Source organism: Neoarius graeffei, chromosome 2 (assembly GCF_027579695.1).
Source record: "Neoarius graeffei isolate fNeoGra1 chromosome 2, fNeoGra1.pri, whole genome shotgun sequence".
NCBI lineage: Eukaryota > Metazoa > Chordata > Actinopteri > Siluriformes > Ariidae > Neoarius > Neoarius graeffei.
The window spans coordinates 83,409,755-83,481,843 of NC_083570.1; the positions used below are offsets into that span (position 1 = coordinate 83,409,755).

The 72,089-nt window shown below is 40.7% G+C and overlaps 1 protein-coding gene across 1 annotated transcript; it reads right to left on the minus strand.

Moving 5' to 3' along the window:
- Window positions 1-5,315: 5,315 nt before the first annotated feature.
- Window positions 5,316-53,695, minus strand: LOC132874138 (immunoglobulin superfamily member 22-like). The gene is made up of 22 exons (XM_060910097.1): window positions 53,557-53,695; window positions 40,557-40,691; window positions 36,857-36,993; window positions 32,778-32,877; window positions 32,647-32,683; window positions 32,156-32,324; window positions 28,166-28,279; window positions 26,785-26,947; window positions 26,270-26,545; window positions 25,733-26,017; window positions 22,334-22,458; window positions 22,104-22,245; window positions 21,285-21,581; window positions 20,732-21,034; window positions 20,434-20,607; window positions 9,418-9,546; window positions 9,018-9,314; window positions 8,697-8,785; window positions 8,275-8,467; window positions 7,849-8,148; window positions 5,673-5,999; window positions 5,316-5,505 (listed from the first exon to the last, which is right to left on the minus strand). The coding sequence occupies exons 1-22, from the start codon at window positions 53,693-53,695 to the stop codon at window positions 5,438-5,440; spliced, it is 3,999 nt and encodes a 1,332-aa protein (XP_060766080.1). The 3' UTR covers window positions 5,316-5,437.
- Between the last annotated feature and the right edge of the window lie 18,394 nt (window positions 53,696-72,089).

The following is a 72,089-nucleotide window of genomic DNA, read 5'->3' on the forward strand; positions in this document are numbered from 1 at the left end:
CATGATCCAGAAGCACAGATGTCTTCTCTGGGCCAAGGCTCATTTAAAATGGACTGTGGCAAAGTGGAAAACTGTTCTGTGGTCAGACAAATCAAAATTTGAAGTTCTTTATGGAAATCAGGGACGCCGTGTCATTCGGACTAAAGAGGAGAAGGATGACCCAAGTTGTTACTAGCGCTCAGTTCAGAAGCCTGCATCTCTGATGGTATGGGGTTGCATTAGTGCGTGTGGCATGGGCAGCTTACACATCTGGAAAGACACCATCAATGCTGAAAGGTATATCCAGGTTCTAGAGCAACATATGCTCCCATCCAGACGACGTCTCTTTTAGGGAAGACCTTGCATTTTCCAACATGACAATGCCAAACCACATACTGCATCAATTACAGCATCATGGCTGCGTAGAAGAAGGGTCCGGGTACTGAACTGGCCAGCCTGCAGTCCAGATCTTTCACCCATAGAAAACATTTGGTGCATCATAAAATGGAAGATACGACAAAAAAGACCTAAGACAGATGAGCAACTAGAATCCTACATTAGACAAGAATGGGTTAACATTCCTATCCCTAAACTTGAGCAACTTGTCTCCTCAGTCCCCAGACGTTTACAGACTGTTGTAAAGAGAAAAGGGGATGTCTCACAGTGGTAAACATGGCCTTGTCCCAACTTTTTTGAGATGTGTTGTTGTCATGAAATTTAAAATCACCTAATTTTTCTCTTAAAATGATACATTTTCTCAGTTTAAACATTTGATATGTCATCTATGTTCTATTCTGAATAAAATATGGAATTTTGAAACTTCCACATCATTGCATTCCGTTTTTATTTACAATTTGTACTTTGTCCCAACTTTTTTGGAATTGGGGTTGTATATATATATATATATATATATATATATATATATATATATATATATAAATTGGAGCAAAAAGGACATAAACAGTCAAGGGCACTTGAGGTATAGCAGGTAAACAAGAAATAAGCAGTATAAACAATAAACTAATAGCTGTTAAGGTGAGGTAGTGCGGAATAGTGCAAATGAGCGAGGTAAAGTGAAATGTGCAGTCCCTGAGTTCAGTGTGTGAATGAATGTTGAGTGTGTGTGTGTGTGTGTGTTGGGGGGGGGGACTGTGAGGGTGACATGATGTCAGATGCTGAAGGGGGGGCAGGGGGTGTGCGGGCAGAATCTGTGGCAGGGGGCAGAGGGAGAAGGAGGTGCAGAACAGGGAGGGAGTTGAGCCTCCTGACCACCTGGTGAAAGAAACTGTCCTTGAGCCTGCTGGTTTTGGCCCGGAGACTCCGCAGTCTCCTCCCCGACGGCAGCAGGCTGAAGAGGCTGTGAGATGGGTGGGTGGGGTCACCTGCAATCCTGATGGCTTTGCGGGTGAGGCGGGAGTTATAGATATCCATAAGAGAAGGGAGAGAGACATCAATGATCCTCTCAGCTGCTCTCATGATGTGCTGCAGAGTCTTGCAGCAGGACACGGTGCAGGCGCCGTACCACACGGTGATGCAGCTGGTCAGGATGTTCTTGATGGTGCCTCTGTAGAATGTGTACATGATGGGGGCCGGGGCTCTTGCTCTCCTCAGTTTGTGGAGGAAGTACAGACGATTTTTTGGCCAGTGATGTGGTGTTGTTGCTCCAGGACAGGTCTTCAGGTCATCGCAGGGCTGACACATAGAGACAAACAACCATTCACACTCATTGGTCCTTGTGCTGGTTTAGATTTGGTGTGTTCTCTAATAAACTCTGGAGTCTTCCACAAACAGGTATATTTATATAGAGATCATATAACACACAGACTTCTGATGGCAAATGATTGCACCAGAACTATATTAGAACAATATTGAATTTTCCCCATTTCAGTATTATGGGTTATTTTGTGTAAATTCATAATTCCTATTAAGTCCATTTCAGTTCCAGATTGTAAAAACACTGGTGATCTCAACACCAAAGTGACTGTATGGAAGGCAGTGAATATGTTTGTTATCAACTCGCTGACAAAGGAGATCAAACAAAAGTCATCATTCAGAAGACATACAGTACTGTGCAAAAGTCTTAGACACCCTATTTTTTTCCATACAAACTTTGTTATAGGTTTCTATTTTATGACTTCTACATTAGGGCCAGCACGGTGGTGTAGTGGTTAGCACTGTTGCCTCAGAGCAAGAAGGTTCTGGGTTTGAGCCCAGTGGCAGACGGGGGGCCTTTCTGTGTGGAGTTTGCATGTTCTCCCCGTGTCCGCGTGGGTTTCCTCCGGGTGCTCCGCTTTCCTCCCACAGTCCAAAGACATGCAGGTTAGGCTAATTGGTAGCTCTAAATTGACCGTAGGTGTGAATGTGAGTGTGAATGGTTGTCTGTGTCTATGTGTCAGCTCTGTGATGAGCTGGCGACTTGTCCAGGGTGTACCCCGCCTTTCACCCGTAGTCAGCTGGGATAGGCTCCAGCTTGCCTGTGACCCTGCACAGGATAAGTGGCTACAAATAATGGATGGATGGACTTGTACATTATCAAGTCAGTGCAAAAACATTTTAGAGTTCCAAACATTCGTTTCCCAGCACAAAGTTAAATGTTACTGAAAAAAAAATGTTTGTTTCTGAGCAGCATATTACATAAGAGACCACTTTTCAGATGAAAAAAGAAAACATAATGAAGGCTACTGGGATTTGGTGCAAAATGAAGAAGTGAGTGTGACAGTCAAAGTGTCCAGAAGAACTGTGGCTGGTTCATTTCCTTATAAAACTGTACTCACTGTACTGGAGACCACAATTTTTTTTTTTTTAAAGCAAAGGGTCATCTCACACCAGATATTGACTTTGTTTCATTTATTATGGCTTAATGTTGTTTATAATTTTTTTATGTTGAAACATTTAATTTCATTAGTTTTTAAGCCATTTTTGGTCGACAGCTTTTGCACACTACTGTATTTGATTGAGTTGTTAAGACAGCCTGAGAATAACCTGGCGTATCAAGATAGTGCCCCGTCCCCCATTTTTCAAAATTTATTGTTTATTGCTTTTAGATTTTAGTCCCTCATTTGTCTTTTGGGGTAAACTACTGTATATTGTTAATATGCACAAAGGCGATTCTAGAGTCTGTTGTGGCCCCAAGCAAAAATTTCCAGGGGGCCCTTCTGACCTAGTCTGGTTAACACCAGACCATATCACAAGTGAAATATGGTCTGGAATCCGCCTATTGAATTTCTCGTAGGGGAGGTGTGGTTTACGATTGTCAACGGCCGTTTATTGGATGTTGCGAATGTCTATCATTTGGCGTATACGTAGCCCATGGCCAATCATGGCAGTTGTACCCGGTGACGTAGTTAGAGCGACGAAGAGGCAAAAGACTGTAACGCCAAACGCTGTTCTTTTTTTTAAAACAAACTTTCGCTCTAAACTATTCAGAACACTGTCTAAAGCTTGATCGAAAGTTTGGTTCGTATCGCTCGCCGCCATGTTAAATGTGATCCGTAAACAGTCCCAAATAAACTACAAGCTTCCGTTTGTCGAGTAGTACGCGTCACCGTCTTTCCACCCCTCCCCACTCTCTGATTGGCTCCCTAACTCAGGCGAGCCTTTAGACCATAGTTTCCATACTGTCTTTTCAGATCCGAACGATTGTGCAAAGCAGCATGGGATTTCCCAGGCTACTTCTGACCAGTGTTCATCACCAATATGTTATAAATAATCTGACACCAACGAAAAATGTATGAAACCAAAGTTTTTTAAATTCCAAATGTGAAAATACAATGGTAAAGAACAATAATAACAATAAAAAACAAAATAAATAAGTCCTCGGGCCCTGACTCTCAGGAGGGCCCTGGGCCAGGGGGCCCCAAGCAGTTGCCTGCCTTGCCTGTTCACAAGCTGCACGTCTGAATATGCACAAAACATAATAGTATTTAGATAGAAACTATATGTTTTCACCCTGCATCCATGGCTATCATGGGCACAGACTCACCCACACTAGACAGTTGAAAACGGGGAAAAAATTGTCTTTTTCCAGTCTTCAACTGACCAGCTTGTCCTGTTTCTGTGCCCATAATAACCTCAGATTCTTCTTCTTGGCTGACAGGAGTGGAACCTGATATGGTCTTCTGCTGTTGTAGCTCATTCACCTCATGTTTTGATGTGTTGTGCATTCTGAGATGCTTTTCTGCTCATCGCAGTTGTAAGTGTGCTTATTTGTGTTACTACATCCTTCACAGGTGGCTAGCTAGTGAACACTATCGTGATTTTAGGACATTGCTAAAATGAATTTTATGAACATTACAGAACACTGGCTGGAAACGAGTCAGTACTCGACACAGCACACTGTCCTGCTGCTCAGGAACTCTTCACAAACAGAAGGTGCTGCCCTCTTATGTCCATTACACAGTATTGTTTTAAATATGCCTATCTGAAAAAGTACTCATCTCTGATTACAATAAACAGTGCTGCCTTGCTCTACAGAATCTGTCCATCATACTGCACATGACACCTAATACATGTTTGTTTGTTTTTTTTCAAGTTTCTGTAATGCAAGTCCAAACATGCCCACAGCTTTCTAAATGAGCCGGGAGTGATTTAGGGCTGAGGGAATATTCACAAACGTTTCCACAGGGTTTCCACATGACCATCATACACTGTTGTTAGTTGTTTATTAATGTTGAGCATATGAGTTTTCCCTCTTATACTCCTGATGGAACTGTCACGATTAACAGATCAGCCTGTCCTTCCCACTGCATGCAGTAAAGTCAGATCCAAACCAGTATGTTGCAGTTAATGATCTGTAACAGAGGTTACAACTGTTCTGGGAAAATCAACACCATGAAAGGCATACTCCATTTGCTGACATAATGCAGATTTTATTTCTCTGTAATAACATGGCATCTGAATACATGCAGTATAAGGCCTGTTCAGAAAATATAGTATATTCAGAATACAGTTTAAGCCATTTTGCATTTAGAAGGATGATTAATCAGGGACAAAAGGTATTGCTCAGAATCACAAATTTAGTTAGAATGTGTTCAACATCAGCACTATAATCTAAACTACTGGCAGAGATTTTATCATATTCAAAGCCACGGTTGCTCCTGCTATTAAAATGAAACCGCAGCCTGTCTCATAGTCTTTCCAGGTTCCAAAAACACATTTAAAACTTACGTGGTGCAATTTAGCGATAACCGATTCTATCTGATTATGTCTCGAACTACAGTATAAGGCCGCTGTATCTTGTCTGTTTGATGTATCATATTATCCGTAAGATAGCTAAGATATTCTGATTAGTTGTGACAGAAATAAATAGTTGTGATAAGTAGAATTTCATTGCACTAAATTTGTCTGCTCATTAAAATTTTATCTAAGATGCTTTTTGGAAGAAACTCCTTGTGATTTGATAATTAGTGATGCTTTTTGGAGCCTTTGAGAGTTGCAGATAATTGGCTTTGTACCCTGCTTAAGTAATGTGTTTTTCTTTTCCAGAATCCTGAGTCAGGCATTCCAGCAGTCTATTATCATCTTTATCTGCAGCAAAAAAGAACATGTTAATTAGGATTAAAGTACAGAAGTAAATTTTGTCATGTTGGCCACTATTAAAAAAAATAAAAATAAAAATAAAAAACCCAGCAAGGAACAGCACCCATGTAATGTAGTGGAAACTTCTGTTTTCTCATTTTCCATGCTCTACTTACTAAAGACAACCAGGTTGCACTTGCATTCAGCCTTCCCCAGCTTATTCTCCACTACCAGGATGTACTCTCCGCTGTCTGGAGCCGTACAGATGGGGATAGTGAGGGTGCAGACCCCATCAGCACTACTTTGCCAGTAGCGAGGACTGTCTGAGATAGCAGTGTCTCCCTTGTACCAAGACACATGTGGCATGGGCGAGCCAAGGAAGGCACAGCTCATGGTGCAGTCATTTCCACAATGCACAGCATGATCCTTCAGTGGCAAAATGAAGGCAGGCTTGACTTCACGCTGTGCACGTGGGAATGGCTTCATATGCAAGATGAAGTGTTCTGCAAAGTATTTTTAGATTAACAAAAAAACATAAATCAGAAGTTGTGAGAAAAAAATACATTCTATGTATATCTACATCATTTTGTTTTGCTTTCTTCTATGGTTGGAAAATCAGTTAGCATCTATCAGACTTGTTTATGAATTTTTATGAATCTCAGAAATCCCAATAGGCGGCATGGTGGTGTAGTGGTTAGCGCTGTCGCCTCACAGCAAGAAGGTCCGGGTTCGAGCCCCGTGGCCGGCGAGGGTCTTTCTGTGTGGAGTTTGCATGTTCTCCCCGTGTCCGCGTGGGTTTCCTCCGGGTGCTCCGGTTTCCCCCACAGTCCAAAGACATGCAGGTTAGGTTAACTGGTGACTTTAAATTGAACGTAGGTGTGAATGTGAGTGTGAATGGTTGTCTGTGTCTATGTGTCAGCCCTGTGATGACCTGGCGACTTGTCCAGGGTGTACCCCGCCTTTCGCCCGTAGTCAGCTGGGATAGGCTCCAGCTTGCCTGCGACCCTGTAGAACAGGATAAAGTGGCTACAGATAATGAGATGAGATGAGATGAATGAGAAATCCCAATATACGGAGATCAAATAGAATCCCTAGATATTACTGTCTTAGTCACAAATGTCAGATAAGCTGACAAACAAAACCTGGTATTGTATTTTTTTTGTCAATTTATTGTGTTAAATATTTATTAATAACTAATTAATCTTGTATATTAAATAACTAATGACTTCAGCCTACTAACTTTCATTTTTAGTCCCAGATGATGCTAAATGTGGTGCTCCCTGTGTCTGTTATTCTGACAGCACGTTTACATACAACCATCTCTTTTTAACTTTTACTTCTATTTCAATGGCCATCTTATCAAACAAAGGTGTTATTGTTTTGAGATGGTGACTTGTGTCAAAAGCAGCAAATGTTAGTACACATTTTAGAGTGTGTTCAAAGAAAATATGATTATCATTTTTGTAATAGTGACAATTAACAATTATTCTACAAAATCGAGTCGTACATGAGCTATAAGCCATGTACAACGAGACTGAGTGGAATAATTGTTTTATTATATCTACAATCACTGAATTTTGAGAAACGGAGCATTTTTATTTTTTGCAAATTCGATAAATAAAAACTTTATACAAAACGTCTGGCAAAATCATTTCCGCTTAGGCGGACTTCTTAAAAGCCTATCTATGGCTGCACGAATTGACTTTAGTGTTGTTGTTTTTTTGTAGAAAGTGCCCTCTTGCTGTCATGCCAAGGTATAGAATAGCGTTAGACATTTATTTAATTCTTCCTTGGACATTTCAGTGATGTAATTTTCAAACTTCTTTGAGCTTTTGAACCAGTCTAAAAAAATTCAACAAATTTTAATGCTTAAAGATGAAGAACATAAACAAACCGGCAAAATGACAGGAGCAATTTGTGAAAAATGTTATAATAATAATTCTTGAAAAAAGAAGATAAGTTCTTACTATCAAATACTTCCATTCTATATTTTGTTGCTTTTTTTGTATTTTGGGGGGTTTTGTTTTCGAGTTGAGTCTTTATTTCATCCTTGGCTGGTTCAGCAACATGCTCCGCCATTTTGTTTTTCTCTACTCACCGTATATGAGCTGATAGCCTAGTAGTAGAGTAGCCAATCAGAGCACGTGGTTGGTCATATCCAGTGAATGTGGATATAATAATAACTGACATTTTTTTCATTTAGGTTTTAGAATCAATATCACAACATTAAGATATCAGAATTGAGGTTTATAATCAGAACTGATTTGCTGATTAGTGTAACTTGAGCCCTAAGTCCTGGTCTCTTAAGTCCTGAATTTCAGTATCATTTGCTTTAATCTGTTTCCATCTTACCATGCTCCTTCTCAATTGTAAAAGGCTCCTTTGTGTCCAAAGGGTCACTTTCTCCAATGTGATTGCGAGCGACGACCCTGAAGTAGTACTTGCGTCCTGGAAAGAGACCAGTGACTGTGTATTTGGTGCTAAAAATACGCTCTGCAACTGTGAACCAGGTGGGAGTGCTGGTGTCTCTCTTGAGGATAATGTAATGGGTGTGTTCATTATCAGCCAGGTCAGGGGTGTGATCCCACTGCAGTGTCACGGTGCCCTGAACCTCCTCCACCAGACGTAGGTTCTTAGGAGGACGAGGGACATCTAAAACAACACAAAAAAAGATAAAAAAATATATATTATAATGATTGGTTAATATAATGCCTCAATATTGAGTGGAAAAAAAGAAACGAAGAGACAGTGATCAGTATGGTTATGTCACAATAATACCAGTGACATGGACAGCGATGTCGTAGTGGACCTCCCCACAGTCATTGTGGAGTTTAATGCGGTAGGTTCCAGAGTCAGAACGCTGGCAAGAGCTGATCAGGAACTGAGAATAGGTGTTCCCCTTAGTGATGACTGCGTGACCATTGGTCACAATGCCATCTTTAAGCCAGGTCACTTCTGGGGAAGGAGAGCCCTACAAATACAGGAGACAAATTCCAATGCATTATGTTGTGCTATAATACAGTCCACACCTACTGAACCAAGTTTGAACATTTCATTTAATTAATGTAGCAGTGCTGAGAGGAGTTCATGCTTGGATTACGATGCCCTTTTGTTGAAACCTGGCACTATGTTATTAAACACTTTGACATTTAAAAAAGGGGTAACTGTTGCTCATGGGTGATCTGAATAGAAACACTTACACTGAAGGAAACAGGAATACATAGTGCACATCCAGCATGCACCACCATCTGATTCTTCACCTTGGCCTGGAGATCAAACTTTGGCAGTTCTGGACAGGATTACATGACAGCCAAAAGAAGATTATAATAAAACAATACAGTAGATCATTAACAGACATCTTCATATAATCCACTGAACTCATTTAGCTCACCAGAGCAGCAGTCTGAGATTACTTACTACTATTTCATTTAATCACCAAGTTGAGTCAAAACCTTCAAAATGTCACATGAATTAATTACCCCTCAAAAGTGTGACTTTAAACATTGTAGTGAATATATTACCTGGTGGTGGCATAGCCAGAACTCCTTGTTCTAGTTCTATCGGTTCTCCAATGCCACCCTCATTAACAGCTCTGATACGGAAAAAGTACTTCATCTTCTCTTGCAGGCAGCCAACAATGTATGAAGTGCTGGTGATGGGAATTTTGGTGCACTTGGTCCATTCCTTTGCATGTTCAGAACGAACCTCTAGGATATAGCCAGAGGGATCATCTCCCATCTCAGGGGGACACCAAGCCAGTGAGATGGAGGTGTTGGAGGAATCTATTACATGAAGGTTTCTAACAAGGCCAGGGGCACCTAACAAAGGGAGGAAATGACAACAAGATGAAGCAAAAAGAAGATAAGTAGTGGAGTTACTAGAACATAGTTGGTACATCAGTGAGAGCACAGTAAGGCTCACGTGTGGGGTCTTTCACCAGTACTGAGTTTGAGGCTGCACTGGGAATTCCCTCTCCAGCTCTGTTAACAGCAGTCACTCTGAACTCATACTCCATGTCTTCTACAAGACCACCTACTTCACACTTTGTGTCTGGGACAAAAATAAATAAAAAAAAATCATGGGTTATGAGCTATGTTTATTTGTCTCTGTGTCAGCCCTGCGATAACCTGGCGACTTGTCCAGGGTGTACCCCGCCTCTCGCCCATAGTCACCTGGGATAGGCTCCAGCTTGCCCGCAACCCTGTAGAACAGGATAAGCGGCTACAGATAATGGATGGATGGATGGATGGATGGATGGATTATGAGCTTTACTTCCACTAATAAGTCTTACATGTGGGTCATTCTAGAATTTGGGGTACATTTCGCATCTCCAAGATAAACCTTTTGTTATTTTCCACAAAAGAAAGCTTTATTGAATCAGTTTTGAACAATAACGCAAATTTTGACAAACTTTCACCAGTAGCAATGTTTGATGTACATTTTATACCTAATTTATCCATAAAACATTAACTAAATGACTCCCACCCCTCCCCCCACATTATTGGCTGTCTTCAACTACTGATTCATACATTCAACTTGAATAAACATGAAGTGATTCAGTCTAACAATCTGTTTTTGGGGCTGAGTCTATTAGCTGTTATAAAATCAATTGCATAGAAAGTCTGTTTTCTGTATCATGTCAAATTTCAGTAATAAAAAAATATATTTTATCCATCCCAATGTTCTGTTAACTCTGTTATAAAACCGCATAAAATCCACAAAGATTTTTAATAATACACATGACACCTGCACCGAGAGATGTCACATCCTCTGGTGGGAAACTTCAGAAAGGCAGTGAGTTATGTTATGTTTCTTCTCTCATTAATTTGAACAAAATGTTGAGGATACACCAGCAGTAGATTAATTATTCATCAAATCTGTTATTGTTACCTTGGAGTGAATCTCTCACTTATTTTTTAAAAACAATATGATTAAAATCCATACAATTCTGTTTTTATACATGCCATGTGGTAACTAATTTGAGGTTAGCATGTGGAATTAAGACACAAAATAGTGGAAAACGTCAAGTCTGTTATCATCAATTCTGTTAATGGTTTGCCCAGTTTAACGATATATTTTTTTTAAATTTTTGAATAAATACTTAATGTCTTACAGGTTTAAGGTTTGAAAATACTTGTAATGTTAAATTTGAAGTGTATTCTATGACAATAAAAATTTTAATGAAAAAACATTCCAATTTTTTGTTTTCTTTCAACACTTGAAATGTATCCACAGTTATAGAATGAGCCTTATATATTTGGGTGCATTCCATTTTGTAATTTGGTCACCATTTTAATGTAAACCATGGTTTACAACCTGATTACACCATTATTGATATTAGTGTGAATTATTCAGTATTATCACTACCATGATTATATTAAATTCAATTTAATTCAATTCAATCATTTGTATAGTGCTTTTAACAATAGACATTGTCAAAAAGCAGCTTTATAAAAATGTATAAATTCCAGACTATATATACTCTGACGGGCGGCACGGTGGTGTAGTGGTTAGCGCTGTCGCCTCACAGCAAGAAGGTCCTGGGTTCGAGCCCCATGGCCGGCGAGGGCCTTTCTGTGCGGAGTTTGCATGTTCTCCCCGTGTCCGCGTGGGTTTCCTCCGGGTGCTCCGGTTTCCCCCACAGTCCAAAGACATGCAGGTTAGGTTAACTGGTGACTCTAAATTGACCGTAGGTGTGAATGTGAGTGTGAATGGTTGTCTGTGTCTATGTGTCAGCCCTGTGATGACCTGGCGACTTGTCCAGGGTGTACCCCGCCTTTCGCCCGTAGTCAGCTGGGATAGGCTCCAGCTTGCCTGCGACCCTGTAGAAGGATAAAGCGGCTAGAGATAATGAGATGAGATGAGATATACTGTGACTGAAGTTGCTTTGTGATAAAAGTTTGTAACAAGCATCTTGAGTACTAAAGTTTTGTTAATTAATCACAAATGTTAAAGCAGAACATGTACTTTTCATAGCTTATGAACATAGACAGATTTCAGTATATTCAGCATGTTCGCATACTCCTGGAATAAAGATACAACAAAATGCAGCAACTGAAGAATCCCAGAGGAACAACATCTCACAGCTGAGCAAGACACCAAGTGAAAACTGTTCTTCAGACCAAACTATCTACAAAGACAAACATAAGATAATCATCTGTATAATGTCATATTAAATATTACATTACAGACATTCTTATCCAGAGCGACATACAACAAGCAGTTGGGGGTTAGGTGTCTTGCTCAAGGGCACTTTAGCCATTCCTGTTGGTCTAGGGATCAAACTGCTGATCTTTTGGTCCCAAATCTGCTTTTCTAACCTTTAGGCCATTGCTTCTCCCAAGCAAATAAAAACATATTATGCAAGGAATGACTTGTAGTTGGTGCAACTACAGTGGTGCTTGAAAGTTTGTGAACCCTTTAGAATTTTCTATATTTCTGCATAAATATGACCTAAAACATCATCAGATTTTCACACAAGTCCTAAAAGTAGATACAGAGAAGCCAGTTAACAAATGAGGCAAAAAATATTATACTTGGTCATTTATTTATTGAGGAAAATGATCTAATATTACATATCTGTGAGTGGCAAAAGTATGTGAACCTCTAGGATTAGCAGTTAATTTGAAGGTGAAATTAGAGTCAGGTGTTTTCAATCAATGGGATGACAATCAGGTGTGAGTGGGCACCCTGTTTTATTTAAAGAACAGGGATCTATCAAAGTCTGATCTTCACAACACATGTTTGTGGAAGTGTATCATGGCACAAACAAAGGAGATTTCTGAGGACCTCAGAAAAAGCGTTGTTGATGCTCATCAGGCTGGAAAAGGTTACAAAACCATCTCTAAAGAGTTTGGACTCCACCAATCCACAGTCAGACAGATTGTGTACAAGTGGAGGAAATTCAAGACCATTGTTACCCTCACCAGGAGTAGTCAACCAACAAAGATCACTCCATGAGCAAGGCATGTTGCTTAGAAGTTACCCCAGGGCAACTTCTAAGCAACTGAAGGCCTCTCTCACATTGGCTAATGTTAATGTTCATGAGTACACCATCAGGAGAACACTGAACAACGGTGTGCATGGCAGGGTTGCAAGGAGAAAGCCACTGCTCTCCAAAAAGAACATTGCTGCTTGTTTGCAGTTTGCTAAAGATCATGTGGATAAGCCAGAAGGCTATTGGAAAAATGTTCTGTGGACGGATGAGACCAAAATAGAACTTTTTGGTTTACAACCCTGATTCCAAAAAAGTTGGGACAAAGTACAAATTGTAAATAAAAATGGAATGCAATAATTTACAAATCTCAAAAACTGATTTTGTATTCATAATAGAACATAGACAACATCTCAAATGTCGAAAGTGAGACATTTTGAAATTTCATGACAGCAACACATCTCAAAAAAGTTGGGACAGGGGCAATAAGAAACTGGAAAAGTTAAAGGTACAAAAAAGGAACAGCTGGAGGACCAAATTGCAACTCATTAGGTCAATTGGCAATAGGTCATTAACATGACTGAGTATAAAAAGAGCATCTTGGAGTGGCAGCGGCTCTCAGAAGTAAGGATGGGAAGAGGATCACCAATCCCCCTAATTCCGCGCCGACAAACAGTGGATCAATATCAGAAAGGAGTTCGACAGTGTAAAATAGCAAAGAGTTTGAACATATCATCATCGACAGTGCATAATATCATCAAAAGATTCAGACAATCTGGAAGAATCTCTGTGCGTAAGGTTCAAGGCCGGAAAACCATATTGGGTGCTCGTGATCTTCGGGCCCTTAGACGGCACTGCATCACATACAAGCTCAGGAATATTTCCGCAGTGCCTGAGCCTTTCTCAAAGGCTCAGGCACTGCATCACAAAATGGGCTCAGGAATATTTCCAGAGAACATTATCTGTGAACACAATTCACCATGCCATCCGCCGTTGCCAGCTAAAACTCTATAGTTCAAAGAAGAAGCCGTATCTAAACATGATCCAGAAGCGCAGACGTCTTCTCTGGGCCAAGGCTCATTTAAAATGGACTGTGGCAAAGTGGAAAACTGTTCTGTGGTCAGATGAATCAAAAGTTGAAGTTCTTTATGGAAATCAGGGACGCTGTGTCATTCGGACTAAAGAGGAGAAGGACGACCCAAGTTGTTATCAGCGCTCAGTTCAGAAGCCTGCATCTCTGATGGTATGGGGTTGCATTAGTGCATGTGGCATGGGCAGCTTACACATCTGGAAAGACACCATCAATGCTGAAAGGTATATCCAGGTTCTAGAGCAACATATGCTCCCATTCAGACGACGTCTCTTTCAGGGAAGACCTTGCATTTTCCAACATGACAATGCCAAACCACATACTGCATCAATTACAGCATCATGGCTGCGTAGAAGAAGGGTCCGGGTACTGAACTGGCCAGCCTGCAGTCCAGATCTTTCACCCATAGAAAACATTTGGCGCATCATAAAATGGAAGATACGACAAAAAAGACCTAAGACAGTTGAGCAACTAGAATCATACATTAGACAAGAATGGGTTAACATTCCTATCCCTAAACTTGAGCAACTTGTCTCCTCAGTCCCCAGACATTTACAGACTGTTGTAAAGAGAAAAGGGGATGTCTCACAGTGGTAACTTAGACAAAACTTTATTTATATCTGAAGGGCAATTAGAAGGGCGAAGAGCAGTACATTAAAAGAGCAAGAAAATAAAATCACAAAAAGAATAAAATCACAAAAATGGGTGGGCAAAAAAAAAAGGCAGCAGATAAAATATGGCAAATAAATAAAATGACACGTGGATAAAATTAAAAAGACAATATGATTAGAGTGACATTGTAGTTAAAGTGACAAGGTGATATTGTAATATTGCACATCAGGACATGTGATATTGCACTAGAGTATTGTACAGAAGACTTAAGTTATTGTAACTGTCTTAGACTTCTTAGAGTTCACGAGGAGAATAACACTTGGAACAAAGGTTGCTCTTCTCCTCTGGGTCTTACAGGCCGGACAGCGGAACCTGCGACCAGATGGCAGCTGCTCAAATGCCGGGAACAAAGCATGAGTCGAGTCCTTAAGAATTCGACGAGCCAGGCCGCTAGCCTGCTGCTTGTACACAGTATTCAGGTGGCAAGCAGGAAGTCCAATAATCTTAGAACACACCTTGACAATATTATGCAGGCGGTTCCTATCCTGTACAGTAATGGAGTAATACCAACATCATATAGAAAAAGCTAAAACACTTTCAATGAATGTATAATAGAATGTCAACAAGATGTTCTGACTAACAGAAAAAGAGTTCAGTTTCCTTAGTAGGTACTATACAGCCTCTGGTGGCACTTCCTCAGGATCCTTTCTGTGTTGGAAGAGAACCTCAGTTGGCAGTCCAGAATGGTTCCCAGGTATTTATATTCCTCAACTGTCTCGACCGGAAAACCATGGACCATATTGGTGACAGCCGCCGCCAGTTCCCTATGGCTGCTGGAGAAGGTCACCACCATCTCCTTAGTTTTACTAACATTCAACTCCAGGCAGGAAGAGTCACACCACTCTACGAACTGCTGAAGAGCAGGTCCATGATGGAGAGAAAAGCCAGACAGAAGGGACAGGAGAACTGTGTCATCAGCAAACTTAACCAGGTGACAGTTGGGGTACGTTGATCTGCACTCATCAGTGTACAGAATGAAGAGCAGTGGAGAAAGCACACAGCCTTGTGGGAAGCCAGTGGAGGTGGTGAGGAGATCAGACAGGTTATTGTTAATCCAGACACGCTGGGTTCGGTTGGTTAGAAAGTCCAGGATCCAGAGGATGAGCTGGCTGCTCATGTTGAAGTTCCGGTGGAGTCTCTCTGCCAGAATATGCGGTTGCAGGGTATTAAAGGCCGAGGAGAAACCTGCAAACAGGAGTCTGGCGGAGGTATTGGGAAGCTCCAGGTGTCTGTGGATAGTGTCGATGATGAAGGCTTTGGCATCGTCGACACCTTTATGGCTTTGATATGCAAATCGGAGTGGAACAAGTTGTGAATTGGTCAGAGTGAGAATGTATTGCCTGACAAGCCTCTCCATAGCCTTCATCACCTGAGAGGAGAGGGTCACTGGGCGCAGATCGTTCAGGGCCATGGGGGGGCTTCTCTTGGGAATGGGGACAATTGTTGAGTGTTTCCAACATTTGGGGACAGTTCCTGTGTTGATGGAGGTCTGACACAGTTCCTGGAAAACACCCCCTAACTGGTCCGCACAGTACCTAAGGACCCGGCCACTGACGTTATCGGCTCCAGGTGCACTGTTAACCTTAAACGTCTTAAGGGCCCTCACTACGTCAGTGGTGAGGAAAGAGATGCAAAGGTCATCAGGTATGAGGTTGGATCTGATGTCCTCTAACTGGGTGGAGTTGTTGATCTCAAATCTGGAGAAGAAGGAATTAAGGTCATTGGGGAGATCTGCTGGTGTACTGCCAGGGATGTTAACAGAGTTGTTACTGATAGGAAGGTTAACAGCAGCCATTCTCTTCAGGCCTTGCCAAGCTGAGCGGAGGTTTCCATGAGAAAACTTTTCTTCCACTTTGTTCTTGTAGTTCAGCTTGGCAATCTTAACAGCCCTCTTGACCTCTTTATTAACCTCCTTTTTCTCCATCTCTGACCCAGAGAAGAAGATCCGTTTCTTCTTATTGATAACGGTTTTTAGCTCCTTGGTAACTCAGGGTTTATTGTTAGGGAAGATGGTAACAGTCTTGGAGGGTATAATGTTTTCCTCACAGAAGTTGATGTATGATGAGACGACATCCACCTGTTCATTTATGTCATCAGAAGAGGAAAGGAGATTAGTCCAGTTAGTAGACTTGAAGCAACCCTGGAGGATTGCTATACTCTCGTTAGTCCACTGCTTGATAGTCCTGGTAACCTTAATTTTCCTGATGACTGGGATGTAGGCAGGAGCGAGCAGGATGGTGAGGTGATCAGCAGAGCCAAGGGGAGGAAGAGTGACAGCTCTGTAGGCATCTGGGACAAAACCATAGCATCTATCAAGTGTCTTTCCCAGACGAGTGGAGCAATGGATGTATTGTTCAAAGCCTTTCAAAGATTTTCCAGGATTGCAGTGATTAAAATCTCCAAGAATGAATTTGGGGGAATCAGGGGATAAATGTTCAAATTTGTCCAGGGAGCTTTTGATGAGGTCAGTTGCTGAAGTGGAGTTAGCTTTGGGGTGTATGTAAACCAGGACGAAGAAGAGTTGAGGGAACTCTCTGGGAAGGTAAAAGGGACGAAGAGACAGAGCCAGGAGCTCAATGTCTGGAGTGCTCAGCTTCTCTCTAACATGGACAGTGGAGCACCACCGGGGGTTGATATAGAAACACACACCACCACCATGTTGTTTACTGGTGACGTCACTGTCACGGCCGAGCCTGATGGGGGTGCCAAATCCATCGATGTACAGCGCTTTGTTGTCATCGCCATGGTTGAGCCAAGTTTCAGTAAACGCCAGAATAAAAGCAAGAAGTTCATGTGAGGAAACCCACTAACATCCCAGAGTTGAAGCTGTTCTGTATGGAGGAATGGGTTAAAATTCCTCCAAGCTGTTGTGCAGGACTGATCAACAGTTACCGGAAACATTTAGTTGCAGTTATTGCTGCACAAGGGGGTCACACCAGATACTGAAAGCAAAGGTTCACATACTTTTGCCACTCACAGATATGTAATATTGGATCATTTTCCTCAATAAATAAATGACCAAGTATAATATTTTTGTCTCATTTGTTTAACTGGGTTCTCTTTGTCTACTTTTAGGACGTGTGTGAAAATCTGATGTTGTTTTAGGTCATATTTATGCAGAAATATAGAAAACTCTAAAGGGTTCACAAACTTTCAAGCACCACCGTATAAGAATAGTGGGTTGTCTGGAAGCAAATTTGGTAAGGGTATTTAACAGTGCATCTCAAACAATTAGAATATTGTGAAAAAGTTAAATATTTTCTATCAGTTATTTAAGCAAGTGAAAATGTAATATATTCTAGATTCATTACACATAAACTAAACTGTTTCAAGCATTTTTCTATTTTAATTTTGATAATTATGGCCTAGAGCGCAAAAAAAACCATCTCAAAATATTACCATATTTCATTTTGAGTTTAAGTAAAACAGTATAAATACCGTGTATCTCTCGTTCTAGCTCTATTTCAAGCCTTGTCATTTTTAATTTTGATGATTATGGCTTATAGCTCATGAAAATCAGAAATCCAGTATCTCAAATTATTAGAATATTTCATTTTGAGTTTGAGTAAAATAGTATAAATACTGTGTATCTCTCAGTCTGGTTCAGTACACACAACCACAATCGTGGGGAAGACTGCTGACTTGACAGTTCTCCAGAAGATGATCATTGACATCCTCCACAAGGCAGGTAAGCCATAGAAGGTCATTGTTGAAAAGGCTGGCTGGAAAAGGTGCACAAGCAACAGGGATGACCGCAGCCTTGAGAAGATTGTCAAGAAAACCCGATTCAAGAACCTGGGAGAGCTTCACAAGGAGTGGAGTGAGGCTGGTGTCAGTGCATCAAGAGCCACCATGCACAGACGTCTTGAGGAAAGGAGCTACAACTATTGCATTCTTAATATCAAGCCACTCCTGAACCAGAGACAACATCAGAAGCGTCTTACCTGGGCTAAGGAGAGAAAGAACTGAACTGTTGTTCAGTGGTTCAAAGTCCTATTTTCAGATGAAAGTAAATTTTGCATTTCATTTGGAAATCAAGGTCCTAGAGTCTGGAGGAAGAGTGGAGAGGAATAGAATCCAAGGGGTTTGAAGTCCAGTGTGAAGTTTCTGCAGTCTGTGATAATTTGGGGTGCCATGCCATCTGCTGGTGTTGGTCTACTGTGTTTTATCAAGTCCAAAGTCAATGCAGTCATCTACCAGGAGATTTTAGAGCACTTCATGCTGCCATCTGCTGACAAGCTTTATGGAGATGCTGATTTCCTTTTCCAGCAAGACTTGGCGCCTGCCCACAGTGCCAAAACTACTACCAAATGATTTGCTGACCATGATATTACTGTGCTTGATTGGCCAGCCAACTCGCCTGACCTGAACCCTAGAGAGAATCTATGGAGTATTGTCAAGGGGAAGATGAGAAACACCTGACCCAAAAATACAGACAGGCTGAAGGCTGCTGTCAAAGCAATCTGGGCTTCAATAACACCTCAGCAGTGCCATGGGCTGATTGCCTCCATGTCACGTCACATTGATGCAGTAATTCGTGGTAAAGGAGCCCCAACCAAGTACTGAGTGTATAAATTAACACACTTTTCAGAAGTTGAACATTTCTGCATTGTAAATCCTTTTTTGATTGATCTTAGGAAATATTCTAATAATTTGAGATACTGGATTTCTGATGTTCATGAGCTATAAGGCATAATCATCAAAATTAAAACAAAAAAGGCTTGAAATATTTAACTTTACATGAAATCAATATAGAATATATGAAAGTTAACCTTTTTGAATTAAACTACAAAAAAAAACCTTTTTCACAATATTCTAATTGTTTGAGATGCACTAGCAGGCCTAGAAATTCATATATTTTTTCACCAGCCAGCTGGACTAGTTACCTTCCAAAGTAACTAGCCAAACAGAAAATCAACTAGCCAAAATTTGTTCGTGTATTAATTTTACTTCTGTCAAAAATAACGCAAAAGAGAGTAGTTACCATTGTTCATGACTAATGTGCATTTATTTTAAGACCCGAGTATTTTGATACTGTTGTTAAATACATAAATGAGAACAACACAGAGCACCATAATATAATATCAACAAATAATAATATATTGGAAAACTTGGCAAATTGGTGTATGAGTATTGAAAACAAATCTACTTACTATCATGACTATAGCACCCAAAATATGTCCAACGTGCTTTCTGTATTTAACCATTTATGAGAGAGAAAGCATTAGGAGCTTCATATTGACTAGGAATCAACTTGAAAAAAATTAATTATTCCATAAAAATCGTATCGCAGCCAAGGCCTACCCTGCTCCCACGTTTGCTTATAAGTCCTTTGTCATTTCTCCTTCTCGTACGCTTTATTGGAGGCCTTTTTCTCCTTTTCAGACTGAGGTCGCTTTGTCCCCGTCTCTGGCGGTTTCTGTACACCTTTCAGAAAATTCCACATTGCAACATAGCTTTGGCAGATGTAGATGTAAACAACAAAAAAACACACGTGTTTAAATGGGCGATAATGTGGCCACATCTATTGAATTTGATAACATGATGTGGCAGCGGGGGCGTGGCCAAGCGTCGGTCTGTGAATGGAGGATGCAGTCAGGGAAGGTAAGTGGTGAAATCATTGCACCTGATGGGGATTAACCTGTGTTTGTGTGTCTTCCCTAGTGACCGCACCCTTTAAAAGGAGAGGAGAGCAGAGAAAGGGAGCTCTCTCTCCCCAACCAGAACACATGTGTGCACACGCGCGTGGCTGGGAAGTGATAAAAGGCTGAAAAGCTAGCAATAAATAGTTCATTGAGAACTCAGTTCTGGCCTGCCGTGCTTCTGTGCTCCACCCACCTGGTCCAATGCTACACGTGATTACCGCGATATTCAATGAGATGCGTTATATGCATGCGCAGTAGTGAAAAAAACGACAGCCTGACTCGTACACGATATGATTCGGAATTCTTCGGTAGTTTCCGTCCTGCCGATAAACACATCGATTAACACAGACACGGCACACACTTAATATGTGGCGGCTTTAGTTGACGGTGTGTCTGAATCTTCGCTTCATATATATTTTTTATTTTCAACTAGCCAGCCGGGCTGCCTAGTGACAGGAATTACCCGCCAAATGACAAATTAAGTCGCCTCGGGCGACCGGACCACCGCGAATTTCGAGCCCTGACTAGTAATCTGAGGTTCAAAAAATGGTTTTTAGATTAGGGTCCAGAAAGTTCAGAAACAGCAACGTCTTTACCTTGGATTAGTTCCTTACAAACAGACACCCACATGCTGCTTCCTTTTTTTCTCCTCTCCAGTATGTAACCCAGAACAGGAGCACCGCCATCTTGCACTGGAGGAACCCATGTCACCGTGACCTCATCTTTAGTCACATCAGTAATCTGGGGTTGAGGAGCAATACCAGGAGGCTCTAAACAAGACAATGACATTATATTGATATATGACTATACATGTATGTGGTATTGTTTTCATTAAAATTGGTTTTAGAAATAGTAATTATGCAGCAATATTTGACTAATACCAATGGCACTCACCAATAGGCTCTCCAGCATAGACCTGCTCAGTTTCTAAAGGGTCACTCAAACCCTGGGGGTTGAGTGCTCTGATGTGGTATTCATATGCCTTCCCCTCCTCAACCTTGTTATTACAGAAAGTGGTGGTGTCTCCATCCACTTCTCCAACCTTGGTCCAGGACTTTTTCCCCGCTATGCGCCTCTCTATAATGTAGCTGGTCACCTTCTGCCCTCCATTATCTCGTGGTGCTTTCCACTTCATGGTTATGCACTTGTCGCTACACTCCACAAAATCCACTTTACCCTGAGGGGGTTTAGGACGGTCTAAAGAGCAAGAAAAGGACATCTCTAGATTTTACTGAATTTGGTGACCTGAAACACTCCAATGACTTGTCACTGTGCAACTTCAAATGTTATTTATAGTGTCTAAGAAAACTAATAAGAAATTTAAAAATAGCACATAAGGATTAGAAATGTAAATAAAATATATAAATATAAACACAACATTTTAATGAAATATCCTAACAGAGCATTGTAATACTGTGCAGGTACGTATATTTAGCCATGTTCTCACCAATTACAATGAGCTGCATGGTGGCAGTAGCTGAGCCGCAGTCACTTTTAAGTTTAAGCATGACCGTGCCACTATCTTCTCTAACACATTTACTGAGTATCAGAGTGCTGGAGGCTCCATTGCGTTCAATCACTGTCCGGCTGTCCTCCACCAGCTCCAACCCATCCCTATACCATGTCACCTTTGGGGTAGGTTTGCCCTTGAAGGGGATCTTGATGGTGGCTGCTTCACCAGCTTTCACTGTCACCGGCTGGCTGGATAGTATTTCCAGCATTGTGGGATCGATAACAGGAGGATCTACAAGGACAATTTTACTAAGCTCAGATTCACATGCAATATAGCATTACATTGATTTCATTGATAAAGAAAACTCATGGATCACGTAACAAATTGGAAGTTGAGGTGGGCTGTAATTGATGTGACATCCATCAGAGCCCATAATGAATAAGGAATTTACACCATTGTAAAACTAAATTAAAATACAGCTGTAAGCATTACAATTTACATCACAATAATAATCACTGCAATAAAAATAATGCGAAAGCCAAAATTATGGATGTCAATTACATGTTGAAAGGTTTGGTAATGTAGTGAGAAAATATAATGTCTTTAACAGAACCTTGTGGGACACCATGCTGCAGTTTTTAAATCTTTGAAGAATCTCTTTATTAACAAACTAACGAACTAGTAATGCTGCACTCTTAAGTCCAAAAATACTAAAGCACAATCACAATCAAGGTGAGCAGAAAGCCCAGCTATTATATGCATAGCGTTGTCTGAATATCCAATAGTATAAATGTTTCCCTGAACTTGTATCACCTGCTATACGGAGAACTGCCTCACTCTCAGCTCCTTTGGCACTGAAAGAGTATTTGCCCTCATGTTCATCCCGTACATTAATGAACACCAACTTGTGAACTGCCCCCTGCTTTATCACCTGCAGCCCACTCAGATCCGTAACCTGCAAGTAAAGGCACACACACTGACACCCATACTCATTCAGTAGCACATCTGAACAGTGTGTGATTAGATTAATAAAAGCCTCATACCTCTTTTCCATCCTTTAGCCAGACACCATCTACTTTCTCATCATCCAAAACCACACAAAGTTCTGTGGCTGAGCCCGTGGGACACTGAACATCTGACATGCCACTTTTCATAGTGGCAAATCTCTCTGCAAATATTTATAATCACATATTAGAAAAAGGACAAGACATCTGAACAAAATGTCAAGGTGTATTTCTTTTTTTTATCAACACTGTGGCATGTAATACTTAAATCTATCAGGATCTATTCAACAACAAATCATCCATCCATCCATCCATTAGCCCATCCAGCTATTTATCTACAAGGCTATTAAGAACCATCAATCTATGGATCAAGCCATTAATTCACCCATCCATCCATCCATCTATTTATTTATTTACTAATTCATCCATTCATTAATTAACACATCCAACCAGTCTATCAGGTTTTATCCACAGATCCATGTACCAAGCCATTCAGTCATACGTTCATCTTTCAATCAACCCATTCATTAACTGACCCATCCATCTATAAATCTATCTATCCAACTTTCTATTTATGAACTGACTTATAGTTATCCATCATCCATCCAAATACACTGAGTGCAGAATTATTAGGCAAGTTGTATTTTTGAGGATTAGTTTTATTATTGAACAACAACTATGTTCTCAATCAACCAAAAAGTCTCATAAATATCAAAGCTGAATATGTATGGAAGTTAGAGTGGGGCGTTTTTAGTTTTGGCCATTTTAGGAGAATATGTATGTGTTCAGGTAACTTTCACTGTGCAGAATTATTAGGCAACTTAATAAAAACCAAATATGTAGCCATTTCACTTATTTATTTTCACCAGGTACACTGATATGACAACTCCAGATTTGCAAATAAACATATGACATTCAAACACAAAACAAAAACAAATCAGTGACCAATATAGCCACTCTTCTTCATGAGGACACTCAAAAGCCTTCCATCCATAGATTCTGTCAATTTCTTTATCTGTTCACAACCAACATTGTGTGCAGCAGCAACCACGGCCTCCCAGACGCTGTTCAGAGAGGTGTACTGTTTTCCCTCTTTGTAGACCTCACGTTTTATAATGGACCACAGGTTCTCTATGGGGTTTAGGTCAGGTGAACAAGGGGGCCATGTCATTATTTTTTCACCTTTCAGGCCTTTACTGGCTAGCCACGCAGTGGAGTATTTGGACACATGAGATGGAGCGTTATCCTGCATGAAAATCATGTTCTTCTTGAAAGATGCTGACTTTTTCCTATACCACTGCTTGAAGAAGGTTTCTTCCAGGAACTGGCAGTAGGTCTGGGAGTTGAGTTTGAGTCCATCCTCAACTCGAAAAGGTCCAACAAGCTCATCTTTGATGATACCAGCCCATAGCAGTACTCCACCTCCACGGCGTCTGAGTCAGAGTGGAGCTCTGTGCCCATTACTAATCCAGCCACAGGCCCATCCATCTGGCCCATCAAGAGTCACTCTCATCTCATCAGACCACAGCACCTTAGAAAAATCAGTCTTAAGATATTTCTTGGCCCAGTCTTGATGTTTTATCTTGTGTGCCTTACTCAGTGGTGGTCGTTTTTCAGCCTTCCTTACCTTGGCCATGTCCCTCAGTATTGCACACCTTGTACTCTTTGACACTCCAGGAATGTTGCAACTCTGGAATATGGCAGAACTGGATGCTAATGGCTGCTTGTTAGCTTCACGCTTGATTTTCCGCAGATCACGTGCAGTTATTTTGCGCCTTTTTTTCCCCCACACGCTTCTTTCGACCCTGTTGACTATTTGCAATGAAACGCTTGATTGTTCGGTGATCATGTTTCAACATCTTCGCAATTTCAAGAGTGCTGCATCCGTCTGCAAGACATCTCACAATTTTAGACTTTTCAAAGTCTGTCAGATCTCTCTTCTGACCCATTTTGCCAGAGGAAAAGAGGTTGCCTAATAATTATGCACACCTGATATAGGGTGTTGATGTCATTAGACCACACCCCCTCTCATTACACAGATGCACAGCACCTGATATACTTAATTGGTAGTAGGCTTTCAAGCCTAAACAGCTTGGAGTGGGACAACATGCATTAAAAGGATGTTGTGGTCAAAATACTCACTTGCCTAATAATTCTGCACTCAGTGTATCTACCCATCCATTAGTAGGCTAATCCATCTATCTTTCTTATCACTACTGTAGCATGCACTAATAAGTTTATGAGGATCCATCCATTCATCCATTAGTGGGCCAATCCATCTATCCATTCTTTTTATCAGTACTGTAGTATGCACTATATAATAAGTTGATTAGGTTCCACCCATTCATCCTTTAATTGGCCCATCCATCCATTTACTAATTAACCCTTCTATCTCTCTATCCATTCCATTCATTAATTAACACATTCAACCAGTCTATCAGGTTGTATCCACAGATCCATGTACCAAGCCATTCAGTCATACATTCATCTTTCAGTCCATACATTAACTGACCAATCCATCTATAAATCTATCTATCCGTCTTTCTGTTCATGAACTGACCTATAGTTATCCATCATTCATCCAAATAACCATCCAAATATCCACCGACCCATCCATCTATTCATCCATTAGTAGGCTAATCCATCCATTTATTCTTCTTATCACTACTGTAGCATGCATTAATAAGTTTATAAGGATCGATCCATCCATCCATTAATGGGCCAATCCATCTATCCATCCTTTTTATCAGTACTGTAGTATGCACTATATCATAAGTTTATTAGGATCCACCCATCCATGCTTTAATTGGCCCATCCATCCATCCATCCATCCATCCATCCATCCAACCATGCATCTATTAATTGTTCCATCCATCCATTTATTTACTAATTAACCCTTCTATCTTTCTATCCATTCCATCTGTCTGTCCATTCACCTACTTACTGGGGCAGCACGGTGGTGTAGTGATTAGCACGGTCGCCTTACAGCAAGAAGGTTCCGGGTTCGAACCCAGCGGCTGGCGAGGGCCTTTCTGTGTAGAGTTTGCATGTTCTTCCCATGTCTGTGTGGGTTTCCTCTGGGTGCTCCAGTTTCCCCCACAGTTCAAAGACATGCAGTTAGGTTAACGTGGGGTGGCTTTGGGCTGAAGTGCCCTTGAGCAAGGTACCTAACCCCTGACTGCTCCCCGGGCGCTGTAGTGTGGCTGCCCACTGCTCTAGATGTGTGTGCATGTGTTCACTGCTTCAGATGGGTTAAATGTAGAGGATGAATTTCACTGTGCTTGAAGTGTGCATGTGACAAATAAAGGTTTATTCCTCTTACCAACCTACCCATACAGACCTTCCTCCAGGCCAATGTTATTCATTATATATACACATGCAGCATATAGACACAAACAATTTGCATAACTTACAATCCCATCAGATATGGCTATTTACCATCCACAGTGAGGTTTGAGGAGTTGACATATTCATGGGTGTCATTATCCTGTGTGCACACTATGGTGTATTCTCCACTGTCTGACAGCTTGCAGTCTTCGAGGATAAGCTCAGCTCTTTTGCCTTCCCTCATAAAGATGTATCGTGGGTTGTTAGTGATGTCTTTTCCATCCTTTAACCACCTCACATGAACATCTTTTGAGCTCATCTCAGCCTCCAACCTGGCCTTGCCCTTCTCCTTCACATGTATATTCTTTAGATGGCTCACAAACTTGATGGGGATTCCTGATCATGAGAAAGAACTGATTAGAGACTCACTCAAGAAAGACTGATGGATGATACTTTTGAGGTTAAATGCTTACTGAATACAAGGCTATAATGGCAAATTCACAAAGATTAAATACTTTTAGTAATACTGCATCTTCATAGAATTTAATTGCTTATTAAAATGGCCATATATCATGAATATGATAAATATGACATGATGTAATATGATAAAATATTATTTGTAGCTGAAAAATATTTTAAGTTTCTTACGTTCAATAAACAGAGAGGCTGTAGTGATCAAGTCTCCAAAACTGATGGTATAGTCACCAGTATCACTGGGACGCACATCTTTGATCTTTAAAGTGTATGTGCAGCCATTGTCAGACACACACACATCAAACTTCTCATCTCGCTTTAGCTCCTTCCCTTTAAACTGCCATACCAGAGGGCTGTCAGTCTTCTTAGAGAGCCGCAACTCAAACACAGCGGTCTGTCTCTCTGTCACTTGCAAGGGCTTCAGATCTGTTAGGAACTTCAGTGGTTCATCTACCATTGGTGGATAGAGAGATTAAAAATATATAGAAGGACAGAGTGATCAGATGCTGATATTTTGTTGAAATTCAGTGTTTTTCAGGCTGTATACTATCTTTTGAACTTTTTGGATGTGTCAGGGAGAGTGTATAAGTTGAAGAACCTTGAATATGTATGTAGATTATACATATTAAACAATGCTCTTGTATGTTGAAAGGAAACAAATGCAAACAGCATGAAGTGAGGACACTTGCCTATGACAGTGAGCTTAGCAGACAGGATCTTTTCTCCAATCTTTAGAGTGTATATGCCAGAGTCAGCCATACACACACTGGTGATGCACAGCATGTGTTTAGTACCCAGCTGTTTAACTTCATACTTCCCAAGTGAGTACTGGATCCGCAGCAACTCGTTGCCCTGAATAACAAATGGTTATGTATACACACACACACACACACACACACACACACACACACACACACACACACAAATCCAGACAGCCTACATTAACCCTTTGAAACTGCAGTTAGACACAATGAAAAGATGATTGTTGTAAATTTATAGAAATTATTTCTCAACTGTAGCTCATAGAAACAAGTAGAGGAACTGCAGATTATAAATTTTGATTTAATTCTACATTTGCATCTGTAATTAGAGGAAGAAAACTGACATTTGTGTCTTTTTATATAGAAAACTAACAACAAGGAAACAACAAAAGCACAGAAAATCATGGATGTTTTATTTTAGTTGAGTGTAAAAGTTTGCAGCTCCATTTTTCTGGATAAAAAAGAAAATTTTATTAATTACAATTTGTCTACAAATAAAATAAATTTGAACAAGCTAAATTAAAATGGGTAAGTGTATCCTGCCACAAGACAGGACAAAAAAAAAGGCAAAAACTCCAGAAAAATAAATTGAAATGAACCAAAGACACGATATTTATATTTCATTCAGGATGCGAAATACAAATATTTTGAACTGATAAAATGTAATTTTTTTCATTATTAATATCATAATACACACTATTTGGTCATTTGTGTTACTTGCTATAATGAAACCTCATCTCATCTCATTATCTCTAGCCGCTTTATCCTGTTCTACAGGGTCGCAGGCAAGCTGGAGCCTATCCCAGCTGACTACGGGCGAAAGGCGGGGTACACCCTGGACAAGTCGCCAGGTCATCACAGGGCTGACACATAGACACAGACAACCATTCACACTCACATTCACACCTACGGTCAATTTAGAGTCACCAGTTAACCTAACCTGCATGTCTTTGGACTGTGGGGGAAACCGGAGCACCCGGAGGAAACCCACGCGGACACGGGGAGAACATGCAAACTCCACACAGAAAGGCCCTTGCTGGCCACGGGGCTCGAACCCGGACCTTCTTGCTGTGAGGCGACAGTGCTAACCACTACACCACCGTGCTGCCCAAACTTAAATTTTTTAAAATATTATTTCACAGCTGTATAATGAATTTTTAACTTAAAAAAAATCACACTGTGCTACAGTATGTAAGATATTTTGTTGCTGTTTTATAGATAGATAGATAGATAGATAGATAGATAGATAGATAGATAGATAGATAGATAGATAGATAGATAGATAGATATTTGACAGAGGTAAGCTTACCTGAAACCAAAGCATCTTCATATTTGGATCTTTCAACTCCAAAATTGTGTCAAAAACTACATTGGAGTCTGTCATTGCTGTTATATCCTCCAATGGCTTCAATATTTTAACCATCTGGTAAGAGACAGTGATCAGTGTGTGCTTTAAAGTGATAAGTAAAGCAGTATAATGATAGAACTTCAAAAATGACACATTAAATTTCTTATTCAACTTACAAGTTTACAACTTGCAAGTGTGATTGTAACAGCTTTGGACCAATCACATCTGATATTAGAGGAGGAAGAGCTACCTGGCGACTTTTACCCAGAAAACCTCAATGCTAAGCTAGTTATCTACCTAACTGAACTAATGTAAAAACGTAGTTTTGTTATAGATTGTTTGAGTAGAACTGGACAGGTTTGGCTACTGATAAATAAACCACTGAGAATATAACAGTGCGATCCTGAAATCCCACTTGAGCTGCCTTGTGACAAAAATGAGCTGTTAGTTAACAGCTATCAAAAAAATGTATGTAAAATGGTGATATTATGCTTTTTAAAATGTCTTCTTTAGTGTTCTGCCTCATGGCAGGTCTGCACTGACGGCTTCAGCCATCAAAGTGTCTAGGGAACATTAAGCACAACTTTATTTATCACACACACACACACACCTGTGAAATTCCTCTCTACATTTAACCCATCTGAAGCACTAAACACACACATGCACACACACCCAGAGCAGTGGGCAGCCATGCTAACAGCACCTGGGGAGCAGTTGGGTGCCTCGCTCAAGGGCACCTCAGCCCAAGGCCGTCCCATATTAACCTAACCACATGTCTTTGGACTGTGGGGGAAACTGGAGCACCCAGAGGAAACCCACGCAGACATGGGAAGAACATCCAAACTCCACACAGAAAGGCCACCGCCGGCCGCTGGGCTTGAACCCAGAACCTTCTTCCTGTGAGGCGACCGTGCTAACTACTTACACTACTGTGCCACCAACAGTAGTGATTTCCTGCACACGTGAGCAATGAGCACACACAAATACCCAGAGCAGTGGGCAGCCATGCTAACAGCGCCCGGGGAGCAGTTGGGAGTTAGGTGCCTCGCTCAAGGGCACCTCAGCCCAAGGCCGTCCCATATTAACCTAACCACATGTCTTTGGATGGTGGGTGAACGTGACAACCTGGAGGAAACCCACACAGACACAGGAAGAACATGCAAACTCCACACAGAAAGACCCCTGTCAGCTGCTGGGCTTGAACCCAGAACTTTCTTGCTGTGAGGAAACAGTGCTAACCACTACACCACCGTGCCACCCTTTAAAATGTCAGGAAGACACAAATGTATTTTGTAAATGGTACATACAGTGGGGCAAAAAAGTATTTAGTCAGTCACCAATTGTGCAAGTTCTCCCACTTAAAAAGATGAGAGAGGCCTGTAATTTTCATCATAGGTATACCTCAACTATGAGAGACAAAATGAGGAAAAAAATCCAGAAAATCACATTGTCTGATTTTTAAAGAATTTATTTGCAAATTATGGTGGAAAATAAGTATTTGGTCAATAACAAAAGTTCATCTCAATACTTTGTTATATACCCTTTGTTGGCAATGACAGAGGTCAAACGTTTTCTGTAAATCTTCACAAGGTTTTCACACACTATTGCTGGTATTTTGGCCCATTCCTCCATGCAGATCTCCTCTAGAGCAGTGATGTTTTGGGGCTGTCGCTGGGCAACACGGACTTTCAACTCCCTCCAAAGATTTTCTATGGGGTTGAGATCTGGAGACTGGCTAGGCCACTCCAGGACCTTGAAATGCTTCTTACAAAGCCACTCCTTCGTTGCCCGGGCGATGTGTTTGGGATCATCATCATGCTGAAAGACCCAGCCATGTTACATCTTCAATGCCCTTTCTGATGGAAGGAGGTTTTCACTCAAAATCTCATGATACATGGCCCCATTCATTCTTTCCTTTACACGGATCAGTCGTCCTGGTCCCTTTGCAGAAAAACAGCCCCAAAGCATGATGTTTCCACCCCCATGCTTCACAGTAGGTATGGTGTTCTTTGGATGCAACTCAGCATTCTTTCTCCTCCAAACACGACTTTTTTTTTACCAAAAAGTTCTATTTTGGTTTCATTTCACCATATGACATTCTCCCAGTCCTCTTCTGGATCATCAAAATGCTCTCTAGCAAACTTCAGACGGGCCTGGACATGTACTGGCTTAAGCAGGGGGACATGTCTGGCACTGCAGGATTTGAGTCCCTGGCGGCGTAGTGTGTTACTGATGGTAGCCTTTGTTACTTTGGTCCCAGCTCTCTGCAGGTCATTCACTAGGTCCCCCTGTGTGGTTCTGGGATTTTTGCTCACCGTTCTTGTGATCATTTTGACCCCACGGGGTGAGATCTTGCGTGGAGCCCCAGATCGAGGGAGATTATCAGTGGTCTTGTATGTCTTCCATTTTCTAATAATTGCTCCCACAGTTGATTTCTTCACACCAAGCTGCTTACCTATTACAGATTCAGTCTTCCCAGCCTGGTGCAGGTCTACAATTTTGTTTCTGGTGTCCTTTGACAGCTCTTTGGTCTTGGCCATAGTGGAGTTTGGAGTGTGACTGTTTGAGGTTGTGGACACGTGTCTTTTATACTGATAACGAGTTCAAACAGGTGCCATTAATACGGGTAACGAGTGGAGGACAGAGGAGCCTCTTAAAGAAGAAGTTACAGGTCTGTGAGAGCCAGAAATCTTGCTTGTTTGTAGGTGACCAAATACTTATTTTACCAAGGAATTTACCAATTAATTCATTAAAAATCCTACAATGTGATTTCCTGGATTCTTTCCCCCATTCTGTCTCTCATAGTTGAAATGTACCTATGATGAAAATCACAGGCGTCTCTCATCTTTTTAAGTGGGATAACTTGCACAATTGGTGGCTGACTAAATACTTTTTTGCCCCACTGTATGTATATTACTGCGAGCTGGCCTAGTGGTTAGCATGTCTGCCTCTCGACTGCGAAATCACGAGTTCTACTCGTGGTTGGGTTATACCAAAGACCATCATAAAAATGGTACCTACTGCCATCTGGCAAGGCACGCTGCAATACAGATGTGAGTGAGGAGTCAAATTCTTGTGTTTACCGGAGAACTGCCCCCCCCACTGTAACTCTAGCTGTATAATGGGTGAGAGGCCGAGGGCTATAGAAGTGGAGATCGATGCCACCCAATGTGCCTTAAGGGCCTGGTTAGTACTGGGATTGGAGACTGCCTAGGAAGACCAGGTCCTGGCACAGGAGGAACTTTGACTTTTTTTTTGACATATGTATATTCGTAGATGGTGGTGCAAGTGGTTAGCACTGTTGCTTCACAGTAAGAAGGTGCTGGGTTCGAGCCCAGCAGCTGACGGGAGCCTTTCTATGTGGAGTCTGCATGTTCTCTCTCTGTCTGTATGGGTTTCCTCCGGGTGCTCCGGTTTCCTCCACAGTCCAAAGACATGCAGGTTAGGTTAATTGGTGGCTCCAAGGTGAGTGTGAATGGTTGAAAGGAGAAAACCTCTATAATAATCCAGTAGAAGGCAAAAGTAAACCTAGACACTTTGATGGCTGAAGCTGTCAGAGTGACCATGTCACTATAGTGATATGCCAAAATGGATGGATGGATATTCATAGATCCTGGGTAAACGTATATAGATATTTCTGGGCCATTCTTAGAATTTGTTGTGCATTAAAATATATTAAACAACTTATTATTCTATATAGATCATTTTTAATGGTTTAAGATTCCTTATTTAGGGATACACATTATTTACTGTAGTAACTGTGAATTGTGACTTATTCAGTAACTACAGTGAAACTAACAGGAAGAAAGGTACTGTATGTAGTTATGAAAGTCAAGAATGTAATATTGAATTGCCAACAGATCCTGGAGTTTAAGTGTTTGTAAGGAGGGCTGTCTAAAATATACTGCATTTAGGATTATTTCTGCTATTTCTGTTCCATTTGATACCCACTTCCACATCCACATTTTTCTTCATCTCCTTGAGTTTTTTGAGGATGCCTCTGAAGTCAGTGAAGCCGTATTCAAAGCAGATGCGCTCGTAGTCCTTCTTATCAGCTCCAGACAGAATCTTCAGCATCTCCTCTTCAGTTGGAGGCTTCTTCTCTCGCTTCTCTACACTCCTGCATCAGATAATTGCTGCTTTCAAACTCTCAAGCAAAACATACAGTATATTCTACCTGGAGTGGATCTGCTAGAATGTATATTCAGTAAAATAGATGGTAGAAGGTAACACATGGTGTCTTTATGAATAATGCTGCTCTTACATGCCTGGCAAAACTGTCACAAAGAGAATATGTCTGGAGTTGTGGTTTGAATCAGGGGTGGGGTTAGGGAAACTATGCAAGCAGTTTGGGTTTCTCCCTGTACTGGAAATTAGTCTATATCTGCAAATCTGAAACATGACAAAATGTAAAGCTGGCAAATCTGTTTCTTTCATTTTACCGTTTCTTCAGCTTCTTCTTAAAGTCCAGTGCAGGATCTAAGGAGAAGGCAAGACATAAAAAACAAGGGAGTGATTCGTGAAAAATCCTGTTCTTCTTGTAATACTTGCTTTATTAGAAACACAAACTTACTTTCAGTAACAACGAGTGAGATGGAGTAAATGGCATCCCCGTGTTCATTAGATGCGATGCACTTGTACACATCAGCATCCTCCAGAGTTAGATTTTTAATCTAGTGAATACATATAATAAAATAAAATGAGAAAAATGTTTGTGTGAAAAGCAGAATTTCAAAACTGAAGGACACTGGGAGTTAAAAGCTGCAGTACTGCTGATGACCAACAGGGAGCAGCTTGGCATCTATGGATTAATTGTGCACTAGTGGAGCTATTTTCAGTCATAAAACAGATGGTAGGAGACAATTAATATGTCAGCATGTACATCTTAATTACTTCCTAATGGCAAATTAAACTTCTCTTAAGGCACAAAACTGGAAATAGCACACAGTACAAAATCTACTCATTTACTTTTGTTAAATGTTTATTAACCATGCTTTCTTGATAAATGGGAGTATTGTTCAGGCATTTAGACTGTGAGTACAAAACTAATAACATTGTCTCACCCATACCGAAAAACCACATATATTTCACTTCTGATCATAAGTTTCTCCACCTGGGATTATGTGAATAAAATGCATTTCAGCATTGCTCATATGTAGTAACATATACACATGGGACATCATATAAACAATATGTGATCATGTGAAAAAATGTGGTAAAAATCACATGTGAAAATGTAACATGAAGTGTCTAAATACCATGTGTCATTTTCACATGTGAATCAATTGAACATTATAAATGCAATTGAATTTTCTGGAAGGGCAATCGATTTGAGAAAAGGTTGTCAATTCCAACCACTGAGAACTGCAAGATTTAAAATTAGTTTTTGCTATTGTACTCCCAATTGGAGATATTGTACTTCCATCCCTAGTTTGGAAAAATGACACCAAAATTATCTTCCTTGTAAAATATGTAGCTGCCCAGAGAGGAGAAGATTATGCAGAAATTGGAAATGGACTTATCTTAGATCTCCCCCCATGCACCTCTGCCAGCAATGCACTTGGGAAGCTTCACTGGAAGCCATTAAAGCGCTGTAGGGCTGAACACCATGCCATTTTTGTTTACCAAGCCTTTCAGTGCTCGTTCAATAAGAATTTTCATAACTATAATACTAGGTCCAGAAATAACATCTGTAAAACCATTTTATGGATGTTAAACCACAGTTTAATATCCGTAAAACCATAGGAGATGGGGACATTGGTCTACCATTAACTTTGCTGCTGATGGCTGGAACTCCTTAGACCTCTCTCTTAGAGAAGTGCCTACGTTAGTAGTTTTTAAACGTGGCTAGAGTTTCAGTTTAATGTATCAATGAGTATACTTAAGGTTATTGCTATTGTATTATTCATGTTGACAGGGTCCTTTTTAGTTTATCATTTATGATGAGCTGGAAGGGATTCTGGTGATCATGATTGTGGTGGTGTAGTATAACGGCATTGATCTTACTTTACTTTTGGATAAGTAATACAGAATTTAATACAGAATCTAGTTATTTTAATTATATTTCTATTTTTAATGTATTGTTTATTTATATTATCATATATTTATATTATTATCTCGCTCGGGACGGAGTCCACCATGGGGCGAGGTATTGCTTTCGGTCGGGTTTCTTTGTTTTTTTGTTAACAATATTACGAGAAAACGGCTGGATCAATCTTCATGAAACTTTCAGGATAGATGGGCATTGGTCTCAAATAGAACCTCCAACATTTTGAGGGTCATCTGGTCAAGGTCACCAAAAAGGTCAAAATCGTTTTTGTTGTGGCTACTGCCTCATATAGTAGAGGCGCGAGCCACTATGTCATCATGCTGTAAGAATGTAGGTGTAACAGTCACACACTGCGCATGTGCATACACGTGTTCTGATTAAAATGGCCGGTAAGTGTATACAATTCAGTTCACCATTCAAAATAAATGGACTAGACTAAAGAAATCGCTTTCAGACATGTTTATGCTTATTACAGAGGGAAAGCGTGTTCCACTGAGCTCTAGCGCCGGGCCATTTCCAGGAAATAAGAGTTTGGGTCATGGTGACAGCGTGTGTATGTCAGCCTCGGTTCGGAGGTTTCAGTTTCGTAAACTGTAAGAGGTAAGGGTAGAATAATATAAAGTACAGACACTTGGTATATTTTACTTCCGTGATTTTGAAATTGTTCATTTTTGGATTACACTTCATTTTTTGTGGCTACTGACTCAGAGACTAAATATATATGCTATATTTACTGTATGGACATGGTATCAGAAAACAATTTTATTTTTCATAAGCAGTAGCCACATGTACCCATAGGGTACCTATTTTTTTTCGTGATATCTTCCTTCATATTCATCATAAGTGCTACCAGGCGAGGTTTATTTTGCCTGGCAACACTTGTTTATATGTTTATTTTGGAGGACTCCTCTGTAAATCACCCCCCAGTGAAGTTGGCTTCCTCAATAAAGATTATTTATTATTAATGGAGTGCTGTGTTAAACTGTGTAGTTCTGCAACGTTCAATATTTAGTAAGTAAGGAATAAAACAAAACATGATGGAAAATATATAGGAAATGAATCAATGGTGCAATGGAGTGAAGCACCCTAATGCACCCCAGGTACTGTTAACACCTTGAAGTTGATTCATTTTCAAAAACAGCACATATCAAACTGGTTTATGCCTTCACAATCAGCAATCTGCCAACAGTTAGCTGCCTTGCTTTTTTGTACCAGAGAACAAGAAATCAGAAAGTGCAAATCCCTGTGTTCTTAAGACTTTCCCATGCTAAACAACCTTAAAGTTACACTGGAGCCTTCTTCTTCTTCTTCTTCTGCCTGTTCCTATTAGGGATCGCCATAGCAGATAATGTCCCTCCATCTCCTCCTGTCCTCCATGTCTTTTTCTGTAGCACGAACTGTCCTCATGTCCTCCTTCATCACATCCATAAATCTCATCTTTGGTCTTCCTCTTTTCCTTCTACCTGGCAACTCCATCTCCAGCATTCTTTTCCCAATATACCCTGGATCTCTCCTCTGTATGTGCCCAAACCATCTCAGGCTTGCCTCTCACTTTGTCTTCAAGCTGTCCGACATACGCTATCCCTCAAATATTCTCATTTCTAATCTTGTCCAACTTTGTCACTCCCAGTGAGAATCTCAACATCTTCAACTGTGCTACCTCCAGCTCAGCCTCCTGTCTTTTTGGAGTTACAGTGGAGCCTCCTTCCAAAAAAAAATAAAAGTTCTCATACATAGAAACACATGTTTTTAGATGTGTTTATGTGGAGCTTTCACCATCCAAGTCCCTGTGTAAGTTGTTACTATCGAAACAATAACCTTTTAGAATATGTGTATGTTCTAAAAAAACAACAACAGCAACAACCTGTCATTTGCATTTCAGTCCAAACTATTGTCAGAGCTGCTGCTATAGAAAATTAAACAACACCTTCTGAGCAAACATGATCAAGAATTCAATAGCACTCTGGTATAACAGCAAATTAAAACAATATATCGCTGAATCAATAGCTGGTTATCTTGCTACGGTAACTGGTTCATATCGGCTTTTCACCTGTCACATGAACTCACAAGTCCTTACACTGAAACACTAAATACAAAGAGAAAAAAGCTCCATGTAGAAACATTTCAGTGTTCCTCACATTGTCCCATCGGAGACCTTACTTGTTTGGTGTAAGGTGCTCCTTAGAGATTGAAGAATAGTACATGTCTCAATCCAAATACAGATTTTTTTTTCACCGCAGCTGGGTGTCTTCTCTTATTTTATTCATGTCTCACTCATTTCTCATTGCAGCTTGATTAACTGTCTTAAATGCGATAAGTGACATCACACTATATTAATAATACGTGTTTTTGGTCCGCTATGAGTTTGTCAGAGACATGCTGACATTATGGATATAAAGAACTTTATCACCGCATCATTATACATGATATGATATACTCCATCTTTCACTCCTCCAGAATACTTAAAATATCACTGATGTAAATGCCACTGCCATGGTTTCTACACTGTATAAACCTGAGCCAGTCATTTTCCCATGTGCATCCAGAAGCACAGAATGGCTTCATATAAGGCCTGATATAAATAGAGTTCACTGGTCCCTCACCTTTAATACATAATACTTATTGATGTCATCATAGAAAGTCTTGGCACCCTTGGCCAGCTGCTTGCCACTTTCTCTGGCCCAGGTTATATTAGGAGTTGGTTTGCCAGATACTTTTGCTTTGAAGATGGCATTATCCTCTGTAAAATCAGATGACAAATTATTAATGAAAAGTTAGGTAGAAATGCTGTTCTGTCATGCAAAGAACTACACCGAAAGACCTAAAACGACCAGACCTTGGCTGACTTCGTCATAACTTATACAATTCACCTGAAAAACTCTGTCTTTGGTGCTTGCAGCAAAGCACTTCTGTGTTCTTGCTCCATATCATGACAAGCTTCACCGTGTTTTGATGGACTTAACAATGTATAATTCAGAAGCAGCTTTTCTAGGTCTGTCCAAAAGATTTTTTTACTACCCGTATTACAAGCAGAGCAGAAATGGTTTCTTCAGTACTGAAGCTATTCAGTACTGAGTTAGGAGTTAAAATTTCAGCAACAGCCAAGTGTTCAAATCTGAGTATAAACCTCCCACACTGTGCATTTTGTTTACGGTAAATGTCTATTTAAAATATGTGTAATTGCTTCTGTATAATATATAACAGGTATTAAAAATGGGCAGTACATTGTGTGGGACACTACAGATTCTGTACAGATTATTCTAATATTTGTTCCAAATGGGCAGCACGGTGGTGTAGTGGTTAGCGCTGTTGCCTCACAGCAAGAAGGTCCAGGTTCGAGCCCCGTGGCTGGCGAGGGCCTTTCTGTGCAGAGTTTGCATGTTCTCCCCATGTCTGTGTGGGTTTCCTCCGGGTGGTCCGGTTTCCCCCACAGTCCAAAGACATGCAGGTTAGGTTAACTGGTGACTCTAAATTGACCGTAGGTGTGAATGGTTGTCTGTGTCTATGTGTCAGCCCTGTGATGACCTGGCGACTTGTCCAGGGTGTACCCTGCCTTTCGCCCGTAGTCAGCTGGGATAGGCTCCAGCTTGCCTGCGACCCTGTAGGACAGGATAAAGCGGCTAGAGGTAATGAGATGAGGAGATGAGATTTGTTTCAAATTTCCTTCACTATTTTTTTTATTTCATTTTCTATTCGACTTATAGTGGTGTAGTGGTTAGTGCTGTTGCCTCACAGCAAGAAGGTCCTGGGTTCGAGTTCAGCAGCTGACAAGGGCATTTCTGTGTGGAGTTTGCATGTTCTCCCTGTGTCTGTGTGGGTTTCCTCTGGGTGTTCCGGTTTCCCCCACAGTCCAAAGACATGCAGGTTAGGCTAATTGGTGGCTCTAAATTGATCATAGGTGTAAGTGTGAATTGTTGTTTGTCTATGTGTGTCAGCCCTGCGATGACTTGGCGACTTATCCAGGGTGTACCCCGCCTCTCGCATGTAGTCAGCTGGGACAGGTTCCAGCTTGCCTGCGATCCTGAAGAACTGGATAAGCGGCTACAGATAATGGATGGAGGTGTTAAAAATGGGCAATACATTGTGTGCGACACTACAGATTCTGTACAGATTATTCTTAGTATTTGTTCCAAATTTCCTTCACTATTTTTTAAATTTCGTTTTCTATTCTACTTTTGGTGGCACGGTGGTGTAGTGGTTAGCGCTGTTGCCTTATAGCAAGAAGGTCCTGGATTCAAGCCCAGTGGCCAACGGGGGCCTTTCTGTGTGGAGTCTATGTGTTCTCTCTGTGTTTGCGTGGGTTTCCTCCGGATGCTCTGGTTTCCCCCAAAGACATGCAGGTTAGGCTAAGTGGTGGCTCTAAATTGTCCATAGATGTGAGTGTGAATGGTTGAGAGGAGAAAACCTTTATAATAATCCAGTAGAAGTCAATAGGAAACCACTACTGTAATGTTCCCTAGAGATTTTGATAGCTGAAGCAGTCAGAGTGGCCACATCACTGTAGTGATATGCCAAAATGGATGGATTCTACTTTTAATGTTTCCTCCCTTAACTACATGAAATCTGAAACTTAAGAACTACACAATTTATTTTATCATTTAACTGCTGCTTATTATCAGTATGACTGGGAGGTGGGCTAGTGGTTAGCATGTCCTCCTCTTGACTGGGAGATCATGAGTTCTACTTGTGGTTGGGTTATATCAAAAACCGTTATAAAAATGGTACCTACTCCTATCTGGTGAGGAATGCTGCAATACAGATGTGAGTAGGGAATCAAGCTCTTGTGGTTACCAGAGAACTGTAACCCTAACTTTTTACAGGTGAGAGTCTGAGGGCTAGAGAAACAGGGCCTGGTTTGTACTGGGACAGGAGACTGCCTGGGAAGACCTGGCACTTGAGGGACTTTATCAGTGCATGTAATGCTATTAAAAGAAGAAGAAAAAAATCTACATGGGAAATGTTGACGTACAGCTTCAAATTCTTCACTCCAGTTAAAGCAGAAAAGTAAAAACTTCTAGATTTACTTTAAAAAAAGCCAGATTCCTCAAATCATACCCTGATTTTAGTTTCCAATGGTAAAGTCATGTAGCATTTACCATTAGCTAAGGCTAATGGTAAATGCTACACGACTTTACCATTCCTAACTAACTTAATTCCTAATCTCTCAAATATTAGTTAGTGTGATGATAACTGTGATGAAAATAACTGGTTGCTAAATTACTAATAACTGGCAGAGACAATTTAAGGCATTTGCTCATTTGAATATTGCACAGAAGTCATGACAGTTAGCAAAGAACTTTACGATTACCTTAAAAGCACAAGTTGAATATCAGTTCATTGTTTATGATAGGGCGGCATGGTGGTGTAGTGGTTAGCATTGTCGCCTCACAGCAAGAAGGTTCTGGGTTCGAGTCCAATAGCCGACGAGAGCCTTTCTGTGTGGAGTTTGCATTTTCTCCCCATGTCTGCGTGGGTTTCCTCCGGGTGCTCCGGTTTCCCCCACAGTCCAAAGACATGCAGGTTAGGCTAATTGGTGACTCTAAATTGACTGTAGGTGTGAATGTGAGTGTGAATGGTTGTTTGTCTCTATGTGTCAGCTCTGTGATGATCTGGTGACTTGTCCAGGGTGTACCCCGCCTCTCGCCCATAGTCAGCTGGGATAGGCTCCAGCTTGCCTGTGACCCTGTACAGGATAAGTGGTTACGGATAATGGATGAATGTCTATGAGTATTTTTGTTAACATTGTTAGCCATGTTGTGCTGTTTTTGTGATGTGTGATATTTCTTACAATTCCTGTGTAATGTGTTTATGTAGGCTGGAGTGACTGTTGTTATGTGAGAAGGAGTTTAATTTGAATGAAAGCTTGTGGTGTTACTATTTTGACACTATTTGTGATTATCAAACCTGCAGTTTGTGACTGATAGATTAAACAATAGATAGATTACAGTGATGGGTATTAGCTGTCACATCACTTCCATTTTAGATTTGTTAGGAACATAGAATGTCAGGCAGAAATGAAACTAATTAAAAATGTCGGTGTTATAAAAAGACATCTTATGACTTGTAGTAGAAATGAGAGCTTTTTCAACTGCGATTTCTTTAGCCAACCGTGAAATGGTTCTGCTTCCATCCATCTGAGTTTTAAACTGTTTATTCACTCAATGTTTTAATTATAGAGCATGCAGCATAACTGAGTATATGACTAATAATTGTAGTGTTACCATGGAGATAATAAAAATGGACTATAAGCATTCATACTGAATCATTATTCTGCTAACGATGTGAGCTGTGAGGCCATCTCACCTTCCTGAGCTGTAACAGGGTGAGGTCTCTCTTCAAACTCAGGAATACTCTCTCCTGGAGGGATTTCAGAGCTCTTCTGTACCTGACTGAATGATTCCATCACAGCTGAGGTCTTACGCTGTACTGCTGACTGCTCTGTAAGACAAAACTGTAAGGTTCGTATCCCACACACTTACACAGTAAAGTATACACACACATACGGGTATTAAATATAGACACACAAGCAACCATTAATTCAATACTTAACCATCTTTATCCATCCTTATCCACACAGTTATAAGCCACTGTAATTTACATGTCTAATAATTGCAGATGAATACAATAAGGAAAAAAATCCATAGCAGCCTGTTCATTCTCATTATAATTATCCCACTCAATTAATCATTGCAGACTTAGGCAAAGCAGAGCTTGCTGAACATCTGCCATGTTTGACGTGAAAAACAGCTAAGAATGAATTTAAAATTAATCCGAAAAATCAACTAAACATCATTCACTGATGTAGCTCAAGTCTGGAGTCTCTGACACTCACAACTAGTGTTTGGTTCTACAAAAATAAAAAGTTTTCAAGAACTAAAGCCATCATAGAAAGTCTGATGTTCTACTGTCTGTTTCTGGCTTTACCATAATGAGTGTTCTAGTCCATGATTGAGCTCCCTCCCCCCGGGAATGTACAGATTGACTGGCTGCTATTTGTGATTTTATATTGTGAGGGCAGTTGTGGCTCTGGGTTACTGATCTGAAGGTCATGGGTTCAAGCCCCAGTACTGACAAGCTGGCACTATTGGGCCCTTGAACAAGGCCCTTAACCCTCTCTGCTCCAGGAATACTGTGTCATGCACCCTGTTGTTGAACGTTGCTCTGGTTAAAGAGTGTCTGCTATGTAAATGCCTGTAATAAACATACTCATATATGAGGGTAAGTCAAAAAGTTTGAAGACAAATGAAAAAAATCTTTATTTATGAAAATAACAAAGCTATTTCTCTACATATCCTCCATTTAAGTCTAAACACTTCTGCAGAACCCATTTAAACAAATGAGAAAAAAATTATACTTGGTCATTTATTTATTGAGGGAAATGATCCAATATTACATATCTGTGAGTGCCAAAAGTATGTGAACCTCTAGGATTAGCAGTTAATTTGAAGGTGAAATTAGAGTCAGGTGTTTTCAATCAATGGGATGACAATCAGGTGTGAGTGGGCACCCTGTTTTATTTAAAGAACAGGGATCTATCAAAGTCTGATCTTCACAACACATGTTTGTGGAAGTGCATCATGGCACAAACAAAGGAGATTTCTGAGGACCTCAGAAAAAGTGTTGTTGATGCTCATCAGGCTGGAAAAGGTTACAAAACCATTTCTAAAAAGTTTGGACTCCACCAATCCACAGTCAGACAGATTGTGTACAAATGGAGGAAATTCAAGACCGTTGTTACCCTCCCGCCTCTCGCCGGGCCCGGCGCGATGGCCCGCCCATGGCCTTTGGGGGCCGGGCCCGCCCATTTAGTCACGTGGGCCCACCCTAGTGTGGGCCCGCCTGCCCTGTCATAGGCTAGGGCCAACAGCTTAACACAATATTTAAAATAAATAAATAAATAAATAAATCGCAGGCTACTACAGTTAAATGCTTTTCTTTTTTTTTTTAAAAAAAGGGCATAATATTAAAGAAAAAGTCCTTAATTTAAAATGTGTATACATGACACACTGTTTTCTTAACGTTTCGGCCTGCGCCCATCTCGTCAGCCCTGCGCTGTCATGCACTTGGCGTTTGATTTGCAAACTAAGCACTGGAGGTAAGAAACTGGTTTTGACGTTTCAGTTAACCTAAAAAAAATCTGTATTAAAGATTAATGTTGTCATGCTTCACAAAACTAGATTTGAGACATAAAACTTTTAATGCGCATGGTTTCACTTAGAAGGGATTCAATTACTGCAGTTAGGCTTTGTGCAGGGAGGATGAGTGTGATGTAATCTTCTGTTGCGCACTCTTAATTGTAAATATCAATCTTAATTTGCTGTCAACATTGATCACAATCATCCGTTTGCGCATTCAGTGTTGGGTATTCGGAACGAGTTTACAACATGACTCGTGCGCAAACGGAATACTGCCAATATTCCGTATGAAACGGAATATTCCCTACAAATGTACTCCGTGACGGACAATATATAGCAGCGGAACAGGGTGTCTGAAGAGCTCAAAATACACCATTTTAGAGTGTTTTTTTCAAAAATTTCTTCCGGGGGAGCATGCCCCCAGACCCCCCTAGTAAAATTGGGTTCGCCGATGCGTGCCCACCCCCAGCCAGTGCAATGCCCGGCTACTAGACCGCTTCTGCCGCCGGGTCTGCCTCACGCCCATAGCCAGCTGAGATAGACTCCAGCTTGCCTGCGACCCTGTAGAACAGGATAAGCGGCTACAGATAATGAATGGATGGATGAATGGATGGATGAATGTTACCCTCCCCAGCAGTGGCCAACCAACAAAGATCACTCCAAGAGCAAGGCATGTAATAGTCGGTAAGGTCACAAAGGACCCCAGGGTCTAAGCAACTGAAGGCCTCTCTCACATTGGCTAATGTTAATGTTCATGAGTCCACCATCAGGAGAACACATATCTGTTTAGTCAAGCCTTTTGTTAATGGTGTTTATGAGGTAAAGGAGTAGATCTGGAGGGTCCTCAGACATAGAGTGTTGTGGTAAACTGGGATGTATGGATGCTGTCAGTCCCCACTCGCTTGCTCACTCGAGTTTGTTGACGGTGCAGTGGCTGGCTGCTTTATGTCCCGGGGCTCCCTCATGCCTGTGTTACCTTCTGGCTCTCTCCTTTTAGTTATGCTGTCATAGTTAGTTGCCGGAGTCCCTGCTTGTACTCGGTGCAATATGTATACTGTTCCTACTTATTCAGGTGACATTGGGCATACCTAACCACCTGTGTTTTCTTTCTCTTCCCCCCCCCCCCCACCCCAAATCTGTCCCTCTGAGTTACATGGAGTCAACAGGAAATCTTTTGGTGGAGACGGTGGGGACCTCGACTGGCTATCGTAGCCTGCAGGGAATCGGCCGTCAGACGTTCTGTTGCATGTCCCAGACCCGGTGAAATGTAACTGAATTGTCTTGGCCAGGCCTAAGGGTCCCATCTGCATCTCATCATTGCTGAGGAGTGTGCTCCCATCACCCAATCAAGCATTCAGCCAGAGCAGGTCATGATATATTTTTTACCATATTAACATGCCATTGTGCGTCATGCCTGATGTAAAGACTCTCGTCTCTGCGAGCCTACCACACAGATTTAATACTTGTCATTTTTAGGGCATACCTAACAACGTGTTTTCTTTCTCTCCCCCCCCCATCTGTCCCTCTGAGTTACATGTTGATCCTGGGATTGAGATGCTGGCCTCTTCTGCCCCTCGGACCTGCTTGATCTATCCTGGTGCCCTGTGTCTGGTCGGAGTTTTATCGCCCCACTCCTGTGAAGGACGGCCCCATGAGGACAGTTGAGGGTTATACCTGTTAAAACTGTTAATATTATAGTCAGGCTGTCTGTTGTTGCCCAAATGAGGATGGGTTCCCTTTTGAGTCTGGTTCCTCTCGAGGTTTCTTCCTCATGTCGTCTGAGGGAGTTTTTCCTTGCCACCGTCGCCACAGGCTTGCTCATTGGGGATAGATTAGGGATAAAATTAGCTCATGTTTTAAGTCGTTCAAATTCTGTAAAGCTGCTTTGCGACAATGTTTATTGTTAAAAGCGCTGTACAAATAAACTTGAACACTGAACAACAATAGTGTGCATGGCAGGGTTGCAAGGAGAAAGCCACTGCTCTCCAAAAAGAACATTGCTGCTCATCTGGAGTTTGCTAAAGATCACATGGACAAGCCAGAAGACTATTGGAAAAATGTTTTGTGGACGGATGAGACCAAAATAGAACTTTTTGGTTTAAATGAGAAGCGTTATATTTGGAGAAAGGAAAACTCTGCATTCCAGCATAAGAACCTTATCCCATCTGTGAAATATGGTGGTGGTAGTATCATGGTTTGGGCCTGTTTTGCTGCATCTTGGCCAGGACGGCTTGCCATCATTGATGGAACAATGAATTCTGAATTATACCAGCGAATTCTAAAGGAAAATATCAGGACATCTGTCCATGAACTGAATCTCAAGAAAAGGTGGGTCATGAAGCAAGACAACGACCCTAAGCACACAAGTCGTTCTACCAAAGAATGGTTAAAGAAGAATAAAGTTAATGTTTTGGAATGGCCAAGTCAAAGTCCTGACTTTAATCCAATCGAAATGTTGTGGAAGGACCTGACACAAGCAGTTTATCTGAGGAAACCCACCAACATCCCAGAGTTGAAGCTGTTCTGTACGGAGGAATGGGCTAAAATTCCTCCAAGCCGGTGTGCAGGACTGATCAACTGTTACTGGAAATGTTTAGTTGCAGTTATTGCTGCACAAGGGGGTCACACCAGATACTGAAAGCAAAAGTTCACATACTTTTGCCACTCACAGATATGTAATATTGGATCATTTTCCTCAATAAATAAATGACCAAGTACAATATTTTTGTCTCATTTGTTTAACTTGGTTCTCTTTGTCTACTTTTAGGACTTGTGTGGAAATCTGATGATGTTTTAGGTCATATTTATGCAGAAATATAGAAAATTCTAAAGGATTCACAAACTTTCAAGCACCACTGTATATATATATATACAGGGAGTGCAGAATTATTAGGCAAGTTGTATTTTTGAGGATTAGTTTTATTATTGAAAAACAACTATGTTCTTGATGAACCCAAAAGACTCATAAATATCAAAGCTGAGTATTTTTTGGAAGTTGGAGTAGGGCTTTCTTAGTTTTAGCTATCTTAGGAGGATATCTGTGTGTGCAGGTGACTATAACTGCGCATAATTATTAGGCAACTTAACAAAAAACAAACATATACCCATTTCACTAATTTATTTTCACCAGGGAAACCAATATAACAACTCAACATTCACTAATATACATTGCTGGCATTCAAAAAAAAAAAAAAACAAATCAGTGACTAATATAGCCACCTTTCTTTACAAGGACACTCAAAAGCCTGCCATCCATGGATTCGGTCAGTGTTTTGATCTGTTTGCGATCAACATTGCGTGCAGCAGCAACCACAGCCTCCCAGACACTGTTCAGAGATGTGTACTGTTTCCCCTCCTTGTAGATCTCACATTTGATGAGGGACCACAGGTTTTCTATGGGGTTCAGATCAGGTGAACAAGGAGGCCACGTCATTAATCTTTCTTCCTTTAGACCCTTTCTGGCCAGCCATGCTGTGGAGTACTTGGATGCGTGTGATGGAGCATTGTCCTGCATGAAAATCATGTTTTTCTTGAAGGATGCTGACTTCTTCCTGTACCACTGCTTGAAGAAGGTGTCTTCCAAAAACTGACAATAGGACTGGGAGTTGAGCTTGACGCCATCCTCAACCCGAAAAGGTCTCACAAGCTCATCTTTGATGATACCAGCCCATACCAGTACCCCACCTCCACCTTGCTGGTGTCTGAGTCGGACTGGAGCTCTCTGCCCTTTGCTGATCCAGCCACGAGCCCATCCATCTGGCCCATCAAGACTCACTCTCATTTCATCTGTCCATAAGACCTTAGAAAAATCAGTCTTGTGATACTTCTTGGCCCAGTCTTGACGTTTCATCTTGTGTGTCTTGTTCAGTGGTGGTCGTTTTTCAGCCTTTGTTACCTTGGCCGTGTCCCTGAGTATTGCACACCTTGTGCTTTTTGACACTCCAGTGATGTTGCAGCTCTGAAATATGGCAAAACTGGTGGCGAGTGGCATCTTGGCAGCTTCACGCTTGACTTTCCTCAGTTCACGGGCAGTTAGTTTGCGCCTTTTTTTTTCAACGCGCTTCTTGCGACCCTGTTGACTATTTTGAATGAAGCGCTTGATTGTTCGATGGTCACGCTTCAAAAGCTGGGCAATTTTAAGAGTGCTCCATCCCTTTGCAATATATGTCACTATTTTTGACTTTTCTGAGTCCGTCAAATCCCTCTTCTGACCCATTTTGCCCAAGGAAAGGAAGTTGCCTAATAATTTTGCACACCTGATATAGGGTGTTGATGTCATTAGACCACACCCCTTTTCATTACAGAGATGCACATCACCTGGTATGCTTAATTGGTAGGAGGCTTTCAAGCCTATACAGCTTGGAGTAGGCCAACATGCATAGAGAGGGTAATGTGGTCAACATACTCATTTGCCTAATAATTCTGCACTCCCTGTATATATATATATATATATATATATATATATATATATATATATATAGCCTCAGCCGAAGTAAAATATTTGAAGCTTTAGTGGGGTGGTCTCCATAGAGATATATCATTTAAGTCCTCAGCTTGATGCAAGTCTTGCTTAAGTAATTACATTCCAGGCATTTAGCAGTCACTCTTATCCAGAGCAATGTACAACAGGACCCTGACATACCCACAGCAGTGGGCAATTCAGGGAGTAGTTGAGGGTTAGGTGCCTTACTCAAGGGTACTTCAGCCATTCCTGCTGGTCCAGGGAATCAAACTGGCAACCTTTTGGTCCCAAAGCTGCTTCTCTAACCTTTAGGCCATGGCTTCTTCATGTAATGATTCTCTGGGCTTGTACCTGTTTACATTGTTTACACTGTGCGCTTTTAGCAGTCTTTTAAGATTATAACTTGTCACAATGTATGAGATGATCCCAATAAAATATACATTTACTTTCAAAATAATTTATGTAATTTATTTAAAAGTAAAATTATTACAGGTGGTCCAGTGGTGAGCACTGTCACTTCACAGCAAGAAGGTTCTGGGTTCAAGCCTTGCAGCCAACTGGGGCCTTCCTGTGTGGAGTTTACATGTTCTCCTTACATCTGTGTGGGTTTCCTCTGGGTGCTCTGGTTTCCTCCCTCAGTCCAAAGACATGTGCATTAGGTCATCTGCCTACTCTAAATACCCATTATTGTGATTGTAAATGGTTGTTTGTCTCTGTGTTAGTCCTACAATAGACTGATGATCTGTCCAGGATGTACCTCACCTGAAGTCAGCTGGGATTGTTTCCAGCTTCCCCTGTGACTCTGATGGATAAGCGGTATAGATAATTGAATGATGGATAAAATGATTACATTTTCTTTACATCATCAATCAGCATGATCTGGGCTCATAGAAAAACAGAAACAAGCCCTTGATAAGATACTAGCAATGGAGAAATATTTAGGTGATGAAGGAGCTTGGAGTCATTCATGGAAAAGTAAAAGAGGAGAGAGAACATGGAATGATGACAGCAAGCTTCAGGAAGTGAGGATTATTTTCTGTCCATTACAAGGCATGGTGGCTTTATATCAACGAATATTAATTTCACTTCTCCTAATAACAATTCTCCCCATTCGGAAAGACAATCATTCTGCAGTGGAAAAGGAGTGAGACAAGGATGCATTCTCTCTCCACACTTCTTTAATATCTACACCGAGGCAATCATGAGGATCACAATCCCTGACAACTCTGGCATCAAAATAGGAAGAAGAACAATCAGCAATCTGTGATATGTGTAGATGACACTGCCCTCCTAGCCACAACCAAAGAAGACCTACAAGCTTTTCTAGATCATGTGGTTCAGGTCTCGGCAGATTATGGGGTGCTGGTGAATGTCAAGAAAACCAAGGTTATGGTAGTTAGTAAGATACCCATACAAGCAGATATATACAGTACATCGGGTCAAATAAAATTGAACAAGTGCATCGATTCACATACTTTAGGGCAGAATTAAATAGCACAAATGAATGCAGCATAGAAATAAGGGGGGGCGTCGTGGCTCAGGTGGATAAGACGCCATACCATAAATCCGGGGACCCGGGTTCGATTCCGGCCTGAGGTCATTTCCCGATCCCTCCCCGTCTCTCTCTCCCACTCATTTCCTGTCTCTACACTGTCCTATCCAATAAAGGTGCAAAAAGCCCAAAAAATTATATTTAAAAAAAAAGAAATAAGGAGGAGGATAGGAATGACATGCTCCATCTGTAATAAACTCTGGAACATATGGAAAGAAGCGCTGTCGCCTCACAGCAAGAAGGTCCTGGGTTCGAGCCCCGGGGCCGGCGAGGGCCTTTCTGTGTGGAGTTTGCATGTTCTCCCCGTGTCCGCGTGGGTTTCCTCCGGGTGCTCCGGTTTCCCCCACAGTCCAAAGACATGCAGGTTAGGTTAACTGGTGACTCTAAATTGACCGTAGGTGTGAATGTGAGTGTGAATGGTTGTCTGTGTCTATGTGTCAGCCCTGTGATGACCTGGCGACTTGTCCAGGGTGTACCCCGCCTTTCGCCCGTAGTCAGCTGGGATAGGCTCCAGCTTGCCTGCGACCCTGTAGAAGGATAAAGCGGCTAGAGATAATGTGATGTGATGTGATGTGATCACTGCTTTGGTGTTTATTCTTTCCAGGATGGTGTTATTTGTTATCCTTTCAGTGTAAGATACCCTGAGGATTCTTCTATATGTCCACATCTCGAATGCTGTCAATTTCTTTTCATTTGCTGCTTTGATGGATGTGACACTTCATGTCTCACATCCATAAAGTGCAACTAACCATACCAGACTCCTTAGGAGACATAGTTTGGTGTTGATGCTTACAGAGTGGGGGCGGCACGGTGGTGTAGTGGTTAGCGCTGTCGCCTCACAGCAAGAAGGTCCTGGGTTCGAGCCCCGTGGCCGGCGAGGGCCTTTCTGTGTGGAGTTTGCATGTTCTCCCCGTGTCCACGTGGGTTTCCTCCGGGTGCTCCGGTTTCCCCCACAGTCCAAAGACATGCAGGTTAGGTTAACTGGTGACTCTAAATTGACCGTAGGTGTGAGTGTGAATGGTTGTCTGTGTCTATGTGTCAGCCCTGTGATGACCTGGCGACTTGTCCAGGGTGTACCCTGCCTTTCGCCCGTAGTCAGCTGGGATAGGCTCCAGCTTGCCTGTGACCCTGTAGAACAGGATAAAGTGGCTAGAGATGATGAGATGCTTACAGAGTGGTCTTTCCATATGTCTCATCTCATCTCATCTCATTATCTCTAGCCGCTTTATCCTTCTACAGGGTCGCAGGCAAGCTGGAGCCTATCCCAGCTGACTACGGGCGAAAGGCGGGGTACACCCTGGACAAGTCGCCAGGTCATCACAGGGCTGACACATAGACACAGACAACCATTCACACTCACATTCACACCTACGGTCAATTTAGAGTCACCAGTTAACCTAACCTGCATGTCTTTGGACTGTGGGGGAAACCGGAGCACCCGGAGGAAACCCACGTGGACACGGGGAGAACATGCAAACTCCACACAGAAAGGCCCTCGCCGGCCACGGGGCTCGAACCCAGGACCTTCTTGCTGTGAGGCGACAGCGCTAACCACTACACCACCGTGCCGCCCCCACTCTGTAAGCATCAACACCAAACTATGTCTCCTAAGGAGTCTGGTATGGTTAGTTGCACTTTATGGATGTGAGACATGAAGTGTCACATCCATCAAAGCAGCAAATGAAAAGAAATTGACAGCATTCGAGATGTGGACATATAGAAGAATCCTCAGGGTATCTTACACTGAAAGGATAACAAATAACACCATCCTGGAAAGAATAAACACCAAAGCAGTGATATTAAATATAATAATAATAATAATAATAATAAGTTAAATTTATATAGCGCCTTTCAAGAAACCCAAGGACGCTTTACAATTATGATACAAACAAATATGATAATCATGAGGAAGCTACACTACTATGGACATATCTCCAGAGACTATAATTCCCTGGAGAGACATGCCCTAGAAGGAGGAGCTGAAGGCAGATGCTCATGAGGCAGACAAAGGCTAACATGGGTGGATAACATCTGGAAATGGACTGGCATCACTTCACAAGAGGCAAAAAGAAAGACAGCTAACAGGTCCACAAGGAGGAAAATGGTCTCCGACGCTCTAGAAGAGTATGGAATACAACCCCGATTCCAAAAAAGTTGGGACAAAGTACAAATTGTAAATAAAAACAGAATGCAATGATGTGGAAGTTTCAAAATTCCATATTTTATTCAGAATAGAACATAGATGACATATCAAATGTATAACTGAGAAAATGTATCATTTAAAGAGAAAAATTAGGTGATTTTAAATTTCATGACAACACCACATCTCAAAAAAGTTGGGACAAGGCCATGTTTACCACTGTGAGACATCCCCTTTTCTCTTTACAACAGTCTGTAAACGTCTGGGGACTGAGGAGACAAGTTGCTCAAGTTTAGGGATAGGAATGTTAACCCATTCTTGTCTAATGTAGGATTCTAGTTGCTCAACTGTCTTAGGTCTTTTTTGTCGTATCTTCCGTTTTATGATGCGCCAAATGTTTTCTATGGGTGAAAGATCTGGACTGCAGGCTGGCCAGTTCAGTACCCGGACCCTTCTTCTACGCAGCCATGATGCTGTAATTGATGCAGTATGTGGTTTGGCATTGTCATGTTGGAAAATGCAAGGTCTTCCCTGAAAGAGACGTCGTCTGGATGGGAGCACATGTTGCTCTAGAACCTCGATATACCTTTCAGCATTGATGGTGTCTTTCCAGATGTGTAAGCTGCCCATGCCACACGCACTAATGCAACCCCATACCATCAGAGATGCAGGCTTCTGAACTGAGCACTGATAACAACTTGGGTCGTCCTTTTCCTCTTTAGTCCGAATGACACGGCGTCCCTGATTTCCATAAAGCACTTCAAATTTTGATTCGTCTGACCACAGAACAGTTTTCCACTTTGCCACAGTCCATTTTAAATGAGTCTTGGCCCAGAGAAGACGTCTGCGCTTCTGGATCATGTTTAGATACGGCTTCTTCTTTGAACTATAGAGTTTTAGCTGGCAACGGCGGATGGCACGGTGAATTGTGTTCACAGATAATGTTCTCTGGAAATATTCCTGAGCCCATTTTGTGATTTCCAATACAGAAGCATGCCTGTATGTGATACAGTGCCGTCTAAGGGCCTGAAGATCATGAGCACCTAGTATGGTTTTCCGGCCTTGACCCTTACGCACAGATATTCTTTCAGATTCTCTGAATCTTTTGATGATATTATGCACTATAGATGATGATATGTTCAAACTCTTTGCAATTTTACACTGTCGAACTCCTTTCTGATATTGCTCCACTCACACACGTGCAATGAACCGGTGCTACAGGTGCTCTAGCCCCTGCCCCTTTTCTGTTTGCTGTCCAAAGTGCCCTTTTCATAGGGACTGTTTTGTTTTAATATTTGTAAAAGATAAGTTAGCTCCAACATCAATATTCTCTACAATTTGACAATAATATATGAAATTATAGATTTATAAAATAACGTTTTTCTATGTAAATGTGGGCATCAATCCGTGACCTCATGCATTCGGTGAACCTCCGTGCAGAAAGCGCATGCAGGCGGTTGACAGTGGGAGACAGTGCGAGGAACGGCATGGTAAGGTCACACTGAAAGTCTCCTTTCATTTCTTATCTGAACATGCAATATTGTGCAGCTTAGAACACAACAGTAAATGCGTAGGGTTGTTTATCATTTAATGAAGCCGCCTAGGCTATATTTAAACCGTTTGCTCCATCCATTTCATTAACGTGGCAGATTCGGAAACTTTAGTTTGAACGACGGCGTTAATAACATATTCTAGCAGCTTCGAAAACTTAAGGCTGAATGACGACGTCCACAACATATTCTAGGCTGTCAGACCTTCTTCTGCTGGCAATTGAGAAAGATATCCATATTGAATACAGTGTTGTCATAGACATTTTCAAGAACATGGCAAACCGAAGACTGCTGCTTTGAAGAATACTGCAGCATTTAGATGGATCTCACTCACACACACACACACACACATACACACACACACACAGACTGTTCAGTTGCAATTGAAATTTAGTTTTGAATAAAGTTAACTTGTGTGAAAAATTTGTTCCAAGTGCCCTTTTTTGAATGTTGAGTCCCTGCCCCTCCAAAGGGCTTTGCACGGCCCTGGCTCCACTATTTGTCGGCGCAGAATTAGGGGGATTGGTGATCCTCTTCCCATCTTTACTTCTGAGAGCCACTGCCACTCCAAGATGCTCTTTTTATACCCAGTCATGTTAATGACCGATTGCCAATTGACCTAATGAGTTGCAATTTGGTCCTCCAGCTGTTCCTTTTTTGTACCTTTAACTTTTCCAGCCTCTTATTGCCCCTGTCCCAACTTTTTTGAGATGTGTTGCTGTCATGAAATTTCAAATGAGCCAATATTTGGCATGAAATTTCAAAATGTCTCACTTTCGACATTTGATATGTTGTCTATGTTCTATTGTGAATACAATATCAGTTTTTGAGATTTGTAAATTATTGCATTCCGTTTTTATTTACAATTTGTACTTTGTCCCAACTTTTTTGGAATCGGGGTTGTAAGATGATGATGGTGAATTTTACTTCATATTAATTAATGTAATTAACTTGTATTCATAGCTGTCCTGTAGATTTGTGTCATTGTAATGCCACCCTGTTATTCATGGCTTTTAGATAAGCATTATAGCAGCACTCACACTCTGAGATTTCAGTCAAATTTTTTCTGATATTACCAGAACTTTATCAACTTTTCTGATCCAGGGAATCAAACCAGCAACCTTTTGATCCCAAAGCTGCTTCTCTAACAATACAAAAACAGCCAAAGCTGTTCTTTGGTCTTCAGTTCTTAACCTGAGCTCAGGATAAAACCTGGGAGCCTGGAGAACATGACTCCAGCCAACTGAAATTCGTTTAAGATAGCCAGAACCCCTATATCTCCACCCTCCACACCCACCCAGCATCTTAATCAGGACTTTGCTTGAGTATCGACTTAGGGACTTTGGACTTGACTTGAAATTTTGACTTATCCTGAGCTACAGTGCTGTATGGTACAAGACTTGACTTGGACTTGATGCTAAGTGACATGACTACAATACTGGATCTCCTATATTTAGGTCTTACCCTCGAGCACCTTGGAGGTGTGAGTGACCTTGCGCAGACATGTGGAACTGATGGAATAAGAGCTGCTGGAGGAGGACATGTGGAACTCTGAGCTCTGCTCCTTTCTGCTTCCACTAGACTGGATCACCTCAGTAGACATTCTGGACTCTGTCTTAAAGAAGTAAGAGAGAAAAAGCAAAAGGGAATCAAGGTTTGCAGGAATGAGAAGGCATGAAAGAAGACAGAAAGGAGGTATAAAAGATTGTGTGTCAGATATGTTTACAAAGACGGAAAAGTAAAGTGTAATGTGCTATTGTGAAGGCCTAGGTGGCATTTTCTCACCATTCTTTTTTTTTTTTAAATCTTTAGCTTTGTTTTTGACCCACTTTGAGACAAAGTCCTCTTTTCACCACAGTATCAAAGAGAATAAAAGAGAGAGAACAAAAATTGGGAGCAGCACCTTATTTTCTATGCTGTGAAAAGCTTTCACTCTTACTGTAAAAGTGGATTGCATTCATGAGCACAAGTCATTTCACTGGTTGACCTTTTCCGCCTGTCTCACTCTCTGCCTATCTCACTCTCACTGACAGTAAGCAGATTTCTGCACAGACAGTGGACAAATAACCAATTGTAGAAGAACCTCATCTGTCTTGAATCTTGGTTTAATTCTGCTTTGCTGTATCCTGTATTAACTCCTCCAGCTCAAGACTGAGGCTCAGACATGGCACAGAACTATGCTTTAGCTTTATGAATCCTTTTATGTAAGCCACCCCCCATGCCTTTATATCCACCCAATTTGATCACCTGCCAATTCCCAGCCACCAGCTAGCTCTCCTCTATCATTTGACAGCTACAAAGCATGAAGGCTGAAGCAGTGTCGTAGTCGAGTCATTAAACCTCGAATCCGAGTCCAGTCTCGAGTCCCCAGTGTTCAAGTCCAAGTCAAGTGCAAGTCATTAAAGAAAATTTCAAGTCGAGTTTGAATCAAATCCACTACTGATCTGAGTCGAGTCTGAGAACAAGACTTCAACCGCACTATTTGACAGTGGCTGTTGCTGCCTTTATGTGCAACCGTCTCTGCTACTGTGTTGGACTAGCTTTACTGCTCGACCACCCCATTTTAGTTAATAGGCTACAGATAAGAAGCTTGTTCACTGAGCAAGCCCCACCCACTATCAACAAGGCAAATAACATGAGAGAGGGTGAACACTAGCTAGTTCATTGCTTAGCAAGCAAGCCCCGCCATCAACAGGGCAATGAACATAGCAGGTCACTTACTTTTCTGGGTGGAGTCTTGCCAAATGATGATTGAAGTTCGAGGTCGTCCCCATTGTCTCCTCAATAGTTCTTCTACATATGGAACACATAGCAGTGCATTTTTTCCCACTGCACAAGAAATCTGTATAAGCAAAGTGGACAATCCTAGGGGCTTCACTCCAGGCATTTTAGCACCATTAACATTAGTTTGTTCCTGAACATGACGTATGAACAGGTGAATGTGCATTCTCTTGCACGAAATTAGTATAAAAATTAATGTAGATATAAATATCTTGTGCCAAATTATTATGGTATGTTACAAAAAATAAAGAAAAATCCAAGTCCAAGTCCTCAGTGCTCAAGTCCAAGTCAAGTCATGGGTCCTTAAAATTAGGGCACGGGCCAGACTCAAATCAGAGTCCTGGACTCGAGCACTACAAGCCTGGGCTGAAGGCTAATATGGAAGGTCTTTTCCTCTGAGGCATGCATTACAGAGCAGCATAACACACTCAAAAGAAGGCACTATCGTCTTCTTCTCTACCTTCTTCTAAATCCATGAACTCATACATACAAGCCTGGAACTGGCTAGTGTTACTGTCATTGACAGGAGAGAGAGAGTAATGTGTTCTGTCTTCCACACAGAGAGCATGGTACGGTACAACCCCGATTCCAAAAAAGTTGGGACAAAGTACAAATTGTAAATAAAAACGGAATGCAATGATGTGGAAGTTTCAAAATTCCATATTTTATTCAGAATAGAACATAGATGACATATCAAATGTTTAAACTGAGAAAATGTATCATTTAAAGAGAAAAATTAGGTGATTTTAAATTTCATGACAACACCACATCTCAAAAAAGTTGGGACAAGGCCATGTTTACCACTGTGAGACATCCCCTTTTCTCTTTACAACAGTCTGTAAACGTCTGGGGACTGAGGAGACAAGTTGCTCAAGTTTAGGGATAGGAATGCTAACCTATTCTTGTCTAATGTAGGATTCTAGTTGCTCAACTGTCTTAGGTCTTTTTTGTCGTATCTTCCATTTTATGATGCGCCAAATGTTTTCTATGGGTGAAAGATCTGGACTGCAGGCTGGCCAGTTCAGTACCCGGACCCTTCTTCTACGCAGCCATGATGCTGTAATTGATGCAGTATGTGGTTTGGCATTGTCATGTTGGAAAATGCATGGTCTTCCCTGAAAGAGACGTCATCTGGATGGGAGCATATGTTGCTCTAGAACCTGGATATACCTTTCAGCATTGATGGTGTCTTTCCAGATGTGTAAGCTGCCCATGCCACACGCACTAATGCAACCCCATACCATCAGAGATGCAGGCTTCTGAACTGAGCGCTGATAACAACTTGGGTCGTCCTTCTCCTCTTTAGTCCGAATGACACGGCGTCCCTAATTTCCATAAAGAACTTCAAATTTTGATTCGTCTGACCACAGAACAGTTTTCCACTTTGCCACAGTCCATTTTAAATGAGCCTTGGCCCAGAGAAGACGTCTGCGCTTCTGGATCATGTTTAGATATGGCTTCTTCTTTGAACTATAGAGTTTTAGCTGCCAACGGCGGATGGCACGGTGAATTGTGTTCACAGATAATGTTCTCTGGAAATATTCCTGAGCCCATTTTGTGATTTCCAATACAGAAGCATGCCTGTATGTGATGCAGTGCCATCTAAGGGCCCGAAGATCACGGGCACCCAGTATGGTTTTCCGGCCTTGACCCTTACGCTCAGAGATTCTTCCAGATTATCTGAATCTTTTGATGATATTATGCACTGTAGATGATGATATGTTCAAACTCTTTGCAATTTTACATTGTCGAACTCCTTTCTGATATTGCTCCACTATTTGTCGGCACAGAATTAGGGGGATTGGTGAGCCTCTTCCCATCTTTACTTCTGAGAGCCGCTGCCACTCCAAGATGCTCTTTTTATACCCAGTCATGTTAATGACCTATTGCCAATTGACCTAATGGGTTGCAATTTGGTCCTCCAGCTGTTCCTTTTTTGCACCTTTAACTTTTCCAGCCTCTTATTGCCCCTGTCCCAACTTTTTTGAGATGTGTTGCTGTCATGAAATTTCAAATGAGCCAATATTTGGCATGAAATTTCAAAATGTCTCATTTTCGACATTTGATATGTTGTCTATGTTCTATTGTGAATACAATATCAGTTTTTGAGATTTGTAAATTATTGCATTTCATTTTTATTTACAATTTGTACTTTGTCCCAACTTTTTTGGAATCGGAGTTGTAAATTTGGACCCCTAGCCACACATGGTGGTGGCATCATCTGGATTTGAATTTGTGGTCACCTGACAAAAGGGTGAAAGCTTTTGCTCAACTCTCGCATAATTAAAATTTACAAACACACTGCCACAGAACCTAAACTAATCATTCATTCACACTCTCACAACCTCTACTTGATCCAAAAGGGTAGGGTAAAGTGGAGCAAGGGCACTCTGGAGTGCACTTCTTTGCATTTGAAGTCTTATGATATGCAGGGAGTCAGATTAATTGAATGGATTAGGGCAAAACAGAACTTGTTTATGGCTTGTTCCTTTTGTGCAATTAACACAGCTGCCTAAACGAGCTAATTACCCCTTTGAGCCAAAGATGCTAAATGTTATCATCACCCCGTTTTCCACGATCACAAAATAAATAAATAAATAAATAAATAAATAACCCAGAGGACAGCAGTCACATACACATATTAATATTTATACCAGCCTCAGGCTAATCAGTATTGAATATTCAGGCTGAATTCACATTCTTTCTGATCTTTTTTTTCCTTTCCTCACATATTTTACAAATGTCAGCACCAAAACCCATACAATACACCATCCCTTCATACCTGCTTCACTGAGCGCTCTGTCACTTAGTTTTGTAGAAGTTGCAACTGTGGTTTTGTCTCCCAGATGCTGAAGCAAGCACAATGTTGTTCCTATTTCTTCTGCCTCGTATGGCAAAGCTTTTGCTTCTGTGCTTCCTCCAGCTCAGATCAGTGCAGCTAGTGCACAAATAAGGCTGTGTGAAGGAGAGTGTGACCCTGGCCAGTACAGCATCCCCCATGTGTACGACTGACATTCTCTGACCCGGCTCACATCTTTACCCATTACACCCAGGCAGCCACAGATATGATATTTCAGGACAGCTACCTACTACTTCATTAATCTGTTTTCTGCTCTTAGTGACATCACTTATGCTTATAATCTCATTACTGAACCTTTGTTCAAAGAACTTTACATTATATTCATTTAGATATGTAGCAATAACCAATCACTCTACAGATTAGTACTTATAGCATATTGAAACATCATATAATATACTACTGAATACTACATTTTGTATCCACAGTGTATTCTGAGTGGAAAAAGAGAAACTCTGCTTCTTTATTTGTGCCCTCACCTTATTAGTTTTCTTATTTAAGCAACATCACAAGAGAAAGAGTGCTCTTCCCATAGTTAATCACAGCTGTATTTTGGACACAATATGGACAAATTTCCTGTTCATTTATTTCTCCTTGAGCAGAAATCGATCGCAAAGAAGCCACACTCACTTTATAGCATGTTGGTGAGTTGACTAGCTAGCTCACATTGATTTGTACATTCCTGTTAAAGTTGCTTCCAGTAAAATCAGCATCCCTTCTTCGTTTTCATCTTCATCTGATGAGTTTTCATATTTTAAGTCAAAAGTTATATTCCTGAAAAGTATCATTTGCCATGTCTGCTGATGATGTCACTAACACTACCTTTTAACCATTCCGGATTAAGAAGTAGAATTTTACCGGGCAAACACAGAAGAGTGGAGCAATCAAATTAGTGCAAAATAGTGAACTAACTGTTGTATAAAGTAGTATATTTAAATAATATTGGCTGGCTTTGAGTGGTATATCAGATATATTCCATTCAGCTAGCATGATATTGAATGAGTTGAAGACAAAAAGCCATTATTATTATTATTATTATTATTATTATTATTATTATTATACATACACATTCGATGGAACAATTATAGATTTTACAAAAAGTTAAGAACAGGGGGGTAACTTACCAATATTGAATGCTGATTCTGATCAAATGTAATTCAGTGTTCTGTCAATCCACTGTACAAAGTCAAAGGTCTAACAATAAAAATGGTACAAGTCCAAAAAACCTGAACAACAACCCAACTTATATACAAGCTATATCCAGGTTGACAGTTCAAGTTCAAAGTTACTCTTGGTCATAGTTAATTTTTACATTGCAGTTGTTCAAAACAAAAGGGCTTTGCTGAGTGAAGTCTACAAGTGAAGTCCTCTTGTAAAAGTCTCTGTCAGTTTTCCTTACCTCCAAGTAGAATTTTATATTTCCGCTATTGCTCTCTCTTCCAGTTTTTTGATGTCCATTGGTATGTTTTTCTCTTGTAAATATGCATGAAGACTATCCAGTGAAGTTTTTGTAGCCTTTCGGGTGTTCAGTGTGTCTTTCTCTTTAAATCTTCTGCTTTGAATGAAGCAAACCTCGCAGTCATGTTTGTGAACAAACTGTCAGTCACTCGCTAGCGCAGAAGTTTGTTTTTTCCAGTTTTTCCATATATGTAATGTGGAAGATTAAATGAGGGCGGCACAGTGGTGTAGTGGTTAGCGCTGTCGCCTCACAGCAAGAAGGTCCGGGTTCAAGCCCCGTGGCCAGCGAAGGCCTTTCTGTGTGGAGTTTGCATGTTCTCCCCATGTCCGCGTGGGTTTCCTCTGGGTGCTCTGGTTTCCCCCACAGTCCAAAGACATGCAGGTTAGGTTAACTGGTGACTCTAAATTGACCGTAGGTGTGAATGTGAGTGTGAATGGTTGTCTATGTGTCAGCCCTGTGATGACCTGGCGACTTGTCTAGGGTGTACCCTGCCTTTCGCCCGTAGTCAGCTGGGATAGGCTCCAGCTTGCCTGTGACCCTGTAGAACAGGATAAAGCGGCTAGAGATAATGAGATTAAATGAGAGGAAGAATATCCAGTGAAGTTTTTGTAGCCTTTCAGGTGTTCTTTCTCTTTAAATCTTCTGCTTTTAATGAAGCAAACCTTGCGGCCATTTTTGTGAACAAACTATCAGTCACTCACTAGTGCGGAAGTTTTACATCTCTGACATGACTCTTTTCCAGTTTTTCGATGTGTGTTGATATGTTTTTCTCTTGTAAATATGCGTGAAGAATATATAATAAAGTTTTGGTAGCCTTTCGGGTGTTCAGCATGTCTTTAGTTTCAGTTTATTTATTTAGTGCTTAAACGTAGCGCTGAATTAACCCCGTCTTCTCTCTCTCCCGGTTGACAAAGAAATGATTGTGTGCATGTGCAACAGAAAAGTTTTGTTATTGGATCTTCGCATGTGATGTTGTGTTGTCTTGACAACGTGCAATATTATAACAATATTGCATGCTCATTCTCCATTGGGGAGAGTGGTGAAATACATGTAAGATAAGCCAGGGGCATAGCCATCATTTTAGAAGTGAGGGGGACAAATTGTTCAGAGGTCTATTGAGTGATTTATCATCCTCTCACATTCAATTGCACCTCTCCTTAGCAGCTAAAGAACCACATAAATACAAACAGCACAGCACCAGGGAACCAACTTTAGTTCTTTAAAATTATATACTATCAAAATCTAAAGTCAAAATCTATAGACCCTTTTTCAGCGTCACGTGATCAAACAGTTGCACACGCACCCTGGCAACAGAAGCAGTAAGCTTTCCAATTGATTCTGGGACAGACTAGCCTACTTATCAATCATTTAAACGTGGATATATACTGTTCTCAGCATCAACATGTCTGGTTGTTGCGTATACAGTTGTATGAATCGCTATTTCACCGGCGGACTAAAGTTTTATAGGATTCCTAAAGGATCACACCCATTTCAGAGCAACAGACGGCGGCTGTGACTGCAGGCGATTAAACATGTGGGCTGGAATGAGGACATAATAAAAAATGCTTGTGTCTGTAGCGCCCACTTTATATCAGGTAAGGTTATCTATCTACTGATTTTACTGGAAGCCTTGTTTACATTAGTGATTACCTGCATGGTGTAGAATAATAATCAAAAGCAGCTTAAGTTGTTGGATTAATTGACGTTAGCTTTGGCTAGTAGCACTAGCTGCTAGCTTGCTATGCAGCTAAAGTTTTATTAGATTTGCCCATTAGCTTGCTAGGCAAAACAAATGTGTGTGTTCTAAGCCAATCTTTGTGTACAAACAGAAAAAGGGTCTATAAAACTTTAGCTGCATAGCAAGCTAGCAGCTAGTGCTACTAGCCAAAGCTAACGTCAGTTAATCCAACAACTTAAGCTGCTTTTGATTATTATTCTACACCATGCAGGTAATCACTAATGTAAACAAGGCTTCCAGTAAAATCAGTAGATACAGTGGGGCAAAAAAGTTTTTAGTCAGCCACCAATTGTTTAAGTTCTCCCACTTAAAAAGATGAGAGAGGCCTGTAATTTTCATTATAGATAGACTTCCACTATGAGAGACAGAATGGGGGAAAGAATCCAGGAAATCACATTGTAGGATTTTTAATGAATTAATTGGTAAATTCCTTGGTAAAATAAGTATTTGGTCACCTACAAACAAGCAAGATTTCTGGCTCTCACAGACCTGTAACTTCTTCTTTAAGAGGCTCCTCTGTCCTCCACTCGTTACCTGTATTAATGGCACCTGTTTGAACTTGTTATCAGTATAAAAGACACCTGTCCACAACCTCAAACAGTCACGCTCCAAACTCCACTATGGCCAAGACCAAAGAGCTGTCAAAGGACACCAGAAACAAAATTGTAGACCTGCACCAGGCTGGGAAGACTGAATCTGCAATAGGTAAGCAGCTTGGTGTGAAGAAATCAACTGTGGGAGCAATTATTAGAAAATGGAAGACATACAAGACCACTGATAATCTCCCTCGATCTGGGGCTCCACGCAAGATCTCACCCCGTGGGGTCAAAATGATCACAAGAACGGTGAGCAAAAATCCCAGAACCACACGGGGGGATCTAGTGAATGACCTGCAGAGAGCTGGGACCAAAGTAACAAAGGCTACCATCAGTAACACACTACGCCGCCAGGGACTCAAATCCTGCAGTGCCAGACGTGTCCCCCTGCTTAAGCCAGTACATGTCCAGGCCCGTCTGAAGTTTGCTAGAGAGCATTTGGATGATCCAGAAGAGGATTGGGAGAATGTCATATGGTCAGATGAAACCAAAATAGAACTTTTTGGTAAAAACTCAACTTGTCATGTTTGGAGGAGAAAGAATGCTGAGTTGCATCCAAAGAACACCATACCTACTGTGAAGTATGGGGGTGGAAACATCACGCTTTGGGGCTGTTCTTCTGCAAAGGGACCAGGACGACTGATCCGTGTAAAGGAAAGAATGAATGGGGCCATGTATCGTGAGATTTTGAGTGAAAACCTCCTTCCATCAGCAAGGGCATTGAAGATGAAATGTGGCTGGGTCTTTCAGCATGACAATGATCCCAAACACACCGCCCGGGCAACGAAGGAGTGGCTTCGTAAGAAGCATTTCAAGGTCCTGGAGTGGCCGAGCCAGTCTCCAGATCTCAACCCCATAGAAAATCTTTGGAGGGAGTTGAAAGTCCGTGTTGCCCAGCGACAGCCCCAAAACATCACTGCTCTAGAGGAGATCTGCATGGAGGAATGGGCCAAAATACCAGCAACAGTGTGTGAAAACCTTGTGAAGACTTACAGAAAATGTTTGACCTCTGTCACTGCCAACAAAGGGTATATAACAAAGTATTGAGATGAACTTTTGTGATTGACCAAATACTTATTTTCCACCATAATTTGCAAATAAATTCTTTAAAAATCAGACAATGTGATTTTCTGGATTTTTTTTCTCATTTTGTCTCTCATAGTTGAGGTATACCTATGATGAAAATTACAGGCCTCTCTTATCTTTTTAAGTGGGAGAACTTGCACAATTGGTGACTGACTAAATACTTTTTTGCCCCACTGTAGATAACCTTACCTGATATAAAGTGGGCACTACAGACACAAGCATTTTTTATTATGTCCTCATTCCAGTCCACATGTTTAATCGCCTGCAGCCACAGCCGCCGTCTGTTGTTCTGAAATGGGTGTGATCCATAGGAATCCTATAAAACTTTAGTCCGCCGGTGGAATAGCGATTCATACAACCGTATACGCAACAACCAGACATGTTGATGCTGAGAACAGTATATATCCACGTTTAAATGATTGATAAGTAGGCTAGTCTGTCCCAGAATCAATTGGGAAGCTTACTGCTTCTGTTGCCAGGGTGCGCGCGCAGCCGTCTTTGTTTACAAACAGTAAATGGGTCTATAATTCTATAAAGTAAAATTTATAAATAGAATTAAGAATAGTAGTAGTGGCATAGCTAGTTATATTCTCTTCTCACCTGTGACCCTGCATAATCATCCCTGTTGGCCTCTGGTCCACTGTCTCCTCTCTCACCCTGCTCTTTCTATTGTGGCAATAAAGATTAAAAAATATGTGGAAAGCAACATTTTGAAATAGAATTAGGAATACGGTAATAATAATCAGCAAATTCATGTACCTTAAACTTGAACTACCACAAAAATAAATTAAATCTTTACAAAAATAACAGTCAAAGGAACACAAATACATTTATATTCTTATTTTCTACCCAGAAGTGAGTAATCTTAGAGTAGCCAAAATACAGTAGTAACATTACTCAAGTAAGAGTATTGCTACTTTAGAATAATATTACTCAAGTAAAAGTAAAACATATTTTGCAACAAAACAACTCTTAAGAGTACAATTTATCCAAAAAGTTGCTCAAGTAAATGTAACAGAGTAAATGTAACTAGTTACTACCGCCTCTAAGTTAGCTAGCTAGCTTAACTAACTAAATTGACATTCAACAGCATTACTCAACTTACACGGTTTGTTTGGAAAAAACTGTCTAAAGTCTTTAGCCTCTTGGCTGGTTTGCTGAACATACAGAAGCGCTGCCCAGATCTGAATCACACCAAAGATACTCATACAATATTTTCTAAAGCGTCTCTGATCACATGACAGCGGGGTTTGTTTGCCGCCTCAGCTCCACCTGCTCATGATGCGTTTAGAGGCGGCTCGGAAAAACGCGTTTCCACATGTTAAAAATGAATTGAGTGGTTGTAATGGCTGTAAAAAGTGCAGGGGACAGAGGGCACAAATACAGGAAGTGCGGGGGACATGTCCCCCACGTACCCCGGGTCCGCTACACCCATGGGATAAGTGATATGATAACAATATTGCATGCCACCAATAAACCCACTAGAAGGGAATAGAATACATGTTTTTATTCCATGGAAAAAGTGGCCCATATGTATAATAATTTGCAATATGTCTACAAATAATTCTAAATGGAGTTCAAGTTAAAATTAAATATTGAGATATCCTGCAACAACACAAGAATCTGAAACATCGACTGGAAAAAAATCAGGTGTTTTCACACCTAATCTCAAGAAGGAAATGTATGAAATATGCCTATTGTACAATTGATCTTATCTCTTTAAATTTACAGTGCCAGTCAAAAGTTTGGACACACCTTCTAATTCAATGTTTTTTTATATATTTTTATTAATTAAGTCACTTCATGTCTTAAAGTAATGATGGATGTCGTTTTTCTTTACTTAGTTGAGCGGTTCTTGTCATAATATGGATCACTACAGTTGTGGAAAAGCGCTATTTACTGTTTTTCTTATTTACTATTTACTGTTTGATCTCAAAATGCATTAAGAAGGCAAGAAATTGCACTAATTAACTTTAGATAAGGCACAGCTGTTAATTGAAAAGCATTCCAGGTGACTATCTCATGAAGCTGGTTAAGATAACGCATGCTATTAGTGTGCAAAGCATCATCAAGGGAAATGGTGGCTACTTTGAAGAATCTAAAATATGAAACATATTTTGTTTTTCTTTTGAACACTTTTTTGTTTACCACATAATCCCATATATGTTCCATATGTTATTTCATAGTTTTGATATCTTCAGTATTGCTCTACAATGTAGAAAACAGTCAAAATACAGAAAATCCTATGAATGAGTCAGGGTGTCCAAACTTTTGATGGATACTTTACATTTAATGTTGTGAAACATCCATGAAGCAAGTACCTCTTATTATTTTACGTTATGGATTAAACAGTCATTACCTTACCAGGCTCTCTTTTTTCCTTGTTAATAAGAGAAAAAATGTGGTTTGTCATGCTATAAAGAAACCACAAAGCTCTTTGTCTCTAACTGTTACTAAGCCCTGAGACTCCTTCTAAAATTCCTAAATAAGCACTTCCTTTAAGAAAACATCATTATATCAACAATTAAATATGTTTTTAATCTGTTTATGTGAAGCTTTTATACAAGTTCCTGTGATAGTTGTTACTATAGAAATAATAGAAAATTTGAATAAGTTTAACAGGTTTACAATAAACTTTGTGGTCAGAACTGTTGTTATAGAAAATTTAGCAAAACCTTCTCACCAATCAGAATTGAGCATTCCAAAAGCACTGTGGTATAAATTTCTTTCCCTTCTTCTGCATTCATCTGTATAGGTGAAATGCAGAACCTATAACATCTATGAAATTACAAAGCATGTCTATCTATCTATCTATCTATCTATCTATCTATCTATCTATCTATCTATCTATCTATCTATCTATCTATCATATGGGCTGGTGTTGAGTGGTATATCAGATATATTCCATTCAGCTAGCATGATACTGAACAAGTTGAACACGAGTTCAATATCATGCTAGCTGAATGGAATATATCTGCTATACCATGAAAAAAGAGAGCCATTATTATTATTATTATTATACATACATACACACTCTCTTCATATTAATATATCAGCATTCCCGAAGGCCAACGCTAGCTCACCCATGACTCGGCGCTGTTAGCGCGGCAGTGAAGTCACCTTTCAGCCATTGTAGCGTTCATTAGTATTGTTAGCAAAGGCCAACGCTAGCTTACCTGTGACTCGGTGCTGTTAGCATGACAGTGCAGTCACCTTCCAGCTGGTGTAGCATTCATCAGTAGTGTTAGTGAAGGCCAATGCTAGCTTACCCACGACTCAGTGCTATTAGCATGGCAGTGAAGTCACCTTCCAGCCAATGTAGCATTCATCAGTAGTGTTAGCGAAGGCCAACGCTAGCTTACCTGTGACTCAGCACTGTTAGTGCGGCAGTGCAGTCACCTTCCAGCTGGTGAACGTTCATCAGTAGTGTTAGCGAATTCTAATAAAGCAGTCAAGTCAGTGCTATTGAGAGCTAGTAGCACAGGCTAACGACTGAGAAACTAAGACTTCTGTCTCCAGACTCTTCTTCCACACACACTCATCACAGTATTTTTCACTCATACTGAAGTAGGCCTATTCATTTCCCCATGTAATTTACTTAGTTACTTTTAAAATCAACATTGACAGCTACACACAACAGAGCGACCAGGCAGCCAAAATTTTTCTCAAATCTAACTTTTTTAATGAAGCAAACTTGGCAGCCATATTTGTTTACAAATTGTCATAGTCACTCACTAGTGTGGAAGTTTTACATCTCCAATGTGTCTCTTTTCCAGTTTTTCACATTCTACAGGGATGGGTAGGTTTGAGTGCCATGGATTCCAGTGGCTGCTTGATAATTTGCAATTTCTCTAAGGAACAGCAATGTTCTTAAAGATGACAGAATTATAGCTTGTGCTCAGGGAGTGATGGTATGTTTTTCTCTTATAAATATGCGTGAAGAATATCGAATGAAGTTTTGGCAGTATTTTGGGTGTTCAGCGTGTCTTTCTCCTTCCTGGCGAACACAGAAATGATTGTGCGCATGTGCAGCAGAAAAGTTTCTTATTGGATATTTGCACTCCAATGTGTCAGGTCGTGCTGTTTTGACAACATGCAATATCAGAACAATATTGCACGCTCATTCTCTATTGGGTAGAGTGGTATAATACATGTAGAATAAGTGATATGCTAACAATATTGCATGCTATCGGACCAAATGAATGAAACCTGCTAGAAGGAAATAGAATACACGTTTTTATTCCATGGAAAAAGTGCCCTGTATGTATAATAATATAGGATATTACACAAAGATATTAAGTTTATCTTCAAGTGGTGAATATATATATCACAAGTGAGCAAAGTGAGCGAGTGATATATTTTTCAACACAAGAAGATTTATCAAATTTATCAAAACAATTCATCAATCTCCTCATGAGTGAGATATAGAGATTTATGTCATGGTTTTGGTTCTCTATGTCTTGGCTGTAGCTCGTATTAAAAATACAAGTGGCATATTTCCCAGTAAAACGCTCGTGTCTATATAATATACTAAGCTATGAGAAATTAATAATAAACTTCTTCAAAGCTTAGCACAGAGATTATCAGCTGTAACAAGACTTCAGATGGAGCCTAAAAACAGAGAGTCATTCACAGGGATGGGTAGGTTTGAGTGCCATGGATTCCAGTGGCTGCTTGATAATTTGCAATTTCTCTAAGGAACAGCAATGTTCTTAAAGATGACAGAATTATAGCTTGTGCTCAGGGAGTGATGCTATTTTTGATGTCTTTGAGCTCCTCCCATAGATCTCAAGGGTAGCTACAATGCAGTTCTCCAACCATGTTTGGAGGTGGCTGGACGTGAGTGTTTGTTAGATGACTGTGTTCCTATTAAAACGGAACTCTGTTACATAGTACAGTAATAATGCAAAAAAAAAAAAACACCTGTAAGAGTATTGTGACCAAGTAGTGACTTTAGCTATACAGTATGCTGTAGTAGAGCCATTCTCTAGCATTTGGAAGCATAAAAGAGGTTTTCAAAAGAAGGTCATGTGAAACTTCATACACACACACTGAAATCATGAGTAACCAGAGTAACCCTTAGCTATCTGTCACATCCAATCCAAGGACATGATATAGCTTACATTCACTGCCACATGCAACAACATCCAGTGAAAACCTTAAAAGGATTTATAACGGAAGTCTAACTGAGGATACACTGTAAAAAAAAAAAAAGTGACCATCTCAACTTAAATTTTCTAGGCAACATGATGTAAGAGAATTTTGTGTTGAGATGGTCAACAACAAAAGGTAAGTTAGTTGAACTCAAATTTAAACACAAAAATCCTTCTTAAGTCAACAAAGATCCTTGTTAAGTCAACAAGGATTTCTGAGTTGAAATTTGAGTTCAACCAACGTACTATTTGTTGTTGACCATCTCAACTCAAAATTCTCTTGCATCATGTTGCCTAGAAAATTCTAGTTTACTCAACCTGTCTCAATTGCTGTTGACCTAACAAGGATTTCTGAGTTTAAATTTGAGTTCAGCCAACGTACTACAACCGAGATTCCAAAAAAGTTGGGACAAAGTACAAATTGTAAATAAAAACGGAATGCAATGATGTGGAAGTTTCAAAATTCCATATTTTATTCAGAATAGAACATAGATGCCATATCAAATGTTTAAACTGAGAAAATGTATCATTTAAAGAGAAAAATTAGGTGATTTTAAATTTCATGACAACACCACATCTCAAAAAAGTTGGGACAAGGCCATGTTTACCACTGTGAGACATCCCCTTTTCTCTTTACAACAGTCTGTAAACGTCTGGGGACTGAGGAGACAAGTTGCTCAAGTTTAGGGATAGGAATGTTAACCCATTCTTGTCTAATGTAGGATTCTAGTTGCTCAACTGTCTTAGGTCTTTTTTGTCGTATCTTCTGTTTTATGATGCGCCAAATGTTTTCTATGGGTGAAAGATCTGGACTGCAGGCTGGCCAGTTCAGTACCCGGACCCTTCTTCTACGCAGCCATGATGCTGTAATTGATGCAGTATGTAGTTTGGCATTGTCATGTTGGAAAATGCAAGGTCTTCCCTGAAAGAGACGTCGTCTGGATGGGAGCATATGTTGCTCTAGAACCTGGATATACCTTTCAGCATTGATGGTGTCTTTCCAGATGTGTAAGCTGCCCATGCCACACACACTCAGGCAACCCCGTTCCATCAGAGATGCAGGCTTCTGAACTGAGCGCTGATAACAACTTGGGTCGTCCTTCTCCTCTTTAGTCCGAATGACACGGCGTCCCTGATTTCCATAAAGAACTTCAAATTTTGATTCGTCTGACCACAGAACAGTTTTCCACTTTGCCACAGTCCATTTTAAATGAGCCTTGGCCCAGAGAAGACGTCTGCGCTTCTGGATCATGTTTAGATACGGCTTCTTCTTTGAACTATAGAGTTTTAGCTGGCAACGGCGGATGGCACGGTGAATTGTGTTCACAGATGATGTTCTCTGGAAATATTCCTGAGCCCATTTTGTGATTTCCAATACAGAAGCATGCCTGTATGTGATGCAGTGCCGTCTAAGGGCCCGAAGATCACGGGCACCCAGTATGGTTTTCCGGCCTTGACCCTTACGCACAGAGATTCTTCCAGATTCTCTGAATCTTTTGATGATATTATGCACTGTAGATGATGATATGTTCAAACTCTTTGCAATTTTACACTGTCAAACTCCTTTCTGATATTGATCCACTATTTGTCGGCACAGAATTAGGGGGATTGGTGATCCTCTTCCCATCTTTACTTCTGAGAGCTGCTGCCACTCCAAGATGCTCTTTTTATACCCAGTCATGTTAATGACCTATTGCCAATTGACCTAATGAGTTGCAATTTGGTCCTCCAGCTGTTCCTTTTTTGGACCTTTACTTTTCCAGCCTCTTATTGCCCCTGTCCCAACTTTTTTGAGATGTGTTGCTGTCATGAAATTTCAAATGAGCCAATATTTGGCATGAAATTTCAAAATGTCTCACTTTCGACATTTGATATGTTGTCTATGTTCTATTGTGAATACAATATCAGTTTTTGAGATTTGTAAATTATTGCATTCCATTTTTATTTACAATTTGTGCTTTGTCCCAACTTTTTTGGAATCGGGGTTGTATTTGTTGTTGACCATCTCAACTCAAAATTCTCTTGCATCATGTTGCCTAGAAAATTTAAGTTGAGATGGTCACTTTTTTTTTACAGTGTATAAAAGAACACGATGACAAGCACAACCCGTCTTCTAAAACAAGCAAACACACTGTAAAAAAGAATAGTTGAGAATACTTGAAATTTCAAGGCAACAGTCTGCATTAATAATTTTATGTTTTGCCAACGATGTGCCCATGATAATCCAAACTATGATAACACTGTTATCTTTATTAAGAATTCTTAATTAAGTCAATTTTCAATTCCTCATTCTGCCAACATAGTTTTCTCTTTTTGCTGAACAGTGTCATTCACAGTAGTACAAAAAGGCAATTGAGGTTATCACAATTTTTGGGGGGGCTTTTTTCACCTTTATTTGGATAGGACAGTGCAGAGACAGGAAATGAGCAGGCAAGAGAGAGATCAGGAAATGACCTCAGGTCAGAATCAAACCCAGGCCCCTGGATTTATGGTATGGCGCCTTATCCACCTGAGCCACGACAACATGAACTTCAACTGGAGAGAGAACCACATTGCCCAGCCCTTGCATTTGGGAGAGGAACCCACGTGTCTTGGTCATTCAGAGCATGCGCTGAATAAACACCTATGACAATTATGTATTTTCAATTCAGATTATTCACTATTGTATATTTACCCATCATTGAGGTGCACCCTATCAGTTTGATGTGGATTTTTCTTGATGTGGATAATTCTAAAAAATAGAATTATGCTTTGTTCAAGTAATTCCATATTCACAATTGAATGGACAAGAAAATATGAATAATTATTAACGAACAGAAAAATCCACATCAAACTGATAGGGTGCACCTCAATGATGTGTAAATATGCAATAGTGAATAATCTGAATTGAAAATACATAATTGCCACAGGTGTTTATTCAGCACATGCTCTTAATGACCAAGACACGGGGTTTCCTCTCCCCAATGCAAGGGCTGGGCAATGTGGTTCTCTCTCCGGTTGAAGTTCATGTTGTCGTGGCTCAGGTGGATAAGGCGCCATGCCATAAGTCCGGGGACCCAGGCTCGATTCCGACCTGAGGTCATTTCCCGAGCCCTCTCCGTCTCTCTCTCCCACTCATTTCCTGTCTCTACACTGTCCTATCCAAATAAAGGTAAAAAAAGCCCCCCCAAAAATTGTGAGAACCTCAATTGCCTTTTTGTACTACTGTGAATGCCACTGTTCAGCAAAAAGAGAGATCTATGTTGGCAGAATGAGGAATTGAAAATTGACTTAATTAAGAATTCTTAATAAAGATAACAGTGTTATCATAGTTTGGATTATCATGGGCATACATCGTTGGCAAAACATAAAATTCTTAATGCAGACTGTTGCCTTGAAATTTCAAGTATTCTCGACTATTCTTTTTTTACAGTGTAGGTGTGAGTGTGAATGGTTGTCTGTGTCTATGTGTCAGCCCTGTGATGACCTGGCGACTTGTCCAGGGTGTACCCCACCTTTCACCTGTAGTCAGCTGGGATAGGCTCCAGCTTGCCTGCGACCATGTAGAACAGGATAAAGCAGCTAGAGATGATGAGATGAACTTGTGGCGAAGGAAAGGCGTCTCAACTATTTTTTTGTAGTTACTTGAACAATTAGAAGGGAAATTTGTTCATTCAACTTATCCTTTTTTCACTCAACAATTTTGCAAGTTACATTTTTTACAGTGCAGAGCCATGCACGATCATTTCATGACTTGTACAGGACAGCAAGTTCATCCAGGCATGTCATGTTAGATCCACTTGTCTCTCATGGTGATGGATGCTTTGGGAGATGAGATGGAAGTCATACAGTCACTTTTAAAACTGCATGCCAAAATTTCAAATCATCATCATATTATAATCTCTAACAAAAGGTTGTTTTTGCTTAGAAGTGTCATGAAGATATTTCCCATTGACTAATATCACTTTAACCTTTAAATGGTAGTGGGTGCTTCTCAACTGTTTGTATGTACACTCACCAGCCACTTTATTAGGAACACCCATCCACTTGCTGTTTTATGCAGTTATCTAATCAGCCAATCACTTGACAACAGCACAATGCATAAAATCATGCATATACAAATCAAGAGCTTCAGTTAATGTTCAAACATCAGAATGGCCACTTAAATACACAGCGTGGTGCTTTCTCCTTCAGTCACTTAGGAAGTGACTATAGCTTTCGGCCAGGAGAAGATGTCATCAGGTGGTGTCCAACTTTCATCGGGCGTTTCAACCTCACTGTAAAAAAAAAAATTGGTCAAGCCAACTTAAAAATGTAATGCAACCTGCTGCCAAAGGATTTTGAGTAA

Bases quoted from the DNA above. Each gene is read 5' to 3' on its own strand.
- LOC132874138 (XM_060910097.1), bottom strand. From the start codon at position 53,695: ATGTCTACTGAGGTGATCCAGTCTAGTGGAAGCAGAAAGGAGCAGAGC. The intron at 32,878-36,856 runs GTGAGGGACCAG...TGTATTCACTAG, and splicing joins ATAAGTATTATGTATTAAAG to ATTAAAAATCTAACTCTGGA. The intron at 8,149-8,274 runs GTATTATTGTGA...GTGTTGTTTTAG, and splicing joins CATCGCTGTCCATGTCACTG to ATGTCCCTCGTCCTCCTAAG.